The 71,741-nt window shown below is 45.0% G+C and overlaps 2 protein-coding genes across 2 annotated transcripts in view; both read right to left on the bottom strand.

Moving 5' to 3' along the window:
* Positions 1–20,843, bottom strand: part of CCZ1 (CCZ1 homolog, vacuolar protein trafficking and biogenesis associated) — a 32,971-nt gene extending 12,128 nt beyond the window's left edge. The window contains exons 1-10 of the mRNA XM_039226150.1: positions 20,637–20,843; positions 19,587–19,684; positions 19,389–19,482; positions 19,010–19,087; positions 18,524–18,571; positions 17,634–17,717; positions 15,721–15,896; positions 8,299–8,380; positions 6,262–6,323; positions 5,898–6,009 (exon numbers count right to left, since the gene is read on the bottom strand). Coding sequence (XP_039082081.1) covers positions 5,898–6,009; positions 6,262–6,323; positions 8,299–8,380; positions 15,721–15,896; positions 17,634–17,717; positions 18,524–18,571; positions 19,010–19,087; positions 19,389–19,482; positions 19,587–19,684; positions 20,637–20,762 — 960 coding nt within the window. The 5' untranslated portion in view covers positions 20,763–20,843. The remainder of the gene's footprint in view (positions 1–5,897; positions 6,010–6,261; positions 6,324–8,298; positions 8,381–15,720; positions 15,897–17,633; positions 17,718–18,523; positions 18,572–19,009; positions 19,088–19,388; positions 19,483–19,586; positions 19,685–20,636) is intronic.
* Positions 20,844–31,946: 11,103 nt separating this feature from the next.
* OCM2 (oncomodulin 2) lies at positions 31,947–45,958 on the bottom strand. The gene is made up of 5 exons (XM_039226161.1): positions 45,669–45,958; positions 35,702–35,769; positions 34,891–35,023; positions 34,092–34,201; positions 31,947–32,228 (listed from the first exon to the last, which is right to left on the bottom strand). The coding sequence occupies exons 2-5, from the start codon at positions 35,760–35,762 to the stop codon at positions 32,203–32,205; spliced, it is 330 nt and encodes a 109-aa protein (XP_039082092.1). The 5' UTR covers positions 35,763–35,769; positions 45,669–45,958; the 3' UTR covers positions 31,947–32,202.
* Between the last annotated feature and the right edge of the window lie 25,783 nt (positions 45,959–71,741).

The raw sequence follows: 71,741 nt of genomic DNA on the forward strand, positions 1-71,741 counted from the left end.
GGGGGGTGGGGGGTGGGGGGGTTAACTGGAGAAATGTGGACACAGAATAGGTATCAGGTGACATTAAGTATCAGCAGTGCTAATAACACAGTGGTTATGTGAAAACAGGCGCCTTTATTAGAGATGCAAACTGAAGCTTTTATGAGTGAAATGACAGGATCAAACACGCTCTAGCAAAAAACATGCAGAGAAGACAGATGAAAGATTAGCAGCCTGTTAATTAAATTAAGCTGCATGATGGGTGCCTGGGGAGTCATTATTCTCGTCTCTATTTTTGTGTATGTTTGAAAATCTTCATGAATACAGTTAAAAAAAACAGCAAATTAATGTCTCCTTGTCTCCCTTTTGATTACAGCAAATGTTGCAGTTATGACACTGGCTACAGTAGCCAGACTAGAAATCAAATAACCAAAAATGTTTCCATTTATCACAGCGCGGTGGTAGAACAGCTACACAAAGATGCAATCTTGGAGGCCTGCACCTCCAGGCAGCCACTTCTGACCGTTTTAGCTGCTGTGGCTCTACCGCTGTACCCTTCAGAAGTCACACTGGTTCCCTACTCATATCCCCTCACTGGCCTTCCTTTTCTTCCCTGCCATTCAGAGCCACTCTAGTTTGTCCACTGGTCACCTGTAAGGTGGCCCATTTCTCACACCACAGCCCCAGGTATGAACTCCTAGATTGCTATTTACTTACAATTTTAAAAATTTATTGGGGGGGGGTGGTGATCGCTAGTGGGGGAGGGGCAGAGAAAGTGGGAGAATACCAACCAGGCTCTGTGCTGCCAGAGCAGAGACCGTCGCGGGGCGCAATCTCATGAACCATGAGATCATGACCTGAGCCGAAATCAAGAGTCACATGCTCAACTGACTGAGCCAGCCAGGCAACCCATGGATTGCTGCATTTTTTAAAAAATTTCTTTTAATGTTTTATATGTTTTTGAGAGAGAGACAGAGTGTGAGCAGGGGAGGAGCAGAGAGAGGGAGACACATGATCTGAAGAGGCCCGTCTGGCTTAAACTCATGAACTGTGATCATGACCTGAACCACAGACACTTAACTGGCTGAGCCACCCAAGTGCCCTGGAATGCTGCTTTTTAAACAAGGACACTTATCTTCCTCATCTCTGCACCTCTCCCCACATTCACCTCCTGGCCTCCAGCAGCTGCAACTCGAGTTCTACAGTCATGCTTGAGAACGTCTACACTGCTTGTAACCGAATCATGATGATCACCCACCTATAAACAGACAGCAAAACTGGGGACTCATAGGTGACTTCTATCCAATAGATGTTTCCTTCTGTGTAATTTTGACTTCGATGCCAACTAGTTTTCTACCAAAATTCTACCCACCATCCAGCCTCTCCTGAAATATCAGGCCATCTGGGACCAGCTGTGCATTTCCAAGGTGCCACCCAGTGGATGGGAGTGGCCGCTGGCCTCGCTGTGACACGTGCGATGGTTTCACAGTACCTGCACACTGAAGCCCCATCCACTTGCTTCCCTCACGTCCACCACCTGCAGGGTTCCTGCAGGGATTTGCACAGGTGACCCCTCATGGGTTGGTTTTTTCAAATGTGCCTTGCAAGCCTCTGGTTAAGAACGTGAACTTCAAATACACAGAAAAGCACAGAGAATGGCATAATGAACACGATAGAGCACCACTCTCCCAACATCTGGCAGCTGATGGACAGTCCTGTCCCCCTGCCCCCCGACCCTGTCACCTACATGTTCGTCTCAGACACCACACTGGTTACCCCAGATACAGACCAGTAGGGTCTACAGAGGACCAGGACTCGGGAGGACGTGCAAAATGGTGGCACGAGGAGCCCCACAGACTCTCTCCTCAGTCAAACAACAAAATTGGAAGAGATTATAAAAACCAGCAATTTAACTTTCCAGAGGGAAAGTGTTTTACGGGCAAATGGCAGATGGAGGACTCTCTCTTCAGGAATATCTATGGAGCCTGAGTATTAACAGCAGCAGTCTTTACAACCTGAGAGCCGTCAACACATATGCTAAAAAGAAAAAAGATCTCAAATCAAAAACTTCAACTTCCATCCTCAGACCTTGGAAAAAAGAAAAGCAGAGTAAGCCTAAAGCAAGCTGACAAAAGAAGAGAATGAAGATTAGAGCGGAAATAAATGAAATAAAGAATAGAAAAATAACAGGACAAGCACTGAAAGTTGGTTCTCTGAAAAGATGAGCAAAATTGAAAGACCTTTAGCTGGACCAGCTAGACCACGTGAAACAGAGGAGATGTAAATCACTAACGTGAGCAATTAAAGAGGGCATATAACTAATGACTTATAAAGGAAAATAAGATTTTTAAGGCTATAAAACCATGAAAAATTCTATATGAACAAACTGAAAAACAAGCAACGTGAACAAATTCCTATAAGCAAGTGAAACGGACTCCAGAAGAAAGACGCTAAAACCTGTTAGAAGTACGGAGGCTAATCATTTTAAAACTTCCAATGAAGAAAAGCCCAGATATAGATGGCCTCACTGTGACCAAATACTCAAAGAACTAAGAGCAATCTTTCAGTCTTCCAAAAAATAGGAGAGGAGGCGGCACTTCCCAACTCATCCGGAGGCCAGCTCTACCCTGACAGCAAAGCCAGAAGATGAGTCAAAAGGAAAGGAAAACCACAGGCCAACATCCCTTTGGGCCCCGAGCCCGCCCGGCACCCGTGGATCTCTGGAGGGAGACTGAGGCTGGCAACGCTGGCGGTCAGCTGAGTCTGCGGGGCCAACGCCCATTAAGAATTCTGGACATCGAGGCCCATCAAGCTTCCGTGGATGGCAGCACTGCACACACGTCCCACGTCACCGCGGGCAGGAACAGGCCCTGTGCACGGTCCCACCGCAAGAGGACAACGAGGCTCCGGGATCCTGCCCCGCATGCCTCTCCCCCGGCCGACGCTCACCTGCACTCCTCTGCTGTCAGAAACCGTATGAGGGGTACCGGCCGCTCCGAGGCCTCTAGCGAACTCCCGGGCCTGACAGGTGTCCCAGGAGCCCCTGGGCCAGCAGTGTGTGTCCGAGTGAGGGTGATCCTGGGGACCCCTGCACTGTGCAGTTAGAAACCACTGAACTTGACCACATTAAATGGGCAAATTACATGGTATGTGAACTACATCTCAACAAACCTGTTTTGAGGAAGAGAGAACATTTTGAAAGAAATAACTGTAATGTCCCCTCACCACATTTAAAATTCTATCTACTGATTTGACTCTAAAAATGGAAATCCTATGAGCAACAGATTCTATTAGGGTATTTCTTCCATTAGGGTTCAAAGTCACGACCCTGAGCCATTCAGAGGAGAATGATTTTAAGTCTGACAGAGAAGCGCCCCCCCCCCGCCCCATATGCCACACTTCACTTCGGATCATTTGCAGACACATCTGTTTGTAGGTCTTGCTTGGGATTCTCTCCTTCTGTGCCACTCGTTAGACACCCAGCGTTTAATCAAATCTCCTAGTCCTACTATTGCACGGATGAAACGCCTTTTTGTTCTGGAGTCCCCGCACCCAGGACAGACCCCTTTCCTCTGATTGAAGGAAGGACGCATGGGGTACCCTTTCTGAGACTTTTCACGTTTAACACGTCTTTCTTCGATATCACTATAATGGATGGTTTGGCTCAGCAAAGAATTCTACATTGAAAACCATTTTCTCTCAGAACTTTTCAAGTCTTCCTTCCCTTGTCACCTAACATCTACACCCATAGGGAAATTGCTGCTAATGTCAGTTTTATTTATAGGTGACCTGATTTTCCTTCTGGAAGCTTCTAGGATCTTCTCTTTATACTTCTGAAACTGCCCATTGTGTGGGTAGGAGTATCTCTTTTTGATTCACTGTGTAAGACATTCAGTGGGCCTTTCCGTCTGGGAAACGTGCACCTCTTCAGCAAGATGCAGCCTCATACACACTTTACTATCTTCCTCTCCTCCACTCTCTGTAAATCACATGTTGAAATCCCCCTCCCCCATCATTCCTCCAGATTTTCATCTTGTGTCCTTTTATCTTAGGCTCCAGGCAGGGCAATTCATCTTTAGCCCTTATAATGAAGTTCTGTCAAAAATTATATCGTTTCAGGGGCCAGGGGCTAAAAGGTTATTATTTAATGGGTACAGAATTTGTGTTGAAGGAAAGTTCTGGAAACAGTGGTGATGGCTGCACAATACTGTGAATGTACTCATGTCACTGAACATTAGTTGGAAGATGGATTAGAATGTGGGGTGCCAGGGTGGCTCAGTCAGTTAAGTGTCCAACTCTTGATTTTGGCTGAGGTCATGATCTCAGTGTTAAGCATGGAGCCAGCTTGGATTCTCTCTCTCCCTCTGTCTCTGCTCCTCCCCTGCTCACGCTTTCTCTGTCTCTCAAAATAAACATTTAAAAAAAGATTATTAAAATGGCAAATTTGATGCGATGCACATCTTGCCCCAATAAATACCCTGAAGAATTATATTTTCAATTAACCTAAGTTTACTCTAACCTGGACTCTTCCCTGTCTTCCTGCTTCTATTTTATAGACAGATCTCTCACCTCTGTGGATGCTAACTTTTAAAAGTTCTCTGTTCCCAGAGTCATTCTGTTTCTTTCAGGACCTACAGTTTTGTTTTCTACACACGCTCAAGGATGAGGCAGTATGTGGCCAACCATGGAGGGAGACTTTGCTCCGGGGGCAGGAAGAGGGCAGCAGTCACATGGGCACCAGAGACGCCACTTGCTCCCAGGTGCTCATGCCCACGCTGGCCACTCTAGGGCTCCAGACCAATTTTCTTTAAAAGGACCCTTGACTTTCAAACTGGTAGATAGGTGCTCAGCGGCCTGCGTGCAAGGACAAGAGGGGCTGCCAGCTGATTCATACACATTTCACTTAATCTCCCTCTTTCCAAGCTCGCTTCTCCCTCCCGACCCCTCAGGTGTGTCTCTGAGCAGGGGGCTTCCGTGGGGCGGGTGGGCTCTTGCCCTGGCACACCCCCTCCACCTATGCCCTCCACCAGACTTCCTCCATCAGCACCACGCTGACACCCCCCTTCTGCCTTCCAGGGAGAAACCGCTCCCTCGTGCTCTGATGTTCACCTAATCCCTGTGCACTTATGCCATTGTTTCTAGGCCTTTACAAGTTAAAACATAACTGTGCTCTCAGGTGGGGAAGATGAACATACGTGCTTAGCCTTCTTTCTTGAACCAAAGCCAACTTTAAAAATAAACTAACCTAACAAAGGGGCACCTGGATGGCTCAGCTGGTTAAGCTTCTGACTCTTGATTTCAGGTCATGATCTTGCAATTCGGTGGTTCGAGCCCTACATTTGCTATCAGCGCAGGGCCTGCTGGGGAATTATCTTTCTCTCCCTCTCTCCCTATCCCTCACCTGCTCGCTCGCGCACGCTCTCTATCATAACAAATAAACGAACTGAAAAAAACCAACAACCTAACAAGATGATATCCTGAAACAAACAGAGACTCACATTATAGAATCAGCAAGTCCTTGGCTTTCAAATCCACAAAAGCAGAACTCGCTGAAGCATGGCCAGGCTCACAACAGAGCGCATGTGACTATGAGGTAACACAATCTTTGGCGACCTCTGGCTTGTGAGCGCACAGGACTTCAAATACTGGTGAGGTGGAGCAGGATTTGAATACAGATACAGTATTTGTCACGGACACAGTGATTCTTTCACTAATAACAAAAGTACTGAAAAGGAGCCGAAACTAAGCCAGCTGTGTCAGAAGAGCATCCATTGTTGAGTTACACGGTAATCAGAAATTTCAACGTCTGTTCGGAGAAATAACTAAGAGGTGTGTTCGTGCACACACTCACATACACATGCAAGAAGGATTTACTTTTCGTATTAATCTGCGACACCAGCTGGAAAAACAGCTGTTACCTTATAAACGATTAAATGCAGTGCTTCATATGTATCGTCGGTATTTACAAAAATTTTGGGGAATCTGCATTTTGCTTCTGGATCATTAAGGTTCAAGGGTCCAGTAAGAAATCTGAAAAGCAAGCACAGAAATGACTTCAATTAGGTAAATTACAAACAGGAATATATTCCTACTTAGTATATATTCATTTTGGGGGAAAAGACACCAAATCAGAGCACGATAAAGTTTTAACTCACTGGAGACGACAGAATTTCCTTGGCTGATTATTGCCAATAACACAAAGGTAATTCAGTGTTGATGATTTATCTTTACCAAAAGCAATGATAAATTCTAATACTGTTTATCAAAGAATACAAGTTTTACCTTCCATAATGTTGAAGATTTCCTGGCATCTCTGCCCTTACTGGAGAATCTCTTCCTGCCAACTGTAAACAAATTCAAAGTTTAGAAGCGACTTAATATATTTTCTACTTTTAAAGCTTTGAAAACAGCACTCATATCTACTAGTTGGCTCCAGGCCGTTTTTCTGTATTGTTCTCTCCTCTTCCTCCCCACCAAAAAGAGAGAGGAAGGACTACAGAGGTACATAAAAGAGGCATTGATATGAAGCAGAATGATCATAACTTGATCGTACCCTCACTCCATACATTGATTTAGTTCCTTTTATGGCAATAACCAAAATCTCCCACGTGGTTAACAGAGGCGAGGCAAAGACCACCTCACAGGACCCCCAGAGAGAACATGCTCTTCCTCTTTTGTGTTGGTGGAAACTAAGTCAGTGGAAGTTCACCAGCGCACACAGGTCCTATGGGGCAGAGCCGGGCATGGCCCCCAAGCCTGTCTGACCTCAGAGCCCCTGCCTTCAGCCAGGACGTCATGCCCCTGCGTGGATCTGGATGTGTAGCACGCTCCTCACATTCTTCTGCTGAGGATGTACTATTTCAACGTGCAGAGGAAAATGGGAGAAAAAAATCCAAATCCAAGTCGTGTTAGCTAAAACTTGTTACTCGAAAAAATTTTTGACATTCTTTTACGCTATATAAAATCTTAGCACATAACTCCCCTCCCCAAAGACTGAAAAACATTCGAAACGCACTAGTAAAACTGGAAATCTGAATCTCAGGAGTGCGGTCACAGTGAGAAAGGACCTCACATGTCCACACACGTTGCCACATTGTGTACCGTGGCTTCGTATTTTATAAGCCTGACTCCTTGGTCACATCATGAAGCACCAGAGTTTCCTGTTGCAGCAGAGGCGCGGTCACACGTGGAAAAGCCTCCCGAGGGTGTAAGCAGGTGCTTTAGTGCCCAGCAGACCCTGAGACCTAGTCCTGGCCCTGCCACTTTCTAGCTAGTGACCACGGGCACGTCACCGAGGCCCCCTCAGCCAGAGCATCCAATCTGTAAGCTGGGCATCCAGACTCTCAGGATGGTTATCAGGATGCCTAAGAACATTCCTGTTTGTTGGGCACTTGCTATTGTGTCTGGTACACGGCACATTCTCAGGAAACAGGAGTCACTGCACTACAACTGCCTAGAAAGGGACTAAGTACAGGGCTAGGTCCTCCTCAAAACCTTACTTTCGATGGTTTTTTTCTTTCTTTTCTTCTTCTTCTTCTTCTTTTTTTTTTTAGTAAGCTTCACAACACGGGGCTTGAACTCACAACCCTGAGATCAAGACCTGAGCAGAGATAAAGTGTGATGCTTAACTGACTGAGCCACCCAGGGGCGCATCAATTTCTTATCAAAGATTTTTACTATCGTTTCAACATAGAATTTTAAATAGAGGGAGGTCAAGGAGTGAGTCAGCACCTGAGCCAAAACAGTTTCGGGCTATGAATATTTTTCATCTTCGACCTAACGAGAGCTGGAGAAGGGCACTCTGGGGCGAAGGCTGCAGCATTACTTACTGGTCTCTGCAGAAAGCCAGGAAGTCAAGCGCCACAGTGGAAAAGCCACTTGGGCAATACAACATGTACTGTAATGACGTCTCATGCTTGTGATGACAAGGCTACAGGGCTAACCTCTGTTCTGTCAAAGATCCTGGGTGTTTTCCAGTTCTCAGAACCCTACCTAAAATCCCAGCTTTTCCTCTGCTCAGTGAATTGCTCCTCTTGAGAGCAGACCTTTGCTATGGTAGTTGAACGTAACAAAATGAAGAAGAGCTGGTGTACGCGGTTTTCTGCGCTAAGGGTACACAACCAAATACACGTCAGACCAGCAACGCAAAACACAGATCAGAACTACCCCACTCACCACCGTGTTACTCTGCCCTCATCCCCAGCCCCCCAGCCCGGGGTGTGGGTGTGTGTGTGTGTGTGTGTGTGTACACACAAACATACATACATCGAGGAAACACACATATGGCAGGGGGAGGGGGAGAGACTAGACCGGCCATACCTCAGGTTCAATGTGCCTTGGAAATAGAGATGTGGTGAGGTATTTGTATAAAATTCTCATGTCATCTTGTTCTAACCCACTCCTGAAATATCAAAAAAGCATAGCGTTAAAAGCCTGGAACTGGTCTTCCATCTTCCTATGGCTCTGATTATAACAAAGCTCCTCTTTTTCTCGTTTCCATTTTATCAAGATGCCCTCTCTTTGACTGGCAAGTTGCAGAAGGGAATGGATTCAACCAGTCTGGCACTAGCAGTCATCCTGACCTGGCGAAGGCTACTATCGGCCGTCTTGTATTCTATATGCCATTTTAAACAAAGAGCCACTGGTCTGATATGATGGGACTTGATTCTCTGCTTGAATTCCATGGAGGACTCTTCCAGGAGCATGAACGACCCCAAAGCTCCACTTCAGGCCGCAGCTCTCCCTCCACTTTCCAGGCCACACGGGAATGCACATGCTACCGCCCGCATGTGCAGCATCCCAGCAAACACTGGCATGCTGTGGATGGCGGACTTGCTCCCACTGGGTCTCAGAAATGCACGTGCATTTTAATTCTATGATTTCCATGTAGGCAGAAAGCAGGAAGAGAAAGAAACTTTCAGGCAGATCTAATCTGACATGAGGTGAGAATAAGCAGCCTGTGGAAACAGTGCCGATACCCTAACAGGCATCAGACCCTATTCGAAGTCAGGTCTGTAGGTAGGGGTATATAAAACAGACGATGAAGAAGAGTCTGTCTGGGATTCTTTCTATTCAAGAGGATGGAAAAAAAGAAAAAATTCTGTGCTGAAATACACCTTTATATAAATCAAGCCTCTACAGGATATTCCAGAGGCTTCTTGCTCTGCTTTTCCCAGAAAACCCATCTGTTAGACAAATCTGGCTTCTCTTGGCAAATACATGCTGTTACCTTGCCAAGACTCTCCCACCTTTTCCTCTTCCTATGCCACCCTCTTCTTTCCAGGTTCAATTTTCCTAAGGTCTGGTCCACAGCTAACAGCGTAAGGGGGGCCTAGTCCCTTAGGCAGATTTGTTCTGTTTTCGGCCAAGGAGAACCTTTAGTGTTTGTCCGAGGACAACCCTAACACACAGCCAAACGAGGCAGAAGGAATTTCCAAATCAAACTCATGAAAAGTCATCTACTTTTTCCTCTTGCATAAAAAAACCTCAAGTAAGTAGAGAGAGAGAGAGAGAAAGGAAAACAAAACCATTTCTGGACTTTACTGTACTTTTGAGACACGAGTTAGAAGTACCGCTGGGGCGGGGTCGTGGATGGTCACATAGAAGAGCGCTTCAAGTATTATGTGCCGGGCAATTTCTAGAGCTGCATTTCCAGTAACAGCAGCTATTGGGCCCACCTGGCCACTGAACACTTGAAACGTGGCTCATCGCAGTGAGTGCTAAAACACACACTGGAGTTTTAAGATATAGCACCAAAAAAAACCCCAAAAACTGGTCATTAATAATTTATGTTTTCACAAGTTAAAATAAATAATCTGGGCTAAAATATTATTACTTTCACCAGTCTCTCTCTTTTTTAACATAGTTTAACTACCAGGAAACTTAAAATGATACATGTAGCCTGCACCCAGTTCTTTTTGGTTGTTGCCGTGCTAGACCACAGGGCGTGAAACAGAAAAAACCTGGCAAGAGGAAATGGAAGAAAACACTACTTAACTGCTTCCTATGTGTGCTGTGATTAGGCCTCGGTTTTTACTATTTCACTTAAGACTCAATGCTAGGCATTGAGTATTTTCGTGCTGGTTTTCTGGATCAAAAGCTTAAAAAGAAAAATAGTAAGTTGCAGCCAGTGGTCCAGAGCACACAACCCCAAGCAGAGGATTCCCGCTCTGCCCGCAGAGGCCTGCCCTAGCGGTGGGGTCTCTGTTAGCAACCCTCCCCCCAGTGTTTGCCACGCCCAGCCTACTTCCACTCCCCTACAAAATAAAATACAAAATATAGATGCAGATAACAGGTTAAAAAAAAAAAAAAGTTCTTTAACACAAATAAGCAAACAGATTATAAATACATAAAGCAAAAAATCCCTGCACTGGCAGGTCCAAACGGTTCAGGACTCTATCAATGACTCCCATCAAACAGGAAACAGCCCACTCACATTCAGAAGTATAGGTATTCCCTCAAAGTCTCTCAAATATAGTTATTTAATATGAATAATTTAAAAACTTTCAGTCTAATTATTTTGACATAGGAAAAAAAGAGAACATGAGTGGGGAGAAGAGCAGAGAGAGAGAGAGGGAGAGAGAGAATCCCAAGCAGGCTCTGCACTGTCAGCAATGAGACCAATGCAGGGCTCGATCTCACAAAACATGTGATCATGACCTGAGCTGAAAACAAGAGTTAGATGCTTAACCGACTGAGCCACTCAGGTGCCCCATTATAATTTTTTTCTTAAAAAACAAACAAAAAAACAACTTTTCTTCAGCTTTAATCTCAACTGATCCACGTGTGTGCAATGCAAAATCCTTTCTACCAGGATTAAGTTTCATCTACAATACAGACTACATTACTGTCACATAGTAAATATAAAAAATAATCTAGTCCAGATCCAAGAATATGATCAACCTTGATTAACTTAAGAAGTATATCTATGGGGCGCCTGGGTGGCTTAGTCGGTTAAGCGTCCGACTTTCGCTTAGGTCATGATCTCGCGGTTCGTGGGTTCGAGCCCCGCGTCGGGCTCTGTGCTGACAGCTAGGAGCCTGGAGCCTGCCTCTGATTCTGTGTCTCTCTCTCTGCTCCTACCCCACTCATGCTCTGTTTCTCTCTCTCAAGAATGAATAAACATTTAAAAAATATTTAAAAGAAAGACACAAAACCAGATTAAATGCCTTATACCATCTACCAATCTGAGAAGCCTGGTGATTTCTGTGTGTGTGTGTGNAAGAAAAAGCAAAAACAAAACAAAACATGCCAAGAACTCTGGACAAGCAAGCTGACTGACCTCCTACCAAACAGCAGTAATGCCTAATGTTGTTGTGGCCACTGTAAAACCAAATCCATCCATGAAATGCAACACAGTCCAAACAGAACTAGAAGAGGTTTTCTACTAACCATTTGCTCACCACCAACATTTACCGAGCACATACAGTGTACCAGGTTCCAGCCATGTCCTGGAACAGATGGATGTTTCTACCCTCAATCAGTTACTTTCAAAACAATGCAGTAAGTAGCAAACCCAAACCATCAATACATTAAAAAAAAAATCATATACCATGATGAAGTGGGATGTATTCTCAGAATGCAAAGGTAGTTCAATGTTCATAAAACAATCCATGTGATGCAGCACGTCAGTAAGAGAAAGGATAAAAACCATATAATCGTTTTAACCGACCCAAGAAAAACATTCGATAAAGTACAATATCCACTCATAAAAACCCTCTGCAAAGTAGGTCTAGAAGGAACATACATCAACATTAAATAAAGGCCATATATGAGAAACTCACAGCAAACATGATACTCAAAGAGAAAACACTGAGGGCTTTCCCCCTAAGATCAGGAACAAGACAAGGATGTCTTCTCACCACTTTTATCCAACATAGCACTGGACGTCCTAGCCACAGCAATCAGACAACAAAAAAATAAAAAGGCATCCAAGCTGGTAAGGAGCATGTAAAACTTTCTCTATTTGTGGATGACATAATACTGTATGTAAAAAACTCAAGACTCCACGAAAAGCTGCTAGAACTGATGAATGAATTCAGTAAAGTCGCAGGATACAAAATCAAGGTACGCAAATCTGTTGCATTTCTACACACTAACAATGAAGCAGAAGGTGAAATTAAGAAAACAATCCTATTTACAACTGCACTAAAAACAATAAAATATCTAGGAATAAACTTAACCAAGAAGGTGAAAGACCTGTACAATGAAAACTATAAAACACTGATGAAAGAAATTCAAGGCAACGTGATAGACATTTGGAAGAATAAATATTGTTAAAAATGTCTATGCTACCTAAAGCAACTTATACGCTTAAAGGAATCTCTATCAAAACACCAACAGCATTTTTCACAGGACTGTAACAAGCAATCCTAAAATGTGAATGGAATCACAGAAGACCTGGAATAGCCAAAGCAATCTTGAAAAAACAAATTCCAAACTTCCAGTTATATTATAAAGCAGCAGTAGTTAAGACAGTATGGTACTGGCATTAAGAACAGACATACCAATCAATGGAACAGAACAGAAAACCCAGAAATAAATCCACAATTATACAGTCAATTACCCTCTGACAAAGGAGGAATGAATATCCAGTGGGAAAAAAACAGTCTCTTCAACAAATGGGTACTGGAAAAACTAGATAGCAACATGCGAAAGAATCAAACTGGATCATGTTCTCACACCATACACAAAAATACACTCAAAAGGATTAAAGAACTAAATGTGAGACCTGAAACCATAAAAATCCTTGAAGAGATCACAGGCAGTAATCTCTCTGACATCGGCTGCACCAATGTTAGTTATGTCTCCTGAGGCAAGAGAAATAAAGTAAAAAATAAACCACCGGGACTCATCAAAATAAAAAGTTTCTGCACAGCAAAGGAAACAATCAACAAAACTGAAAGGAAAACTACGGAATGGTAGAAGATATCTGCAAACCCAATAAAGGGTTAATATCCAAATATAAAGAACTGATACAACTCAACACCCAAAAAACAATCAATAAAAAAAATGGGCAGAAGACATGAACAGACATTTCACCAAAGAAGACATGCAGAGGGCCAACAGACACATGGAAAGATGCTCATCATCACTCATCATGTGGGAAATGCAAACCAAAACTACAATGGGGTATCACCTCACACCTGTCAGAATGGCTAAACTCGACATCCAACAACACAAGATATAACAGCTGTTGGTGAGGATGTGAAGAAAGGGGAACCCTCTTCCATTGTTGGTCGGAATGCAAACTGGTGCAGCCACTGTGGAAAACCGTATCAAGATTCCTCCAAGTGGAAAAAAGTATGGAAGTTCTTCAAAATACTGAAAATACAACTACCCTATGATCCAGCAATTACACTCCTGGGTATTTACCCAAAATATACAAAAACACTAATTCAAAGGGATACATGCACCCCCATGTTTATGGCAGCCTTATTTTCAACAGCCAAACTATGGAAGCAGCCCAGGTCCCCATAAATAGGTAAACGGATAAAGAAGATGTGGTGTACACTTGTTGGGATGAGCACTGGGTGTCGTATGTAAGCGATGAATCACGGAAATCAACCCTCAAAACCAAGAGCACACAGTACACATTGTTATGTTAGCCAATTTGACAATAAATTATATTTAAAAAAAACAGATGTGTGTGTATATATACAATGCAATGTTATTCAGCCATAAAAAAATGAGATCTTCCCATCTACAACCATATGAATAGAGACAGAGAGCGTAATGGGAAGTGAAATGAGTCAGTCGGAGAAAGACAAATACTATATGACTTCACTCATGTGGAGTTTAAGAAACTAATGAGCAAAGGAAAAAAGAGAGAAACAAACCAAGAAAGAGACCCTCAACCATAGAGAAGGAACTGATGGTTCCCAGAGGGGAGGTGGGGAAGGGTAGGGGGGAATAGGGGATGGGATTAAAGAGTGCACTTATCATGATGAAAAATATTAAATGTTAAAAAACAACAATAATGCTGGGCTCTACTTGACAAAATAAAGCATTTAAAACTATACATATACACACAGTAAGCAGTAAGAGCAAAAATATTCTGTTCAGCAAACATGAAATACTTCATTGGTATTTCAACACACCAGCTTTGTAACTAACAACCACCTCTCAAAATGTGCTGTTTTTCCTGAAGCTCCTTCTTGGGGTGACTGCCTGGGCCAACTCTGCCCTGAGGCGGGACCACAGAGCCACTCTGTGTGGCCACCAGCGACAGGCACTGCTTAACCCCAGGAGGTGTTGGGACATCCTTCACAAAGACAAAGATGCCCAGATGACCTGGGAGCTGGGCAACATGTAGCCCTGTGAGCTGAGGCTTCCGGAACCCAGCCCTGCTTGCAAGTCAGGCTGGCTCCACAGCCTCTCACAGGAGCTGCTGACCTTGAGGGGACCCTCTTGCTCTAGGCCTGCGCCCTATCTGACCCCAAGTTCATACCCACGTCGGGCCTTCTGCTGTGCCTGGTGATCGGAATCTGAGCTGCCCTTCCTCTGCCAGGGGCACCAAGGCCACAGGGACACCAGCCCGTCCCTTGATCTCCTGGTCGACATGGCCGGTTGCGGCCTTCCCAGGGTCTCCCTGGGATTTCTGCCCTTGGAAAGCCGCTCCCTTCCCAGAGCTGGTGCCTTCCAACCCTGTGTAAGTAACTCCCCTTCAACTTACGTCTTCCGGCAGCACAGAGAACTTCATTTTACTACCACAGTGTGAATATCATAAAAAGCACCTAGAACAGGGCCAGCTAATACAGCATCATGTCCCCTGCTAAACAATTCGGTGAACAAAAAGGAGAGGACTTTCCATCTGGAATGTGCTGTTTTCATAGGAGAAAATGAATTCTACAACAAAACTCATCCGTGTGTTTAATACACACATTCAAATTTCTTTCAATCAGCCAATTTCCCTTCCTAAAATGAGGCTACAAGATCTTGGCAGGGACAGGATGGGTTTCAGGAAATCATTGCTGCCCTTTCTGTGAGCCGAACCCAGGGTTTAGCGCTCAAATACAGCCACAGCCACAGCTCAAGAAAGCGGGCCATTCGTACATGCAAACACTGAACACGTGTGAGCACCGGAAGAGCTCCCAAACCCCAGCACCCCATCTCAGACACAGATCAGCAGCTGGCTCCACGCCCCCTTCTGGGCCACTGCGTCTACATCTACGCAGTCACATGCACATTCACATGGCTTTGCTGGAGTGGTCTTGCTGCAGCTGTGCTTAAACACAGTTTATCTTTTCTTCTCCAGTGTTAACATTCTCAAAGAAATTATGCTGGTTCTCACTACAGGGTGCACAGTTTGCTGCTAGTGGGTAACTTCCTGGTTTTATAACACATTTAACTTCTTAGGTACTTTAAAAAAAACCTAGCTTCTTTAAAAGAAAGTCTGAAAAGTATGCTTTTCACATTTACTACACGGTTTCTTTAAAGACTTTTTTGGAAGACCACCAAAATAAAAACAGGATTCTTAACCTTAGCTCGGCAGGAGCATTTCCTCCACCAAGCACGGAGCCAGAATGAAATTCCCTTGCTTGGCCATTTTAACCCAAGTCACCCCACTTTTGGTTTAAGTCATCACTGCTTTATTTTGACAGGACCTATAAAGACATTTGCCACCTTGCCCCCTTGCTATTTGTTCCAGGCTAACACCCGGCTATCAACCCAGTCACCCCAGTCTGTATTATCCTCAAAGATTTTCTTCTTTTACATGCCAAGCCTTGGGAGTGTACATACCAGATCAGCTGATCATTATAGAGGAAGGCAGTATATTTGACTATACTCAGGCTTTCCTCCATTCTATTGATAAAGGACTGGATTTTCAAGTAAGTCATTTTATCCAATGGGAAGAAGCTGATTCCACCAAAAATGTCAAGGAGATCGCAGGACTGCAAATGCAACGTTTGCAAGTACTGTAAGGGGAAAAAAAGGCATTAAATTTACTGAGAGTACATGGAATAGAGCATTGACAGCTAAGAATAATTAGTCAATTTACGATACAAATACATCCTAGCACATTGAGAAGACCAGTAAGCAGGTGAGCCACAGCTAACTAGATGTGAAGTCTGCACCAATTTCAAAATATTACATTCAAACGTAACTAGTTAATGTTTATTCAGGATTGTGTCTTGTCTCTTTGAAGTATGTAATTCCTTGTATTAATGCTTCTCAAATTACATTAATGTCATTAGGGATCTGAACAATGGTATCACGCACAGCCAGCTCCCTGTCCTACCAAAATAACGCTGAAAGGACTGGTCGTTAGTTATTGAGGGACAGGAGGGTACAGAAGGCAAGAACAGGAACCATGAGACAGCACAAGAGTAAATAATTATGGTCATTAAAGTGAAGAAACAGGGGCGCCTGAGTCGCTCAGTCAGTTAAGCCTCTGACTTCAGCACAGGTCATGATCTCACGGTTCATGGGTTCAAGACCCATATCAGGCTCTGTGACGATGGCTCAGAGCCTGGAGCCTCCCTCAGATTCTGTGTCTCCCTCTCTCCCTGACCCTCTCTTGCTCTCTCTCTAAAAAATAAATTAAAGCATTAAAAAAAAAAAAAAAAAACAGACTAAGGTAATTTAGGGAACAAACTGGGAATTATTCCACTAAGATAAACTGATTTTTACCGGAGGTAAGGTATGTAAAACTCAACTTACAGTAAAACAGAGTGGCAACTATTTAGGGACATTCATTCATCATTTGAGGAAAAAATCACATTACTAACCACTAATGGGGGGCACCTGGGTGGCTCAGTCAATTAAGCGTCAGACTCTTAATTTCGGCTCTGGTCACGATCTCACGGTGTTGAGTTCAAGCCCCACACCGGGCTCTGTGCTGACAATGCAGAGCCTGCTTGGGATTCTCCCTTTCTCCCTTTCTCTCTAACCCTCCCTTACTCATGCCGTCTCTGTCTCTCCAAAAATAAACTTAAAAAAAAAAAAAAAAAGCCACTAATGGGATAAAGTCTGTGTGTCATAGCAAAAATTTTTACCTTGAGTCAACACAGGTTATTGTTCACGAAGGACAATATTGTTTCATCACTCCATAAGAATGTACAACTCGGGCAGAGTTTAAATCCTGCTAATTAACCAATCACCATGCAGAAAGCTCACTTCTGAGTAAGCCCGCAATGGCAGACCCAGGCGGAGCAAGGCTGAGTCAGAAGGGGTCTCTGGGACATGGTGGGGGTGCACACAGACAGCAGGAGGCCCTGATCCTGCATCAGAGCTTCCAGAGAGATTCAAGAGTGCACGTCTCAAGAGTTTCCTCACTGGTCTGGTTTTGCCACCATAGTTCTTAGGCTCCTTGCCACTTTTCAAGTCCTAAGTTTTTTGGTCAATGAGAAACAAACTTATATATGCATATTTTTTTTTTAACCTTTTAATGTTTAGTTTTGAGAGCGAGAGACAGAGCATGAGTGGGGGAGGGGCAGAGACAGAGGGAGACACGGAATCCAAAGCAGGCTCTAGGCTCTGAGCTGTCAGCACAGAGCCTGACACAGGGCTTGAACTCACAAACCATGAGACCGTGACCTGAGCTGACGTGGGATGCTTAACCAACTGAGCCACCCAGGCGCCCCTGTATAGGTATATTCCTAAGGGTCTATTTGGAGACTACTAAGATTATAAATAAAATTCCGAGTACTTACCCGATGGAAGAACTTCTCTAATCTTTCTTTTAGGAGCTTGACACCTCCATCTTCCATGGCTCTCAGAAATGTACCATTAAAAAGCTAATGAGGTAAAAGATTTTTTAAAAAGTCAATTTCTTATCCCCTTCCATTTCCCAGTATAACACATTCTTCTTTTCCTTTTACATTGACTAATCGACTTAATTAATTCCCCGTTCCTTTTAAATGTAGAAAATATGCACATGAGAAAGTGTGAGTTATAAAATAAATCACAAGGGGCGCCTGGGTGACTCAGTCGGCTAAGAGTCAGACTTCAGGTCAGGTCATGACCTCGCGGTTTGTGGGTTCGAGCCTCGCATTGGGTTCTGTGCTGGCAGCTCAGAGTGTGGAGCCTGTTTCAGACTCTGTGTCTCCCTCTCTCTCTCTGCCCCTCCCCTGCTCATACTCGGTCTGTCTCTGTCTCAAAAATAAAAACTATAAATTTTTTTAAGTAAATAAATCACAAAAAATCAACACACTATTAAGTGTTATCATTTCCATGTCTTCACCTAATCATTTGGGACTTTTCTTTTTTTAACCTCAATCATACCTAAGTTTCACTTTACATAAATAATACCAACGGACATTTAATCATACAAATATCTGCAGTATGTCTTTTCCTCAAGAACATGGAATTTCTTGTTTACCAATGGGGACACATTCCTGGTACAAGGCTGGAGACAGAGGAAGACTCAATACTCCGTGAATAAGTAAATGTGTAAACCTCCACACTGTTTCAAAGGCCCCATTATTTCCTCTCCTAAGACAGACAGTCACCGTGCGGTCATCTAAAGACTTAAGATTTTTAAACAATGCCTGTAAAGAGGGGAAAGTGGCTGGACTCCATTCAGAAAGAGCATCGTGCTCACCTTGTACATGCTGTAGCACTGCTGTAGCACTGAACTGTAAACCTTGTCCTGCAAACACAAGGACACAGATGTCAACATTAGGGGAAAAAAGTCCGCTGTAGGGCAAATGTAGGACAAAGCTTACCACCTCAGTCCCACAACAGTTGTGTGCTGAAAACAAAAGGTATTTAAACGCAGTTCTGACCAGTAACTTTAGGAGGGCCTTGAACATATGATTAGGAGGCACCGGTGAGACACGCTGTACGTTTTTATAAAATTGTGCTGATGTAAGCAACAAACCTAAAACTTCACTATGCATATCCTGAGAATCTTCTGCAAAAGTGACTTCGCTTAAATCTGACCAAGTCACTCAACATATCCAGTAATAAACTTTCTAAAAACGTGAAATTAAAAAAAGGGCACTTGTGGGGATGAGCACTGGGCGTTATTTGGAAACCAACTTGACAACAAACTATTTGTTAAAAAAAAAAAAAAAAGACACGTTACCAACAACTCCTCCTCTTGGTATTCAACAATTGGTTTTCCGTCTTTACTCTGCTTTTCAATTATAGGGTTCCGAACAACCTACACAATTTGGGTAAAAAGAAATTACACAATGAACCAGTCAGATAAATTCTTAATTTTCCCTTAAATTAAAAAACTTGATCATGACACAATACCAAAAACACACCTTCTAAAAACAGCCCCAAGAACAAATACACTGACAAGGAGTCTAATTTTAAAACTGCAACCAACTTTGCTGTAATTTTACTTTGCAACAGCTTAGAGGACTTTCCTAAAGTCCTAAGAGTAAAGCAAAGATCACCCATTAACTTCATCACACAAATTCAAAAAGATGAAAGAGATGTACTGTGCATGTAAATACCATGACCATCCAGAAATTTTCTTCTGGCTCATTGAAGAACTGCCTATTCTTCTGTGTATGTAAAGATTTTGCAGGTTTTGATGGGCTGAAGGTCCTAAAAAGGTTAACGAGAAAGAATAATTGGGGGCAGTTCTCCAAGTTGTAGAAGTTGTAAGAACTTGCTAAGAAGCTCTGCAAAAGCGCTTTTAAAGGCATTACCTCGTAAACTGTACAATAGCTTCACATAATCCGACATTTCTAATTTTTTCATTCTTTTCTACTTCGTTTGGGTAGTAAAACAAAATTTTATTTTCTTCCTAAAGTATGAAGAAACAGAATCGCCACATCAGGGTCAGCATTTTCTCCATCTCAGCTGTTGAAAATGCAGTTTCAAGTCAACGTCTCACGTCACAGACAACGGAAAATCAAAACTAAACCCCCTTTTCAGAAAATCAAGAATTATCTTCTCCTCACTATGTAAATAACGCTCACCAGTCTGGAAGGCAATTGTGATATTCAGTAAGTCACGTGTCATCTGGAGGAGCACTAAGCAATTATTCTGAAAACTCGATCTTACGGTTTATTGCCTCCTGCTGATTTGTAAAACACCGACGTTTGTAAGAAATACGCCTGTGCGCACGTGCGTAGACATACGCCTCCCGCCTCCCGGAGAGTTAAACTCAGCAGGTTCACGGGCATTGAGACTGACAGCCTTTAAAGGGACAGTGATTTGCTACCCACAGCACCGGACATCCTTTGAGGAAGTTCACCGTCCCCACCTAGAAAGCAAACAAAGCCACCCCTGGAATTTATTTTTCAATTCGGAAGAGAACTTTCCATGGGTCCTCCAAGCCTGCGTTATTTTAGGTTTTACAGTCCACCACTCGATCCACGCTTCTAGGTGGGGACCTCCGGTAACAAAAACATAAGCTCAATTTCGGCCACCCAGAACTGACGCAAAAAGAGCCCCAACCCATGTGGAGGGATGAGCCCGCTGAGGCTTCATTCCGCACACAGGCTTGAATCCAGAACCCGAAAGGGACCCCGCCGGCGTGGTCCGGCCCCCGTTTACTCCCTGGCTCGGGCACGCACTTGGCACAGGGCAGCCTCGGTAAAAGCCGCCCCAGGAGCGCAATGACAGGCGCTGCCCGGGGTCGCCTCCCGGGCGCGCCCCTGGGCTCCCGGGTGCCGCCGCCGGCCTGCCGCCCCCGCCCTCGGGCCCTCCTCCGACCGCCGGCTGACACCGGCGCCGGGTCCGGCTGCGGGTACCTCGCCCTCACGCGGCCCGAAGCGCGGGTTGTAGATGAAGAAGCTCAGCAGCGCCGGCGGGAACTGCTTCTCCTGGGCCGCCCCGGCCCCGGCCCCGGCCCCGGCCCCGGCCGCCGCTGCAGCCATCCTGGCCCGGCCCCCGCCTCGGGAGCCTCCCTCTGCCCGCCCAGAGACAGCCGCCCCGAGGAGACCGCACTTCCGCCTCGCTCGCCGCCGCCCCGGAAGTGGTCGCCGCCGGCCCGGAAAAAGAACCCGCAGTCTAGCGTCCCCTTCTGGCGAGCGCCCGGGAGCGTCCGTTCGGTTTGTTTGCTGGGTAGGCGTTTCATTTTTGAGTTAAGATCAAAGTGAAACTGTTTGCTCCCAGATTTCTGCCCTGGCAAAAGGCCAGGGCTGCGTATTTGAAGAAAAATAGAACCGGCCTAGTTTTTTAGAAGGGAGAGCGAAGGCGCAAAGGAAGCCTCTGCGTTGAGAGAAACACGTGTAGGGGCGGACATGCATTCACCTGGGCGATTTGCCCACCTCCATCATCCACAGGGTCCCTCCTGGCATTTATGGGTTTTCTTGATCCTTGTTTGAGAGGCCGCAGGTGACCGCTGGATCAAACCAGCCCGACGGGCTTTGCGCCTTACCCCAGGCTCGGGGTTGGAAGATTGCGCGTAAATGTGAAGGCGCTGGGCTCCGCGAGGCGCGGCGTGTGCGGTCCAAGTGGGACCAGAACGTGGCCTTCTCCGCGGAGTTGCGTAATCCCAGGCCTTGGCCAGCAGGGCAAAGCCCTGCCGTAGCTTTGAGGGGCCCCTTGCTTTTAGCTCTGGATTGTGAGTGGGGCTCTGCTGCTGAGTGTGGAGCCTGCTTAAGATGCTCTCTTGCTCGCCCTCCCTCCTGCCCTTCCCTGCTCACTTACTCTATATTAAAAAAAAAAATGACTAATAGTAAATGCTCACCTAATAGAAATTTTGCTTTGAGGAATCAATGGGACTATGAATTTGCAAAGAGTGCTCAGCACTTCATCATTATTCAACAAACGGTTATCATCACTTGCTCTTCAAAGACTTTCCCAACTAGTTTGCTGTAGTGGATGAAATTCTCCGTTATATACTAGTGTTTTGGTATTAAAGCAACAATTAAAAAATATTTTAAAATAGCAGAATCCCCTCTCCTCCCTTCGTTTAGCCCCACAAAGTCTCTAGGGACTTCTAATACATAAAATAGATGCAGGGCTTCCATGGTTGAATGAGAGGCCACCTTCTTCTGTCTGTTCTTCCACTTGCTTCCCACCATTCCCATCTCTCTTGGAGACCCTAAAGCTCCTGCCTGGGACCCTGCGACTTCAGCAATACTTTGACTACTCCATGTTAAAGAAGTCTCTCCTTTGTCTCTGAGTACATACTTCTGGAAAAAGTAGTAGAAAGAGCCCAGGGCTGAAGTTGGGACCCCTGGATTTTATTTCTGGGTTTCGCCATTGACCATTGACCTTTGACTTCTTTAATCTCAGCTTCCTCCTTGGTAAAATAAGGTCCGTCCCTGCCTCACAGGGTTACTGCAGAATTACACTGGACGGCACAAATGAAAACACTTTGTAAAGTACAAAGTACTATATAAATGTGGCACAAGGGCACTTCACAGGATTAGTCAAGCTTTTTCCCAGCACACTTCTACTTCCTTGTATACTTTGCCCCCTCTGCACCCATTCAACCAATTGAATTAATTGCCACAGGAAAGGAAGGATACAGAAACAAAATGAAACTATCAAAACCCCAGAAATCAAAGTGCTTTCTCAGTTTCAAAAGGCAAGAAAGCCAAAAAAGCTTAGACAATGACGCATCTCCCTCTCTCACTGTCCAAGGGTGTATATGGGTGCCAGGTGGGTGGAATGGTGATGATGGACACCTAGGTATGTTTGGAGACCTCAGAGTAGAGAGGGCGTGTCCTTGCTTCCTTGTGAAGCTGGGGAGGTAGCAAGCCTTGTAGTTTCTCTCTGTGCCAAGCATGATGCAGCAGCAGTAGTGTCTCAGCAGGAGGCTATACTTGGTACAGGACACACCCAAATACTAATATACAGAATTCAGAGAAAGCCAGACCTGAGAGGCCTTAAGCTCAGGACAAAGTGGAGGTAGCTGTGGCCTTGAGTGGCAGGTCCACTTGAGTGGAGAGGAATGAGGATGACTTAGTGGCCATCTAGTAGTGGCCGCTGATCTGTGTCGGGATCAGTGCTGACCGCTCCAAGCCTGGAGGCTGCTTTGGATTCTGTGTGTCTCTCTCTCTGCCCCTCCCCTGCTTGCTCGCTCGCTCTCTTTCTCTCTCAAAAATAAACATTAAAAAAAGAAGATATTTTGCACAAAGAATTGGTAAACTCACAAGGGAGGAACCCACATGGAGGCTCCTGAACGTCCCTCCTCCCACAAACACTGACTATACAGCTACATGTAGGGCAATTCCTTCTGAGAGAAATCCAGAAACAAGCTGAGTGACTCCCACACACCAGTCGAATGAGGAAACACCCAAATCAAAATGAGTAGGAAAGGCTGAGACACACTCTGGCCAGCCACAATCCCCACCGCAGCACAGTTAGGAGGGGACGCTCAGCTCCTAGCCTCTCCCTGGGTTTGGACTACACATCTAGCACCCCAACTTTTAAGACTCCCATCTGCAGCCCTACCCCCAAAACATCTAACCTTGAAAAACCTTGGGGCTTGCATTTATTAGACCCACAGGACTGTAGGAAACAATGTAGCGGATCTTCATCAAGCAGGGAGCACTCACGGTTGCTATTCCCGCCAAAGCTCAGTGCAGAGGGAGTGGGCAAAATGCCTGTCTATCAGTCTTTCCCTGGAAGGGATTTTACTGTTACTTTGCAAACTGCTGCCTGAGGGTCTGGCTTCTAATTTAGCAAACACATTTAGGGGCTGGCTGCAATCCTTCCTAAGGCCCAAAATAGCAGGTTGGCATTACACCCCATTTTTCCCCTCTGGTTCACTTCAAGACTTAAACCACGACTGGGTATCTCCCTGGAAGGAGCTTGTCCACACAGGTAGTGCCCCAACATTTATAGTCACCACCCAAATTACCTGCTTCTGATAGTCCCCCAAATTACCTGCTTCTGATAGGCAAAAGGCACATGTGAACCCCACAGCAAAAAATAGGCCAAGGGCGCCCTCCAGTGGCTGTACTCCTGGGCTCAGCACAGAGAGAGTGGGTCCCTCTGGATGAATTCCACTGCTTGTCTTTGAGTTCACTTATCCCAAAAGAATATCAAGAAGGAAACATCGGCCTTAAAGCACAAGTTAGACCAAATGTCTCCAAAAAACATGTATAGGACATACCATTCACCATCCAACAGCAGCAGAATTCTCATTCTTCTCAAGTATACACAAAACATTTTCCATGGTAGATCACGTTAGAGCACAAGTCTTTTTTTTCTTTAATGTTTATTTATGGGGGGGGGTACATGCAGGGGACAAGGAGGAGGGAGAGAGGGAATCCTAAGCAGGCCCCACTCAGCACGGAGCCCAGCTGGGGGCTCAGCCTCACAAACCTTGAGATCATGACCTGAGCCGAAATCAGGAGCCGGATGCTTAAACAACTGAGTCACCCAGACGCCCCATCGCACAAAACAAGTCTTAACAAAATTTAAAAGATTGAAATCCTATCAAACATCTTCTCTGACCACAAAGTACATTGAAACCAGAAATCAGCTACAAGAAGAAAACTGGAAAATTCACAAATAGGTAGAGATTAAGCAACATGCTCCTGAGGAACCAAGGGGTCAAAGGAGAAATAACAATGGAAACAAACAAAAATATCTGGAGACAAATGGAAATGGAAACATCGTGAAAATTGCCAGGTGCAGCAAAAGCAGTTCTGACTGGGAAGTGTGGAGAGATAAATGCCTGCATTAAGACAAATAGAGGGGGGCGCCTGGGTGGCTCAGTGGGTTAAGCGCCCAACTTCGGCTCAGGTCATGATCTCACGGTTCTATCTCACGGTTCGTGGGTTTGAGCCCCGCGTCAGGCTCTGTGCTGACAGCTCAGAGCCTGGAGCCTGCTTCAGATTCTGTGTCTCCCTCTCTCTCTGACCCTCCCCTGTTCACATCCGGTGTGTCTCTTTCTCTCAAAAATAAACATTTAAAAAAAAAAGGAAATGCAAACTGGTGTAGCCACTGTGCAAAAGACTATAGAGGTTCCTCAAAAAATTAAAAATGTAAGTGCCATATGATCCAGTAATTTCACTACTAGGTATTTACCCAAAGAATACAGAAACACTAATTTGAATCAGTGTTTCTGTATATATCCTAATACAGGGCATAGGCACCCCTATGTTTATTGCAGTATTATTTACAGTAACCAAGACATNAAAAAAAAAAAAAAGAGACAAATAGGTGGTGCCTGGGTGGCTTAGTTGGTTAAGTGTCTGACTCTGGATTTCAGCTCAGGTAATTTCAGCCCACAGTTTGTGGGTTCGAGCCCCACATTGGGCTCTGCACTGAGAGTGCAGAGTCTGCTTGGGATTCTCTCTCTCCTCCTTCTCTCAAAATAAGTAAACTTAAAAAATAAAGAAAAATAGGTCTCAAATAAATAACCTAACTTTACACCTTAAGGAATTGGCAAAAGAAGAATGAAGCCCAAATTTAGTAGGAAAAAAAAGGAAGAAAAAAAAAGATTAGATTGGAAATAAATGAGATAGAGACTAAAAAGACAACAGAAATGCTCAATGCAATGAGGAGGTGGGTTTTTGAGAAGATAAACAAGATTGACAAACCTTTAGCCAAACTGAGAAAAAAGACACAAAATGAGAGATGAAAGAGATGACAACTGGTAACACAGAAATAATAAGGGTCGTAACAAACTACTGTGAATAATCACACATCAACCAATTAGATAATGCAGCAGAAATGGCGAAGTTGCTAGAAACATGTAACCTACTAAGACTGAACGATGAAGAAATAGCAAATCCGAACAGACCAATTAAAGAATTAAACTGTAGGGGTGCCTGGGTGGCTCAGTCAGTTGGGTGTCTGACTTCGGCTCAGGTCACGATCTCATGGCTTGTGGGTTTGAGCCCTGTGTCAGACTCTGTGCTGACAGCTAGCTCAGAGCCTGGAGGCTGCTTCAGATTCTGTGTCTCCCTCTCTCTGACTTTCCCCTGCTCACGCTGTCTCTCTCTGTCTCTCAGAAATAAATAAAACATTAAGAAGAAAGAATTAACTGTATTTCAAAGTTTGTTTCAAATAAGATTACAAAGCTATAGTAATCAAAACAGTATAGTTTTGGCATAAAAACAGACACGTAGATCAAATGGAACAGAACTGAGAGCCCAGACATCAACCCATATATGGTCAATTAATTTATGGCAGAGGAGCCAAGAATATACAATGGCAAAGGTACAGTCTCTTCAGTAAATGGTAATGGGAAAACCAGAGAGCCCCATGCAAAAGGATTAAACTAGATCTGTTTTATATCATACATAAAAATCACCTCAAGATGGATTGAAGACTTGAATCCAAAAAGTAAAGACTTTACTTGGATATAAAGACTGAAACAGTAAAACTTCTAGAAGAAAAACAGGTTAAGCACCTTGATGCTGGTCTCAGCAATGATTTTTTAGATTTGACATGAATTGCAAAAGCGACTAGAGCAAAAACAAACAACTGGGACTAAATCAAACTAAAAAGCTTCTGCACAGCCAAGGAAACCGTCAACGAAATGAAAAGTCAACCTAGGGAAGAGGAGAAAATTTCTGCAAGCCACACATCTGATAAGGGTTAATGTAAAAAATATCAAGGAACTCATGCAACTCAGTAGAAAAAGATCCAAACAACCCAATTTAAAAATGGGCAAAGGACCCAAATAGACATTTGTCAAAAGAAAAAGGTCAAAGTTACGTGAAAAGAGGCACAACATCAGTGATCATCGGGGAAATGCATATCCAAACCACAAAGAGATATCACCTGACACCTATTAGTTCAGTTTTTTTTTTAATTTTTAATGTTTATTTTTGAGAGACAGAGCATGAGTGCAGGAGGGGCATAGAGAGAGGGAGACACAAAATCCGAAGCAGGCTCCAGGCTCTGAGCTGTCAGCACAAAGCCGATGCGGGGCTCGAACTCACGACTGTGAGATCATGACCTGAGCTGAAGTCAGACGCTCAACCCACTGAGCCACCCAGGCGCCCCTAGTTCAGTTTTTCTCAAGGACAAAAGAAAAAAGAAAAAAAATGGTGGCCAGAACATGGAGAATAGGGAACCCTTGTGCACTGATGGTGGGAATGTAAATTGCTGCAGCCACTATGGAAAACCGGATGGAGGGTGCTCAGAAAAATTAAAAATAGAACTACCATATGATCCAGTGATCCTACTTCTGGGAACGTATCCAGGGAAATGAAATCATTATCTAGAGATCTCTGCACTCTGTCTTTGTTGTATCATTATTCTCAGTAGCCAAGGTATAGAAACAACCCAAGTGTCTGTTGATGGAGAACTGAATAAACAAAATGTACAGCTGTATACAATAGAGCATTATTCCACCAGGAGAAAAAAGGAAATCCTGCTGTTGAGGACAATGTGGATGAACCAGAAGGGCATTATGCTAAGTGAAATAAGCCAGACAAATAGTGCATGATGTCACTTACATAGGGAACCTTAGAAAACAAAACCAAACCTCATAGAAAGAGAGTAGAACGGTGGTAGCCACGGATTAGGGAGTGAGAGATATGGGAAAAGCTGCTAAAAGGGTCCAAACTTTCAGCTGGAAGGTAAATAAGATGGGTCCAAAAACCAACGCTGAATGCTCTTTTGGGGGTTTCTCTTTTCTTTGTCAAAGCGAAATCAACTTTGGATTTCTTTCATTTAGCGAAACCAGGTACTGACGCAGGTCTTAGGTAAAAGCGAAGTGGCGTAACTTGAACTTTTGAAAAGCACGAACTACCTGGGTCTGTCTCTTCTACAGGTGTTCTGTGCCAGTGAGAGCCAGTTAAACAGTCTCTGTAATCAGTATCAGATCAGTGATCTATGCGATCACTTCAGCTGAAGTTCCAAGTCTGCAGTCAGGAAGCTGGGTGGGAAGAATGGGGAGGGAGGAGTGAGGACAAGCCGGTCCCCAAGAGAACAGACTAGAACTGACAGTCTCTCCCTGCCTCGGGCTCTGATGTCTGGGGGCTCCTCCAGGAAAAGCCCGTAAAATTTGTCACAGCAGGAAAGACACACCTGGAGCTGGGAGCCGAAGGAAGACCCCACACCATGAAGGGGAGCCAGCAGAACTGTGACCACCCTGAGCAACTCCTGGAGCCTCAATACCAAAGCTGCCGCTTCTCTTGGAAAAGGGAGGGGGAGGCGCGCAGGTGTATCATGTTGCCGCATATTCTTGTGTTTGAAATATTTTACAATTTACAAATAACTTAAGGAGGGGAATCCATTTGCCTTCACTGTAGCACTCCTAGGGATTCAGAATCTACTCCTTACTGGGAAAAGCAGACTCTTTTTGAAAAAACCAGTTTAAACCTCATGTAAGAGAGTAATCTTCCCAGTGAATAACAGGCCAGGTGGAAACGAGCCTCGTGATTCCAATTTCATCTGTTGTCTTAAGTGTTTGCAAAGTAATACTATACCTTCACATTAGCAGGAGAGATATATGATAGGTTTTTGCTTGAAATCGGATTCCTGAGTACTCATTACACAAAAGCAAACTGTATCATCACACAGAATTAACTATGTGCTTTGCAAACCTGAACACACAATTCCTTCACATCTTTGCTATTTTCCTAAGCTTTGTTTCTGAGCTGGGGATAACTTTGGCGAAAACCTATATATTTAAAAGTTAATATAAATATTTCATAATGCGCAGATGCTGCAGCAAAGTACCAAATAATGTTTGAAGTGTTTTGGCAAAACTTATTGTTAGCTTCAACAATTAAGCACATTCAGAAGACTGGGTTTTCAGATCACATTCCATTAAGTGATAAACTATGCTACTAAACTATAAATCAAAAATACAATTAAAAATAGTCCAAATTGGGGGTGCCTGTGTGGCTCAGTCGGTTGGGCGACTGACTTTGGCTCAGGTCATGATCTCGTGGTTTGTGAGTTTGAGGCCCTCATCAGACTCTGTGCTGACAGCTCAGAGCCTGGAGCCTGCTTTGGATTCTGCATCTCCCTCTCTCTCTCTGCTCCTCCCCTGCTCGTCCTCTGTCTCTGCCTCTCAAAAATGATAAACATTAAAAAAAATAGTCCAAATTAAAGCCGCTACCGCAGCCCTATTTTAAATGCAATTAGGAAAAACAGTCTTCTGTAACCTATCATGCACTCATTTCAAAGCCAAAATACATCATTTTACTGCTGGAAACAAGTTCTCTCCAGGTAGTTGGTGATCAGCTGCAAATTAGTTAAAAATAGAGAAAGCAGGCACAAAAAGAAAGTTGTTTACCTGTTTGTCAATTTCTTTTCTGGATTGTTAGAGTTTTAGGATTTTTTTCCAGTTTGGATTTGATTCTGGGTATGTTACATTTAACATCTTTCCTCAGTATGTAAAAGTACAAATGAGTCCAAAGGAATGAGTAGAAATTTCAGGAACAGAATGGTATGCCGGGCTTTCATTCATTTGTGTGTGGGATTCATCTTTGGCATGAAAGTTTTTTAAAATTAAAATTTATTACTTTGGCATAGTGACAAAAATTGGGTCAATTCTACATCTGTTTTTCATTTCTCTGGTTACTATGCTCCGTTTCTTAAAAGGCTTCAGGCTTATCACATTGTTGTATAATCCTTCCAGCTGGAGATAACCAGTGTTAACATTTTTCTCTCTTCTTTGGTGAGGTACATATTAAATACGACTCATTTAAAAATGAATTACTTTGGGGGCACCTGAGTGGCTCAGTAAGTTGGGCATCTGACTTCAGCTCAGGTCATGATCTCATAGTTCATGGGATCGAGCCCTGCGTCGGGCTCTGTGCTGACAGCTCAGAGCCTGGAGCTTGCTTCGGATTCCCTGTCTCTCTCTCTCTCTCTCTCTTTCTCTCTCTCTGCCCCTCCCCCACTCAAGCTCTGTGTCTCTCTCTCAAAAATAAATAAACATTAAAAAATTTAGAAAAATAAAAAGTGCTAATTAACAAATATAGTCAAATGCCCAGAGTTGCTACCTGCATTCAGGGATAGAGTTACCCCCCCAACAATGTAATTAATCAAAATCCAAACAACATAATTAAAAATTGATATGAGTAAAGACAGGACTTTTGTTTAAGCATACCACCCGACACTTTTTGGGTGTTAAATACAGAGAGATGGCTCTTTGTAATTGCTACTTATTATCTATTGATGGTGATTCTGAAACTAAGTTCCTAAAACTGATTTGGAACAAGAACAATGTATCTGCAACGGGCAAACATAATTGGACTTGTTATTTTGAAACAGAACGAATAAAATTCATGAATAACAGACCATAATTCTATCTGTGGAAAATTTGTGGCAATCTATCCTTCTGTAGACATCTGTCTTCTAAGCATCTTCCCCAAGACAGGACATCGTTATGACCCAATGACACAGTGGCCCCTGGGTGCTCCATATAACCACTCTAGTCATTATCCCTAGACAGATGCCACCCCCCCCCCCCCGAGTGAGAGAAAAGAAATAAGAGAAACCCACGATCTTCACCTAGATGAGGGCGATGTTGCGCTCGTGGCTCCAATGGGTGATGGATTGCTTAGTCAACTAATAGCTCATAACCCTTATTTTACAGCAGCAGCAGCAGCATCTATCTGGCTTCTCCGAGGCATATGGCGGCCAGAGTCCTCTGGAAAGAGTGTTGCAGGATCACTTTGAGGTAGTGAGAGCGGTAGCTGGGATAAAGAACCATTAGCTAGGAAAGGCTAATGGAAACAAGTAAAAACACAGAAGGATCAGGGTACCCGTGTGTGGCATGGAGATGAAGGCAGCACGTGGATTGTTTGAAGACTCAGAGCTCCAAGGTTATCAATATTGGTCAGAAAGGCCCTCTTGATGTCTTTCATTTGAGTGATTCACAGATGCACCTGGGAGACATTTACACACACCAAGAGGAAGCTGAGGTGGATAGAGCCTTGCTTGCCCGATTCCTGCCAGGAAGGCTGGGGCACGAGGAAGGAACCTTTAATAGATTTGTTCCTCAAAATGCCATCGCTAATATTCCTTGATTGTTCTTCAAATTGATGCACTTCAAAATCTCTGATATTCCCTTCAGCCTCAGTCTAATGCAGCAATACTGAAATCACGTGTTTGTGTTACTTGATTTTTTTCTGAATGCATATTGAAGCAAATACATGGCCATGAAAATAAAAATGTTGATCCCTGCTCCCCTAAAGTCACCTAGAGGCCCCCGTGTATGCATCCCACACTTTGAGAAGCTGCCCTAACACGGTCCTTGAAAAAACAGGGGTTCAAAACTCACTGAGCTATGTCGTGTGATGGAAGCAAGCCAGGAGAGCCCAGGGCCCTTATGAGCTTCGGGGTGCAGTGAAAAGTGTGAGCCTTTCAGCAGGCCCCCAGGAAAATGCCTCAGCTCCCCCCCCAACTTCTTGGAGTCCTCAACTCCCAGGGTCAGCCAGAGACAATAAACGGCCACCTGGAAATCAGCAAATGAGAATTTCCTGGCTTGAGATCGCCCTACCCTAATGTCAGCTCTGTAACAGGACCCGGAGGCTCACCTCCAAAGTCAAGGCAATTCTGGGTGTAATCGGCTCAGGTGGTATCAAATAAGAGCCAGGAAAATAGTGACAGCGAAAGACAAGGAGCAGGTGGCAGGGGGCTGGGTCAGAGCAGGCAAGTCTCAGATAGCTCGTTTTTCTAAGGGAAAAAAAAAGGCAAGCTTGAAAATGGGTCTGTTTGTGCCCATCTGGCCTAGCAAGTCTCCTTGGCTTGGGGGCCGCTGCAGCTACATGCTTTTTTCTGTCCTGTCCTCTTTGATTTTAAATCTCTCTTATGGTCGTCTAACACCCAGCAGCAGAAAATATATAAGCAAGAGTGATTTTATGCTCTTTATATAAATCTCTTCATATTAACTGCAGATGCTGATAACTCCCTGACCAAAATCCTACCCTGACGGTGCCATTTGTGACTCCCCCCACCAACCTGTTTTCTCTGTTTGCTTGACTTCCATTGTGACTTCCTTAGGGCTTGATGGGACCAGAAATCTTTCTAAAAGCCCTCAGCCCCCAAATTGCTTTCAGCCCCCAAATTACTTTCATCATTGCTCTACCTTGCTGAGAAAAAACAAAACAACAAAAAACCAAAAACAAGCAAACAAAAAGCAACCACACACACACACACACACACACACACACACCAGCAGATGATGAGAAACGTATCTTTATTGGACGAATTTTAAAGGCATTGTCTGCCAAGGGCCTTACAGGAGTCATCAGGGCATACTGACCACAGGAAATTCATGAGTGGCTGCCTTATTTCCTCTCTAAAACAGGGAGCAAATTGGAGAAGCACATGTGGGGGAATGAGTAAATAAATTAGGGGGAGGTAGTGGGGTTTCCCATTCCTAGGAGCTTTGGAGGCCTTCCGGCTGATTGTGTCTATCTCCACAGCCTGGGGCTTTTAAGAATGCACCATTTCCTGGAATTCTAGAACAGAAGAGGGTGAGAAAACGTCATTGGAGATGGCTTGGTAGTTTACAGAGAGGCTGTGTGGCCAGTGACCACTCCGAAGAGGAAAGGAAGCAGGTTGTCAGATGATAAACTTGGCCCCTCTCAAGGGCGCAAAAGGAGGGGGGGGGGAATGTGTCCCTGAATGCAGGTACAGATGGTCTATAGCATCCTGTCTTCCTGCATAATCTAACAAACACCTTTAGCTTTGCAATAGAGCCCTTTGTACTAGAACTTGTCAGCCCAAGTCGCGGCTGGGTGGCTCAGTTGGTTAAGCATCCGACTCTTGATTTTGGCTCATGAGCAGTTTTGGGGGTTTGAGCCCCACAACCTGCTCTGAGCTGACAGTGTGGCGCCTGCTTGAGATTCTCCCTCTCTTTCCCCCCCCCCCCCCCCCCGCTTGCACTGGCTTTGGCTCTCTCAAAATAAATAAATGAACTTAAAAAAAAAAAAAAGAACTTGTCAGCCCAGTCGTTTCTGACGACACACGGATTTGGTATAAGGACCTATTGCAAGCTGGGATCACTCAACTTTCTGTCTGGCTGCTTTAAGATACAGATGGAGTGTTTTCTTCCTCCTTCCTACAGATGTAGGAAACAATGGAGTGGGCCTTTGAACTCCCTTGTCTCTGCTGAACTCTAAATTTACCCCCCAAGAGTTTATATTACTAAAAGAAAGACAACAATGATGATGGTAACAATAATGAGTGGCTGCTACAGACAGAAACGGAAAACAGGAGACTTGCTTTCTATTTCTCAGTACGCTTCACCTATTTGGAATTTTTCTGTGTTAGATTTAAATAAATCCATCTTCTCTTACCTAAACTATTTTTCTGAGCTATCTACAGAAGCTACATTAACTCCTGTGTGGTATGTTATAGGGGTATCATTTTTGATAGGTTTTTAAAATGAGGATCTAAAGAAGCAGTTTTTAATCTCCAATTAGTACTTCCATAAAGACCATGTGTAAATTCTCCTGGGCTGGCATGCACAATGTTGCTAAAAAGCATGTAAGCAACATGCTTGAATCAGGTTAAAATAATCCTACAGCCATGTAGTTATGCTAAAATTCGAATATAGGGCTCTGCACACAGAAGACCCCATACACAGTATTTGACCTATTCTCTAACATTGTCCACTCAGTGGGCTAATGTCCAATAAAATGTGTTTGTTTAAGCCCTTAAAAGAGAAGAGGCTTTCCTATGCAAGTCAAGAGACATTTTGGGGGTGCCTGGGTGGCTCAGTTGGTTAAGCATCTGATGTCAGCTCAGGTCATGATCTCGTGGTTCCCAAGTTTGAACCCCGTGTCAGGCTCTGCACTGACAGCCCAGAGCCTGGACCCTGCTTCAGATTCTGTGTCTCCCTCTCTCTCTGCCCCTTCCCCACTTGCACTTTCTCTCTCAAAAATACATAAACATTAAAAAATAGATATTTTTGACATGAGACACACTTGAGAATGTCAGTCCTTCACTTATTCAGAGGGGCTCAAATCCCAGTAGTGACAATTCCTTATATTAGTTTCCATTTGCACTGGGGTGTCTTGCAAATCATTAGCCAGGCAATAGCTAGTCCCCTGGTCAGGAGAAGGATATCTTCTGGGTCATAGACAGTGAGGGACTCACAGGACCAGCTTCTACCATACAACCCCAGACACTGTGCTAGTCTCTACATGTATCATTTGTATCCTCACAAGTAGGCCCATTTTACAGATGACAAGACCAAAGCTCAGCAAGTCTAAGAAAGAGAGATGTTAACTAATCGTATCTGCCTGATCTCAGGGCCCAAGTCCCCCAATTGCTTTGGGAGCTAAGTTCTGTTGGGCTGAGTACAGGTGCGAACGTACCGTCAGCCCCGATTTTTCCGTCGCCATCATTATCCGCAGCCGCCATCAGGGACTTGGTCTCCGACTCTGTCAGCTCCCTAGCACTGCTCTCAAATTTCTGGAGGAAAAACCTGCGGGGTAATAGAGATTCCAGAACTTTTCTGAAAGGCCACACATGTCTGCACTTACCCTTTCTTTTGCTCTTGAAGCAAACCGTCTGTTCCCAGCAACTGAGATATTCAGTCAAAGGTCTTTGCAAGCCAAACTCACCTTCCTTGTAGAAACTAACGTTGGGTATTTTATTTTTAAAAGTTGTTGTTGTTGTTGTTGTTGTTGTTTTCAGGGGCTGCTGGGTGGCTCAGTTGGTTAAGCAACTGACTCTTGATTTCAGCTCAGGTCACAATCTCATGGGTTCATGAGTTCAAGCTCCCCATTGGGTTGGGTTGGGTTGACAGCACAGAGCCTACTTGGGATTCTCTCCCAAGAGAGCAGGGAGAGAATCCTCTCTGCTCCTCCACTGTGTGCATGTGTGCACATGCAAACACACACACACACACACACACACACACACACACACTGTTTTTCAAAAACAAATAAACTTTTAAAAATATTTAAAGAAATAAAACTTTTCCCGGAGTTTTGTTAATAAGTCCATTTGCCAAAGAAAAACCCTACAATGAATGGATTTTTGCACCTACAGTCACTCCTCAGTGCCCACGTTTAGTGCCTTATGTGGAGAGATGCATGAAGAAACACTGACCAAACCGGCCTCCACTGTGCCCAGCCCGGCCAGCAACGTCAGGCTTAGGACAAAACTTACTTAAGCTCTTCTTCATCCAGATACCCGCTCTGGTCATTGTCTATGAACCGAAAAACATCCTTCACCTGACTGGCTGACATCTTGGAGAGGCCCGAGGTCTGGAAGAATTTTTGGGGTTCGAAAGTATCTGGGTCTGAAACACAGAGAGAGAGGCTCACCTTCTGTATCGAGGCCAAGGTGCTCAACACATAGATCATCAAAAGCCTTCCTTGGGCTATCATTGAGCTACGGGGATGCTCTACTCTTGATTTCTATGAAAAGACAAAGGTTGTGTTAGCTAACTTGAATTTAAATAAGGACTTGGGACAGACACATACATAACAAAAAATTAAAACAAACAAACAAACAAAAAGACAAGGAGGGGGCTGCATCTGGTGCAAGATTTTTGAGGCAGCCCAGACTGGGCAGCTTGGTGATCGCATCTCTGGTCTCCTTCACCTTACCTGTCCATTTGCTTTTATCCACTTCTTGTCCCTCTCCTCTGGGCCTCCCCCCTCCCTTTCTACAGGCTGTGTGTCCAAGACTCCAGAGACACTGGTCTAACTGGTGGGGTGAAATTCAGTCACTGGGCTCCAGCAGTCTACATGGCACCCCCAGGCTTCTTTTTTTTCACTTTTAGTACGTTCCTTTGGTCTTCCAGAAATGTAACCATATGCTCAGATCTCTTATCTCTATAATTTTAGTCTATGGTTGAGGACCATTTTATTCTCGAATCCCACGAATTTTCAAAAGTTCACATTTTTAACTTTCGTGGCTTTGCTGGAGGTGTGAATACGTGGTAAATACCCACCCCTGCCACATTGCCCTTTACCTTGGCACTCCTGTAGGGCTGCGGCAATGTCGTCAGCACTAAGGACATCCGTGATACTCATTTTCCCCCTGTTCACACAGAGCACATGAGATGTGGTAAGTAGCAAGCAGGAACACGCATGTTCAGGGGCACGACTCCCTCCAAGGTGCACTGAAACTGTGGGGAACGTGATAAGCGTGGTATTATGTTAAGTGATGGGACGGAATATCTATGTAAAAGCCATAAGCAGAAAAGATCCCAGCCCCCTTTGTCTCAGTGCCTTCTCCTGAATGTTCTTCAAAGACAAAATTTTTAAAATGCAACTTAAAGAATGATTTGATTCCACGGTTTTAGAAAAACTATATTTGCACAATCATTCACAGAGCCATCTACAAAACATCCAGAAGTGAATCGTGTTACAAATGCAATGGTATTTCATAGGCCAGCCTGAAAAGACAATGTTGCCAATTTCTCTTATGGCTTGGGCTGCTTGGAGACCTTCCATGGAAAAGTTGCTATCTATCCTGAAGGGTGGGAGTCAGAGTCATGAAAAAGCAGTCTACCAGAGATCACAGTCATTCTAGGAGTCAAGTCCATGGGGAAAGAGAAGTCTGAGGACAGCATGCACCAGCCTAATATGAACACAAGGAGGAAAGAAGAGTCTGGGGTCTTAAAGGTCCACAAGCTACTTACCGTTTTAGACTTTCCCCCAAGAAGAATCAGGGACAAGAGTCGAAGGAGCAAAAAACAGACGTGCTTTTGCTACCTTCCTGATCTACCTTATATAGGATTGAAGAAGTGATAGTAAGAACCTCTTAGATTTCCTTTTCAAGGATCAAGTAGACATAGCTCAAATGTCTTGCCTTACTAATTAAACCTCTTTTTTTCTATTTATATCACAGGGGAATGTGGGTGGGAACAGCCAATTTTTAAAAACAAACCTCAACACACCTTAACTAGGGTTTCAGTTCTGCAAACGAACCCCACTTGCAGTGTGGAGAAGAGACCAAAAGCCTGGCAAAGAGGAGACAGTGGCTGAAATGAGGTGAACACAAATGGGGACGCTCTGTAAATTGAAAAAGGCTCCCCAGGTGTTAGTGACTGTCGTTTGAGGCAGGTCTACTGTTAACCTCTGAAGCTGTGGACGTGTGAGGCTGACTTTGGTCCAGAGTCGACCCAAAGTCAGTGTTAGACGGACACATTAGGCTCGTCCATGAAAGCGAATGGCTCTGCTTGGATTACTTTTCAAAAAAGCCTTGACCCTGATATTTCCCAGCTCTGTCTTAGATTGCATACACTGAGTCAGCAGAATGGAGGAAAGCCCCCAACCATTCCTAAACCCCAGATTTCAAATTTGCAGGAAAAACGTGAGGGCAGCCTTTGAGACCTCCCTCAAGGTTTTTTGCTTTTTGTTTTTGGTTTTCAGCAAATATTTGTTGAATCCCTATGTAGTCAGCACTGTGTTAGACTCTTTTCTTTAATCATGGTAAAAAACACATAACATAAAATTTACCATTCTAACCGGTTTTAAGGATACATACAGTATAGAGTGTTAACTATATGCTCATGGTCATACAAAAGATCTCTAGAACTCTTTCCTCTTGCAAAACAGAACTCTACACCCATTGAGCAAGAAGCCCCCCTTCCCCTCCCAACACCCTGGCAGCCACGGTTCTCTTTTCTGTCTGTGGGAGTTAGACTACTTTAGACACCTCTTGTAAGTGGCATCTTGCAGCATTTGTCTTTTTGTGACTGGCTCATTCCACTTAGCATAAAATCCCCCACTTTCATCCCTGGGTTCATCCCTGTAGTGGCATATGACAGGATTTCCTTGTTTTAAGACAGAATTCACAGGGTTTTTTTTTTTAATTAAAAATTTTTATTTTAGAAGCCTTCAGCTAACATCATCCTCAATGGGGAAAAACTGAGAGCTTTCCCCCTGAGATCAGGAACACGACAGAGATGTCCACTCTCACCACTGCTGTTTAACATAGTGCTGGAAGTCCTAGCATCAGCCATCAGACAACAAAAGGAAATCAAAGGCATCAGAATTGGCAAAGAGGAGGTCAAACTTTCACTTTTCGCAGACAACATGATACTCTACATAGAAAACCCGACAGACTCCACCAGAAGCCTACTAGAACTGATCCAAGAATTCAGCAAAGTTGCAGGGTGCAAAATCAACATACAGAAATCGGTCGCATTCTTATACACCAATAATGAAGCAACAGAAAGAGAAATCAAGAAGCTGATCCCATTCACAATTGCACAAAAAACCATAAAATACCTAGGAATAAACCTAACCAAGGATACAAGAGATCTGTATGATGAAAACTATAGAAAACTTATGAAAGAAATTGAAGAAGACACGAAGAAATGGAAAAACATTCCATGCTCATGGATCGGAAGAATAAATATAGTTAAAATGTCACTACTACCCAAAGCAATCTACACATTCAATGCAATCCCAATCAAAATTGCACCCGCATACTTCTCAAAAGTAGAATAAACTATCCTAAAATTTGTATGGAACCACAAAAGACTCCGAATAGCCAAAGTAATACTGAAAAATAAAACCAAAATGGGAAGTATCACCATCCCAGACTTTAGCCTCTACTACAAAGCTGTCATCATCAAGACAGTATGGTATTGGCACAAAAATAGACACATAGACCAATGGAATCGAATTGAGAACTCAGAGTCGGACCCTAAGGTATACAGCCAACTAAACTTTGACAAAGCAGGAAAGAACATCCGATGGAAAAAAGACAGCCTCTTTAACAGATGGTGTTGGGAGAACTGGACAGCAACATGCAGAAGATTGAAACTAGATCATTTTCTCACACCATACACCAAAATAAACTCAAAATGGATAAAGGACCTGTACATGAGACAGGAAACCATCCAAACCCTAGAGGAGAAAGCAGGAAACAACCTCCTTGACCTCCACCGCAGCCATTCTTACCTGACACATCCCCAAAAGCAAAATAATCAAGAGCAAAAATAAACTATTGGGACCTCATCAAGATTAAAAGCTTCTGCACGGCAAAGGAAACAATCCATAAAACTAATAGGCAACAGACGGAATGGGAAAAGATAGTTGCAAATGACATATCAGGTTAAGGGTTACTATACAAAATCTATAAGGAACTCACCAAACTCCACACCCAAAAAACAAACAATACTGTGAGGAAATGGGCAGAAGATATGAACAGACACTTTTCTAAAGAGGACATCCAGATGGACAACAGACACATGAAACGATGCTTAGCATCCCTCCTCATCTGGGAAGTAGAAATCAAAACCACACTGAGATACCACCTCACGCCGGTCAGAGTGGCTGAAATGAGGAAATCAGAGGACTCTAGATGCTGGCGAGGATGTGGAGAAACGGGCACCCTCCTACACTGTTGGTGGGAATGTAAACTGGTACAGCCCCTCTGGAAAACAGTGTGGAGGTTCCTCAGGAAACTAACACTAGAACTCCCCTATGACCCAGCAATAGCACTGCTAGGAATTTACCCAAGGGATACAGAAATGCTGAGGCATAGGAGCACATGTACCCCAATGTTCATAGCAGCACTCTCCACAATAGCTAAAACATGGAAAGAGCCTAAGTGTCCATCAACAGATGAATGGATCAAGAAGATGTGGTTTATCTATACCATGGAATACTACATGGCAATGAGAAACAATGAAATCTGGCCATGTGTAGCAACATGGATGGACCTTGAGGGTGTTATGCTGAGCGAAATAAGTCAGGCAGAGAAGGACAAATATCATATGTTTGCACGTATAGGAGGATTAGGAGGAACTTGACGGAGGAACAAGGGGGAGAAGAAGGGCGGAAATGGTGGGGGAAAGGGAGAGAGGCAAACCATGAGAGACTCTTGAATGCTGACAAAAACTGAGGACTGATGGATGTGGGGGGGAGGGGGGGATGGGCATGGAGGAGGACACTTGTGGGGATGAGCACTGAGTGTTATTGGAAACCAATTTGACAATAAATTATTTCTAAAAAAAAATTTATTTTAGAGCACACAAGCGGAGGAGAAGAACAGAAGGAGAGAGAATCTCAAGCAGCCTCCACGCTCAGTGAGGAGCCTGACACGGGGCTTCATCTCACGAGCATGGGATCATGACCTGAGCCGAAATCAAGAGTCAAGATGCCCAACTGACTGAGCCACCCAGGCACCTCTGAATTCAATTTTTTTAAAAATATAGTTTATTTGAATTCAAGTTTTTTAAAAGTCAAAAACCACACCCATGATGCGATCAGAAATAGTCAGTGGCTTTGAATTAGACAATTCAGGAGCCTTAGACTCTTTGCTGGGAAATCTCATCAAGATAAGTCATCTTTGGTTTGTCCTCAAATATATTCCCCTACATACCCCCAGCATTGTATGTTGCTGGTGTCATTGGTGAAAATTTTCTCTCAGGAACACCTACAGCGTTTCTTAAATTACCAAATGTCAAGTCAGCACTATTTCTGTCTTGCCTACATGATGTGCCCCAATGCCTGGTACAGTCCCTGACCTAGTTAGGTGCTCAGTAATGATTTGATGAATGGATAAATGAAATCAGCAAAGAAAAAAAAAAAAAAAAAGCTTGAAAACAGGATTAGCAACCGGCATCAACTTGTCCAGCCCTAAGAGCAGTTTCTGAAAATCAGTCTCAGGAATGTAGGTTGCTGACATTAAGTTGCCATAGAAACTCACTGAGATGTTTCTTTCTGCAGAAGGACTTACAATTGTCCACAGAGATTAAAAAAAAACATTTAAAAAAATCTTCCCATTTAAATGAAAATAACATATAGGTTAATCCAAGACACTTTAGATTTTCAAGCTACTTTTCTGATAGGAAATAAAGATAAGAGAGACCCAGTAAACACATCCTCTGAATCATCGAGGCAGCCATGATTATATGTAAATTCCAATGTGCACAATCTAGGGGTTGCAACATTCATTCACACGAAAGGACAAATGTTGTGCAGCTCCCCTTATATGAAGTCCCTGGAGTCATCAAATACACAGAGACAGAAAGAATGGTGGGTACCAGGGAATGAGGGTGAGGAGAGTGGGAGTTAGTGGTTAATGGGGGCAGAGTTTGGGGTGCCTGGGTAGCTCAGTTGGTTGAGTGTCCGACTCTTGGTTTTAGCTTAGGTCATGATCTCGAAGTTCTTGAATTCAAGCCCCACGTTGGGATCAGCGCTTATGGTGCGGAGCCTGCTTGGGATTCTCTCTCTCCCTCACTCTCTGCCTCTCCCCTGCTTGCACTCTCTAAATAAATAAATAAACAAACACACAAACTTAAAAAAGAAACAAATTTTAAAGAATGGGGGCAGAGTTTTAGTTTGAGAAGGTGAAAAGTGGTCTGGATGGTGGTGATGGGTGCGTAACAATGTGAATGCACTTAAAAATGGTTGAAACACTAAATTTTATGCTGTCTTTTACTATAATAATAATAAAAAGGATGTTGATTCAGTAGTCTGCATTATTTCGGCCACCAATTTGCACCTGCTCCCAGGAAAGAGTAGAAAGAAGATTTGAAAGTAGAAGACCTTAACTGCAGCCCAGCTCTGTCCTTCAGCAGCCTCGTGACTCTGGGCCTCAGTTTCCTCTTGTAGCAAATGGGAGTGATGTCAGCAGCTGCATTGCTACTTCCCGGGCTACTTTTGAGGACCAGGGGACCAAGCGCAGATCTGCAGACCTCTGAAGGAGTCTCTGAGTCCCCTTTTGAATCCCACCCCTCTCCTGGGATCGCAAGATGATTTCATCTGGTGTATCTATTCCATTCAACTAGTAGGGACTTGACTTCATGCAGAGGAAGGAGTGGATGTTGGGATCAGCTAGTAATGTCTGCAGGCAGAAAGACTTGGAAGGTGGAAGCAAAGAGCTTGGTGACTCTGGCTGGCCTGTGTATTTGGATTTTGCTGCTGCTGGTGGCCCTGGACTCTCAGATAACACTTCTGTTTCATTATTTGATGCTGTCCCCAACCAATCACCTGTTTCGATCCAAATCCCTGTTGTGCCTCTTAATCCTGCAGACTTTCTCTACCTGAGCCCCCACACTGGTCGACCCCATGTGACAACTCTCCAGCCACACTGGTCTGACCCATCTCCTGAGCCACTGGCTTGTCCTCCATGTCATCGCTGCCTGTGCCCAACCTTGACTGTCTTGTTGATGACCAGTTTCTTCAAAGTGTCTGAGACCCTCATTTCAATGTGTATGACCCAGTAGATGAGAGCACGCCTGACCCACTTCCTTGCTCTCTCAGTAGATGTCACCTCCTAAACACCCCTCAGCTTTGTCTTCTCTCCACACCCCACTCTCACACCCTTGCCCAAGCCACCATCTTGTCTTTGGGGAACAACTGCAGCAAGCCCTAACTGGCCAATCCTCTTCCACTTGGGCTCCCCTCCAACCTAACTCGATGGATCTCTTTAAAACCCAAGTCTGTTGGGGGCTCCTGAGGGGCTCAGTTGGTTAAGCATCTGACTCTTGATTTCAGCTCAGGTCATGCACGATCTCATGGTTCCATGAGTTCGAGCCCCACATTGGGCTCAGTGCTGATAGCATGGAGCCTGCTTGAGATTCTCTCTCCTTCTCTCTCTGCTCCTCCCCCCACCAAAATAAATAAATAAAAACTTAAACACACACACACACACACCCCCAAACCCCAAGTGTGTAATTTTTTAGCGCTGCCATAACAAAGGACTATAGACTGAGTAGCTCAAAACAACAGAAACCTATTGTCTCAAGTTTTGGAGGCCAGAAGCCTGAAATCGAGGTGACAGCAAAGCCACGCTTCTTCCAAAGGGAGGGATCCTAGGGGAGAATCCTTTCTTGCCTCTTCCAGCTTCTGGTCTTTGCTGGCAATCCTCAGCATTCCTGGGCTTGTAACTATATCCTTCCAATCTCCACCTCTGTCATCACATGGCCCTCTTCTCTGTGTGTCCTGTTCCTCTCTCTCTCTTAAAAGTTTATTTATTTATTTTCAAAGAAAGAGAGAGCACAAGCAGGGGAGAGGGAGGGGGGGAAGGAGAGAGAAAGAATCCCAAGCAGGCTCCATGCAGACAGCACAGAGCCCAATGCGGGGCTCAAACTCACGAACTGCGAGATCATGACCTGAGCTGAAATCAAGAGTGGGACACTTAACTGACTGAGCCACCCAGGCACCCTAACGGGTGTCCTGTTCTCATAAGGACACAGTCATATTGGGTTAAGTGTCCACCCTACTCCAGTATGGACACATCTTAACCAGTTACATCTGCAATGACCCTATTTACAAATAAGGTCACATTCTTTAGGTAAATGGGGCAAGGACTTTAGTGGATCTTGTGGGGGATATAATTTAACCTGTAGCACCAAGCACATGGCTCCCTCTCTTCCCACGGCCACCCCACGAGTCCGTCACTGGCTTGCATTTGTTCTTACGGTAAAGACAAAAGTCCTTCCCACGGTCCTGAAGGTCCTGTGTGATCTGTTCCCTGAAGCCTCCTCTGAACTCATCTCACACCATCCTTCCACCCGGAAGTCCTCAGCAACTTGGGGTGCCCACCCTCCCTCCAGCCTTTCTCCTTGTACTGTTTCCTTTGCCTGGAACATTCTCCTTCCTCTTGCCTTCAGTGTCTCATACATAGGCTTTTAGCCATCACTTTTTCCAGGGAGACTCTTCCCTGACTCCCAGCCTAGGTCAGACCCCCCTCCCCCAACTTTGCTGGATGAACAGAGGTGATTGGACCTCTGTGCTTCTCCCCCTTATAGCAAAATCACAGCTGCATGGCCCCACTTGCTGTGATTGCTTGAATAGAGTCTCTCTGTCCACTGGACAGCGAGACCTATGAGGTCAGGTTGAAGGTCTTGTTTGCTCAGCTCTGTATCCCCGGTGTGGATGTAAGTGAAGACCAACCAAATGAGAACAAAGGCCATTAATGCAGAGCCTCCTCTGAAGGGAGTGAGCCACCATCACTTGGGTTTGGCAGAGACTCAAAGGCAGGCAGAGGAGCAGGAAAGCTTATAGCCTAAAAAAGGGAGGGTTGATGCTGCCCTCCTGCCCTGACAGGAGGCTGTTGGCCTGGGAAGGCTGAGCATCCCATGTGACTGTGTGAGGGGACACAACCTGGCTTCCTCTGGTTGGTCCTAAGTTGGAAGCAAAAATTAAAATGAAGGAAGCTGGGGGCACCTGGGTAGCTCAGGCAGTTAAGTGTCTGACTCTTGGCTTTAGCCCAGGTCGTGATCCCACAGTTCATGAGTCGGTTTGTGAGTTTGAGCCTCGTGTTGGGCTCTGTGCTGACAGCATGGAGCCTGCTTGGGATTCTGGCTCCACCCCCCGCCCCCACTCTGTCTCTTGTCCCTCAAAATAAATTTAAAAAAATAAGTAAAAATAATACAACCTACTCTATAGGGTTATTGACAGGAGATACAGGTGGAGCACTTGACATTGGGCTAGGCACACAGTGAGCAAACAATAAATGGTGTCCATTGTTGCTGTTATTTGCCTTACAGCCTTTTAAAAACAAAAGATATTCCGGGTAAAGCCCATCTAAGGTGCTAGAAGGGATAGTAGTTACCCTTGGTGGGGGGGGGCAGGGACCGGGGGTGAGGAGGTTCTCCTGTATTGATAATGTTCTATTTCTTTTTAAAGTTTATTTATTTTGAGAGAGAGAGAAAGAGAGAGAGTTGGAGGGAAGGACAGAAAGAGAGGGAGAAAGAGAATCCCAAGCAGGCTCTATGCTGCCAGTACAGAGCCCATTGCAGGGCCTGAACTCATGAACCGTGAGATCATAACCTGAGCCAAAGTCAGATGCTTAGCTGACTGAGCCACCCAGGCACCCTGAAAGCTGACTTTTAATAAATGGTTGAGGGGGCACTTGGGTAGTTCAGTAGGTTAAGCATCCAACTTCGGCTCAGGACATGATCTCATGGCTCGTGGGTTCAAGCCCCACGTCGGGCTCTGTGCTAACAGCCAGCTCAGAGCCTGGAGCCTGTTTCGGATTCTGTGTCTCCCTCTCTCTCTGACCCTCCTCTGCTCACACTGTCTCTCTCTCTCTCAGAAATAAATAAAATATTAAAAAAAAATGGTTGAGCATGGAAGAGTGGAGGGTCCTGCTGTGTGACCTTGGCCTTGAAGTGTGGGGAGTGAAGGCTGTGGGACGAGTCATTGGCCAGCTGTGACCTCTCTCTGTCCTCTGGGCTGAATGATCACAGGGCTTTCAGGACTTCATTGAGTGAGACCCAGACACTCAGCTGTGGCACCTCCTGTGTTCATAGCAGGGCTGAGAAAGAGATGCTTAAGAGGAACCATTAGGTGACTGTGCCCTGTGACTGAGGGAAATTACCTCACAGGTCAGAAAAAGAACGTGTTCTGGCCCTGGGGTGTTTTGCCACCCCAAAATGTGCCACTTGAATTATTTTGAGCCAAAGGCAGTTGAGGAACAATAAACGCAAGAGGAGTTCTCTGATCTCTGCTTATCTGTCTAAAAGTAGGGCAAAAAATTCCCAAGTGGAAAGTGTTTTCCTTCTACCAAGAAGGGAGAGCAACCCATCTCTGGGGATGGAGAGTTGATGCCAGGAGTCATCTGTATAAACAGACCTTTCTAAAATACCCCTTATCTTCCATTAGCTCCCCATGTATTTCCTAGTCACTTCCCAATTGTTTATTCCCTAGGAGCCCAAAGCCTCTTCCTCGGTTTAGCCACTTCTTCAAAATTTATTGTTCCATAACACATAAACCCCTAAGTCTAGTTGCTCTTTTGAGTTTCGCTTCTTTGCTGCGAATGCCATACAAGTAAAATAATATTGTGCCTGTTCATAATTTTTTCCCTGTTCATCTGTCTTTTGTTGGTTTAATTAGCACATCCCAGTAAGAGAATCTAAGAGATTAGAGGAAAAAGTACTTCCTCCCCTACAGCCCCATCATAGAGAGGCTGCCCTGTCTGCCCCATCAATCTCATCACTCTATGTTTTTTTTCTCCAGAGCACTTACCACGATCTGGTTTCTTGTGCTTGCTTGCTTGTTGTCGATGGACAAACAAAACAGAAGCTTCTGGAAAGTAGGGACTGGGTATGTCATGTTTACCCTCAATCCCCAGGGCTTGTTATTTACTGGCATCAAAGTCTCCTGCAGTGGAGTTGAGAGAGCCTGACCTCACCTGAGGGACAATGACTAGTCATGAGGTGGACCTGGTGGGAGTCTGAAGTCTTACTTATATAATGGCCAATATGGTTAAAACCATCCGTCATGCTTTGTTATCCCCCAGCTGTTCCAAAAGAGTCTCAAATGTCTTCCAAGACTGCAGCAAATTATTTGAAAACGTGAAGAGCTCAGCTTCTTAAATGCCAGGGATGAAAAAGCAAGCAACACGGGAAAGCAACTTCTGACTGATGAGATAAGAAATCTGCCCCCGCCCATCTGAATTTTAACATCTAGCTGATGCATCTGCACAGGGATATGGAGGGACATCTAGTTACTGGAGTTTATTTACAAATGAGCTGTTTCTCTAGTGGAGGCTTTCCTTTCCCACTCAGAGAGACGTGGGAAACATTTATGAAATAGGTTTTCACCTGGGAGCTTAGAACAAGGCTCCTTAGTGAGAGGATACTGCTGTTTGCTAACAAAAAACCCGCACAGTGTCTTAGGGGTGAATGAAAAGGACAGCTTGTGGGTCTCACAACAAAATGAGTGAGAAAGGTATGGCAGCTCCTCAAAGGACACAGTCTGGGTCTGTAAGGGTTGACCTTCACTGGGGGTAGAGTTTTTAGGAAACCTTGGGTAGAATACAAGAGATTAGAGGAACCTGTGACCTCCTGTGGGCGTGGCCATGAAATAAACTTCAGAGCCAACCCCAGCTCTGTAATCTGTGGGACCCGGTGGAAAATTAAAGCGCAAGGCCCCTTGTTCACAAATTAAGAATTTCAACATGGCAGCAGCAGAGCATTAAACCAAGCGTGGGACCCTTCCTGGGGCACCTGAGAGGTTCTATGGGTTAAGCGTCTGACTTCGGCTCAGGTCATGATCTCACAGTTCGTCAGTTTGAGCCCTGCATTGGGCTCCACGCTTCTGGTACAGAGCCTGCTTGGGGTTTTCGCTCTTTCCTCTCTTTCTCTGTCCCTACCCAACTTGTGCTCTCTATCAAAATAAATAAACTTAAAAAATAAAAATAAAACAATAAAACAAATATAAATCAGGCATAGGGTCCTTCTAAGTGCAGATCACACCCACAGAGCCGCCCCCGCTCGTGACTTACGTTTGTTCAGCATGGCCTGGTTGCTGATATTATGTCAGTCGTTAGTCATCGGGACAACTCTGTGAAGTATTATTATCCCCGCGAGGAGAAGCGGAAGTTAAGAGACCTTCCAGGTCAATTAGCTACTTAAGCGGCAAGGCCTGAACTCATCCTTAGAATTTTCCTCGGTGTCAGCTGAAAAATTCCCAAGGCGGCCAGCCTTCTGGATTTCCACAACCACATCTTCCCCTAGAAAGAAAAGGGTTTAGGTTTGCTCTCAAGCCACTAGGCAAAGAATGACAGGCTCTCTAGCCCGGGTGAACCATCACCCTAACCCACCCGCTTACCTGCCCCGCCCTGGGAGAAGGTCGTGAGAGGTGGTCCTGAAGCATCATTACAAGTCAGGGAGCTGGTGGCTGTTTGGGAAGTTAGGCATATATATCTCCACCTATTGACTACCCTTGAGGGTTCACTTCAGATCTGGGGGTCATGCATGTGCTGGACCTGTTTCCTTAGGGGGAGTTTGTAAAAGCAGGACAGGATACCACACGTTAACAGTAGGGTAGCTTGACTTCAGTGTAATGTGTGTCTAGACATACAGAAACGCAGTCCCTGGCCAGGCTAGGACACATTCAACAAAAGAGTGAGCAAGCCTCTAGCCTGGCTTATGTATCTCTCTGACTCTCCGCCACTCACCCCCCACCCCGCCCACATCCTGTGTGTGTATGCGCACGTGCATGCGTGCGTGTGTGTGTGTGAAGGTTAAGTCATTTTGAAAATATTATTAAAAACATGCTCTTGGTAGAAAATGTAGAGAAAAAGAAAGGAAGGAAAGAAAGGAAGAAAGAAGAACATGGAAGAAAGAAATAAAGAGAAAGCAAGAAAGAAAAGGGAAGAAAAAAAGAAAAAGGAAGAAAGGAAAAGGAAGGAAGGAAGATAAGAAAGGAAAGAAGGAAGAGAAGGAAGAAGGAGAAAGGAAGGAGAAAGAAGGGAGAAGAGAAATGAATGTAATTCATCACTGGCTATGACAATGCTAATATTTCAGTGATCCTTTAAGATATATTGATTTAAAAAAATATTTTAAGCATTAAAATAGAGCCATGATCTCAATAACCTGCTTTTTCACTTAACATATTGTGAACATTTCCCCCGTCAATAAGTATAAGTCTATACACCATGATTTTTAACAGCTGTGTATAATTGTCTTGTATGGGAGGGGCCCTGATGTCCTCAACCTCCAATTATTGGACCTCTAGGTTTTTTCATATTTTTACTATTATAAGAAGTGCACGGAGCACCTGGTTGCCTCAGTCGGTTAAGCATTTGACTTCAGCTCAAGTTGTGATCTCAAGGTCTGTGAGTTCGAGTCCCACCTTGGGCTCTGCACTCACAGCACAGAGCCTGCTTGGGATTCTCTCTTTCTCTGCCTCTGTCCCTACCCCATGCACTATCTCTCTTTCTCTCAAAAAATAAAATAAACATTAAAAAAAAAAAAAGCAGTCCACGGAGGAACATCCCCATAGCAAAATTTGCGAGTCCATCCTTAGTTAATTTTTCTTTAGGGTACATTCCCAGAAGTGTCCTGTAACACTCATTGTTCAGCCAATATCTCTTTGGATGCCTTCTACAAGCCAGACATTGTGCTAGATGCTGGGTTTTAAACAACAAGCAATTGATTTATTACCCAGTTAGTTTCATCTAACGTCATGTTCAGTGGTTGCTGTGATTGGCAGAATTTCTATGGATGTCCCTCAAAAGTCCATACCCCAGTGCCCGGACCTGCAAAATATAATCACACTGATCACTAATGAATGCATACTTACAAAAATGAAGAATTATTTGCAAGACCTTGTTGTCCATGGTAAGGAGTTGGCATTCAGAGCAAAAGGGATCCACTGAAAGATTCCAGGGAGGGAGTGACTGAATTAGATTTTTATTTTCAAACAGGGTCTCTGGCTGCTGCATGAAGAAGGATCATCAGGGGCCAGAGCTGTTAATGGGAGCCAGTGAGAAGATGAGAGGGATAGGTGGAAAGTGCACATTTTTGAGTCGTCCTTTTTAAATTTAATGTTTATTTAATTTTGAGATAGAGACAGAGAGCAAGCAGGGGAAGGACAGAGAAAGGGCGACACAGAATCCGAAGCAGGCTCCAGGCTCTGAACTGTCAGTGCAGAGCCTGACGCAGAGCTCGAACTCACGAACTATGAGATTGTGACCTGAGCCAAAGTCAAATGCTCAACCCACTAAGGCCCCCAGGTGCCTCAATATTCTAACCTTTTAATTTTGAATTTCTGGAAGAGAAAACAATCTTGTGAAAGCATAAGGGTCATTCTGCTTTTAAATTTTTTCCTTTAATACACATTTTTGATGAAAATGTACTCAAATGTCATGTACTTTGAATACAAAAGGAGTGCGCGGGTGGCTCAGTCGGTTAAGTGTCCGACTTCGGCTCAGGTCACGATCTCACGGTCTGTGGGTTCGAGCCTTGCGTCAGGCTCTATGCTGAAAGCTCAGAGCCTGGAGCCTGCTTCAGATTCTGTGTCTCCCTCTCCCTCTGCCCCTCCCCACTCAATACTCTGTCTCTCTCTAAAATAAATTTTTAAAAAACCACTTAAAAAAAAAGTGCCTAAGGAATTCTGCAAACATCAGCCTGCCAAAAATAGAAGACAAACAAACAAACAAAGAAGCCGTGGATGTGGTTTTGGTGCTACGAGAATGCATATGTCAAGGTCGGATGATAGCACAAACATACACTCTCCTTAGCCTTACTCACCATTCACATGTGTATCACAAGTGTTCTCACGCTGGGCCAGCGAACGTCTGAGGCGAGCATAAGAGTATCTGGAGAAGAAAGGGTAGCTCAGCACCCCACCTGGCTCTGAGGGGTTCAGATGCGGCCAGAGGCTGTCTGGGAGGTTTTGCGGTCAAGGCAATGAGTGTGTTTCAGGGTGATGGGGAGGGCAACCATGGTGAGCAGAGGGAAGGATGTGGGCAAGCTGCCTGTGGCCTTGTGGGAAGTGTGGGTCCACGAGAGGATCTGAGAGCGCCCAGCACCCCCCTTGCAGGAACATTATTGCTTCCTTGGGTTTCAGTTACCCTGTCTTCTTCCTCTAGCTTTCTCTTAGGACCAGATTCCGAATGCTAACGGTCCAAGGTCAGCCAGCTGTTGGGACTTTGGATCAGCCACTCCTGGCTCCAGTAACAGCTCTGCTTGGCCTTCTGGGTACCTCTGGATTCTGAATGGGCTTCAGGCCTCACCCCGCCCTGTACCCCCTACCCCCCACCCCCAGCCTTCTTACTGGCACTCCGAGGAAGGCATTAGCAGCCTCATTTCTTACACAAATGTTGCTGGAGAGGACTGTTCTTCCTCTCCGCCTTCCCTTCTAATGCTTGAAAGTCATCGGAGAGATTACAGCGTCTCCGTCTGTTTTTTCCTCTTACAAATGTGCTTTAATTACTCAGTGGAATGCACGGCAAATGCGTATCAGTGCGTTAGCACGGAAGCCTTGAGCTGGCTGCGCCTGGCGGGCTTTGTGAAGCCCTGGGAAGAGAAGAGCTAACACCGACACGTGATGAAGGCTCCTGATCTATTGGCACCTTCTGAACTTGTGGGCTGTGCTCTCAGCTTCCAACAGGCTGGGTTTACCACCTTGTAGGACAAACCTCAGTTCCCCTGTGCCGCCCTTACCCTCCCCTTACTACCCATCACAACCCTTCTGACAGCAGATTCCCCACCCCAAACAATTCTGGGCAGCACCAGCTGGGTGCCCTATGATTTAACACAATTCTGACACAGGTCTACCCGGGCACGGCATCAGATCCCACAGGTTCAGGGCTCGGTCCCTCGGGGCCCCCCTACTTCAGCCACAAGTCATGAGTGCAGGTGCACCTGTGCTTCTGACCAAGTGGCTATAAATTGGAGGTTTTCTACAACCCCCTCCTCGGGTTTGACTAATTTGCTAGAGTAGCTCACAGTACTCAGAGAAATAGTTTACTTCTGAGATCACCAGTTTCTTATGAAAGAGTATATAGCTCAGGGATAGCCAGGTGGAAAAGGTGCACAGGACAAGGTATGGGGGAGGGACACCGAGTGCCATGCCCTCTCCATGTACACCCCTGTCCCCAAATCTCCGTGTGTTCACTGACCTGGAAGCTCTCTGAACCCCACACTATCGGGATTTTATGGAGGCTTCTACATGTAGACATGATCAATCATGAACCCATTTCCAGCCCCTCTCCCTTCTCTGGAGAATTGGGGTGGGGGTGGGGCTGCAAATTCCCAAGCTTCTAATGATGGCTTGGTCTTTCTGGTGACCAGTCTCTACCCAGGAGCCAAGCCAGGGTCAAATTCTTCAGAACAAAAGATCTTATCACTCAAGAAATTCCAAGGGATTTAGGAGCTAAATCCCTGGTGTATGGAACCAGGGGCAGACACCAATATGTATTTTCTATTATCTCATATCTACCTGGTGAGATCTTAGGGTCTCGGTGATGCATATACTCATTTTATATTTATATTTATTATTTCCACACTACACTAATAGCTATTTATTTACTTAAAATTTTTGTAACGTTTATTTATTTTTGAGCAAGAAAGAGAGACAGAGTGCAAGTAGGGAAGGGGCAGAGAGAGGGGGAGACACAGAGTCTGAAGCAGGTTCCAGGCTCTGAGCTGTTAGCACAGAACCTGAGGTGGGGCTCAAACCTACGAATCATCAGATCAGACCTGAGTCGAGGTTGGACACTCAACCAACCGACTGACATACCCAGGTACTCCCGCTAATAGTTCCTCAGTTAATTAACCAATCAGTTAACTGATAACTTTAATTCCTAGTGCCAGGCACATAATAGACACTCCCTAAAAATGTATTGATTAAAGGAATAAGCTGACATTCTAAGAGCCTGGGTAACAGGTCACCCCAAGGTCAGACAGCTGGGAAAGTCAGGGGAGTCAGGGTAGAGTGGGCTCCTGAGTCTTCTGATGGTCTGTCTATTTAAGACCATGTCTAGATAAAAACATGTAAGGGGCTCCTGAGGCTTTAGAACAATCTCCCGGATTTGAACCTGACTCTGACCTCTGAGGTCTCCACCACCTTTGGATGACAATGCCCCGTCCTTGAAGTATGTCTTATTGGCTTATATTCCTGGGGATCTGATTCTCAGGGAGGATGTCTGGGCAATCCAAGGAAGCTCCCAGAACATCTGCATCACAGGGAAAAATAGATAACAAGAGTGTGTTCCCTGGAGCAAGAGACTCGTCCCCTCTCTCATTATGTTGGGTTTGGTTGCGATTTCTCCTTAATTAACTCACTTAGTCTCCATTAAACATTACCTCCTCCAGCCCAGTGGTAAGTTGACACAGAGATGCTCACATTTCTTGTTCATGAAAAAAAAATCAGCCCTCTAAAGCATTTTGTTTCTTTTCTCCTCTAACATTTCATACGTGCCTGGGCAGTTTGGGGCTCTCCTAATATTGTTTTGCCCTTGGTCAACAATCGATAAGATACAATAAAAATTGATCAAACAAACCACAGAGTTAGTCAGATGGCAAAAACTTCAAGGACAGGGGTTTAGTGAAATTTGAGAAGTCCTCAGATGTGGGAGCCGTAGGGCCAGTCCCTCCTGCTGTCACGAGCAGCTTGAGTGGGGCTCGAACTCACAAATCCCAAGGTCATGGCCTGAGCCACAATCAAGAGCCGGATGTTCAACTGACTGAGCCACCTAGGTGCCCTGTGGCTGGTGTTTTTAACGTGGGACATACTCCTTGGCACGTAGTGGCATCTTGTTGTGGTTTGAATCTGCATTTCCCTAGTTACTAGGGATGTTACCCATCTCTCCATGTGCTTATGCTGTGGACTGAATGTTTGTCTCTCTCCCCAAATTCAAATGTCAAAACTGAACCCCCTAATGGGATGGTATTTGGAGGTGGGGCCTTGGAGAGGCAATTGATGATGGATGGGATTAGTGCCCTTATAAAAGAGACCCCAGAGAGCGCGCATGCCCCCTTCTGCCTTGTGGGGGCACAGCGAGAAGGCACTGGCTGCTGTCCAGGAAGAGGGCTCTTCACAGGCACTAGGTCTGCCAGCACCTTGATCTGCGACTTCTGGCCTCCACACGTGGGAGAAAGAAGTTTCTGTTGTGTAAGCTGCCCTGTCTGTGGTATTCTGCTATAGCAACCTGAATAAGACAGCTTATCTGCCATGCATATTGAGAAGTGCTTTTAAAGATAAGATCAAGAGGTGCCTGGGTGGTTAAGTGGCCGACTTCAGCTCAGGTCATGATCTCACGGTGCATGAGTTCGAGCCCCGTGTCAGGCTCTGTGCTTTGGATTCTGGGTCTCCCTTGCTCTCTGCCCCTTCCTCCTCTCAAAGATAAATAAACATTAAAAAGAAATTTAAAGATAAGATCAAAAACAGCATGTTTGTGTGAAAAGTCGGTGATGGGGGAGAGGGAGGGGCAGTGAGTGGAGAGATGTTGATGACTGGGCAGGAGGGGACGGGGTCCAGTGTGCACCTGGACGAGCTGGCTAGTTCATCTTAACAAGGGAGGCACAAAGCCAGTGCCTGGGTTGCAGGTGCTGGGAGAGGGCAAAAAAGCTCTCTTCTGATGGCTTCTATTTTCACAGGTAAGGAGAAAGCAAGCCATCTGCTGAGAATGAAGATGTATTGAGGTTTGAGGAATGGAAGACTGATCTGGGTGTGTGTTGGAGAGAGAGAACCTGAGATGGAGAGCATCGCCTCCCAGCAGGAATTGTCACTTGCAGGAAACACTGAAGATTTCAAGGACCTGCAGAATGGGACAGGCTCTGTCTGTGTAGTTTGACACCAACTGGATCTTACCTGCGACTCCCATTAACCAAATTTGGTGTCATCGTGACCCGGTCACCTGATCTAGTCACCTTGAGCCTCTTTGTAAGTGCCGAAGGTGTTTTTTTAGCCGGCATCAGCACAACTGAGCGGTATGATGGGCAAACGTCTGAATTATTCACGTTTTTGACCTATTCTAACGAGAACTTTGTCCAAAAGGCTAAATTATTAAGCACCCGGGCACGATCTTGCAGAACGCTGTCTAGAAAACCGGGACACAGTGAATTTTCTTGCTGGTTTTGCTTCTTTGTTAGTAAGAGTTGAGACTTTACTAACGATTCACAATTGCTCCCCAAACGCAAGCCGGTGATGCAGACAGAAGAAAATTGTATTCAGGAAACCAAACATACCCGGCAGTGTCCTGGAAGCACACGAGAACTATGTACTGCTTGCACAACACATACTCTGTGCATTTAGGGAAAGTGAGTTTAGCTATAAATGTAAATAAATCGGTAATGGTGATACTGAAACCTTCAGTTCTTTCATTCAGTTTTGGAAAACAAAATTAATGCACACGTGTAGATGTGAGGCAAATACGCCAATCTTTTTTTTATTCTTTATTTATTTTTGAGAGAGAGACAGAGAGACAGAGAGAGAGGGAGACACAGAATCCGAAGCCGGCTCCAGGCTCTGTGCAGCACAGAGCCTGAAGCAGGGCTCGAGCTCATGAACCGCGAGATCATGACCTGAGCCAAAATCAGACACTTAACCAACTGAGTCACCCAGGTGCCCCAAGCCAATGTTTTACTAATGGTAGAGTAAACATTGTCTGCTTTTTCCTCCCCATTTAGATAAAGATTTTAAAGCAATCCCATAACTACAGGGCAATTTAAAGGCTGTTCCTGAATATTATATGTATTTGTGTAAAATTTCAGGGCTGCAATTTTCCATACAGATAACACTGGGGTTTCCTGATTTGTATTTAAGAACTTCTAAGGATATTGGGCATTATCCATTAATATCCATATAATAGCCATTATATGCATACTGGAGCATTTACAGGAGAAATGACATTCTGTCTTGGATTTGCTTTACTGCCCAGCAAAACAAAAGTAGAGGGAGGGACAGTGGGAATAGGTCACTACTAGAAAAATAATTATGGGTAATGGGTGCACAGCAGTTACATTATTTTCTCTACTTTTGTGCGTGTTTGGCCACTTACAGAATAAAGTTTAAAAACACACCCTAAGACTCTCTTCTAAACTGACTTTACTAATAAGCAGGTTACATTTTCTCAACTAACATTAAACTTCCATGAATTTCCCATTTCTCTGACTTCATGTTCCGGTAGTTCCGGACAGACCAAAACCAAGATGAAGGTCTCAAAGAGATGTTTGTACACCCATGTTTGTAGCAGATGTTTGCACACCATGTTGACAAAAGTTAAACACGGAAGCAACCCGAGTGTCCATCAACCAATGAATGGATAAGCAAAATGTGGTCTATTTATACAATGGAGTATTATTCAGTCCTAAAAAGGAAGGAACTTCTGGGCGTCTGGGTGGCTCAGTCGAATGGGCATCTGACATTGGGTCAGGTCATGATCTCACAGCTCATGAGTTCGAGCCCCGCATAGGGTTATGTGCTGACAGCTCAGAGCCTGGAGCCTGCTTTAGATTCTGTTTCCTTCTTTCTCTCTGCCCCTTCCCTGATCATATTCTGTCTCTCTCTCCTTCACAAACATAAATAAACATTAAAAGAAAATCTGCAGTATGCTACAGCTTTGACAAAGTTTGAGGACATTGTGCTAACTGAAATAAGTCAGTCACCAAAAGGCAAACGTTGTATGATTCTACCTATAAGATGTACTTAGAATAGTCAAAATCTTGAGGACACAAAGTGGAATAGAATGGTCGTTGCCTGACTGGGGAGCTTGTGTTGAATGGGAACAGAGTATCAGATTTACGAGATGAGTTATGGGGCTGGATGGACGTGGCAGCCGCACTCAGTGTGAATGTATTTATTGCCACCTAACTGCACACTTAACAATGGTTGCGAGGGTAAATGTTGTGTTTTTGTGTATTCTAACACAATACAAAAGGAGTAAAAACCAAGATGAAGACAAAATAAAAATCCCCCACTTGCTGGGCAGAATGAGGGACAAGGTAAGGCCATATTCTTCCTCAAACTATTTGGCGTTCATTCTTTTGAAAGTATCTGCAGAGCGCCAGCTACATGCAACACGCTTTTTTCTCTGTGGTGGGGACGCAGTGGCAGACAAAACAGACAAGGAACCTGGCTTCCCAGAGCTCTGTGGCTGGTTGGGGAGATAGACTTTTAACCACAAAATAGGCACATAAGTATGACAAGTGACAGCAAAGTCAAAGAGAAGATGTTGGTATGATGGAAAGAACAGTCAGGGTTCAGAAATGGCTTCATGGGGCAAATGCTATTGAACCTGAGATCTGAAAAACGTATTGGGGGCTAGCCAGGCAAGGGTGCTGGGCGGTGGTGGACTTTGTGGGTTGGGGGAGTGGTCCACGTGGAAGGAACACGTGTGTGAAGGCACTGAAATGCACCCTATCCTAAAACAACTGGGTGTTCTAGGAGTTTGCTAAGGCTTTTTAATTTTTTTAATGTTTATTTATTATTGAGAGAGAGAGAGAGACAGTACGAGTAGGGGAGGGGCAGAAAGAGAGGGAGACAGAATCTGAATCTGAGCCATCAGCACAGAGCCTGACATGGTGTTCAAACTCACAAACTATGAAATCATAACCTGAGCCAAAGTCAGACACCTAACCAACTGAGCCACCCAGGTGCCCCACCTAAAGCTATTTTAATTTTTTAATTAAAAAAAATCTTTTTTTCTTACGTTTACTTACTTTTGAGAGACAAAGCACAAGTGGGAGAGGGGCAGAAAGAAAGGGAGACACAGAATCTGAAACAGGCTCCAGACTCTGAGCTGTCAGCACAAAGCCTGATGTGGGGCTCAAACTCACGAACTGTGAGATCATGTCCTGAGCCCAACTGACTGAGCCACCCAGGCACCCCTCCTAAAGCTATTTTAAAAGTCACTCCAAAACTTAGTAGCTTCGAACAGCAGTCATTTTCCTTACTAACAGTTTTGTGGATCAGCAATTCAGTCTGGCCTTGGCTGGGATGGCCCATCAGTGCTGTGTGTGGTGTGAGCTGGACGTACTCACATCTGGGGCCTCCGCCCCAAATGACTTTTCATTCTGTAAGAGGCTTAACTGTTATTCTTCACAACATGGTAGTTTCTGGGTTCCACGAAAATGAGAAAGAAACTCAAGACCTCTTGAGGCCTGGACTTGGACCTCATGAAGCGTCTTTTCCTACTGGGCGAATCATGAGCTAATCCGGACGCCACCTGTTTATCCCCAGGTGTAAAGAATTGGAGGCCATTTAAAACCTGCCTCAGAACACTTTAAAGATGGGACACTTGGCTGGCTCAGTCAGTAGAGCATGTGACTCTTGATCATAGGGTTGTGAGTTTGAGCCCCTTGTTGGGTGTAGAGATTACCTAAATAAATTAGAAAAGGGGGGGGCACTGGGTGGCACAGTTGGTCAAGCATCCAACTTCGGATCAGGTCATGATCTCACGGTTTGTGGGTTTGAGCCCCGCATTGGGCTCTGGGCTGACAGCTCAGAGCCTGGAGCTTGCCTCGGATTCTGGGCCTCCCCTCTCCCTCTGCCATGTGCATTCTGTCTCTCAAAGGTGAATAAATGATTTTTTTTTTTTAATGTTTCATTTCTTTTTTTCTTTAAATATTTTTATTTATTTCTAGGAGAGAGAGAGAGACAACGTGAGCAGGGGAGGGTCAGAGAGAGAGAGAGTCACAGACTGAAACAGGCTCCAGGCTCCGAGCTGGCAGTCAGCACAGAGCCCGACATGGGGCTCGAACCCACGAACTGCGAGATCATGACCTAAGTGAAAGTCGGACGCTCAACTGACTAAGCCACCCAGGCGCCCCGAATAAATGTTTTAAAAAATTAAAAATAAGTAAATAAATAAATAAAAGATGTATTCGGTGGCACTGGAGCTGTCTTTAGGGCCGATTTGGCCCCACCGTGGATGCAATGCCCTTCTGAGCTCCGTGGTGACACTGAGTGACTCAGTGCCCCATGTGTTATGATGGAGATTTCTACTCTGCTGGGAGCACAAACTATTCCCTGCAACTTGTGGGCCTCCCCTGCTTACTTCACATATTTCCCCTTCTGGCCCTGGGTGGTCTCCTCACATGCGTGTGCTGAGACTCCTGATGCCTCCTCAGATGCCCAGAGCTGCCGTCTCAGCAGTCTTCACCCTGTAAACCCTGGCTGCTCTGGGCTCCCCAGACTCTCAGCTCAGGGAGACCGGGCTCTGCCTGGTCCCCTACGCCCTGCGGCCACAGACACTCGCCTCATGCGTGTGCCCTCTTTCAACCAGAGATCACTGTCTGGAGCTGCCTGTCGGCTGGTGTCTTAGAAATGCTGAATCCTACATTCCATCTCGCTTTGTACATGCTTCAGGCGGGCGGGTTAATCCAATGGGTTAATCTAATCTGTGATTCCGTCTTGGCCAGAAGTGGAGGAAATCTTCACAATTTTTAGTTTATTTATTTATTTTGAGAGAGAAAAAGAATGTGAGCAGGGGAGGGGCAGAGAGAGCGAGAGGGAGAGAGAGAATCCCAAGCAGGCTCTGCACTGTCAGCACTGAGCCCAACGTGGGGCTTGAACTCACAAACCGTGAGATCATGACCTGAGCCAAAACCCAGAGTCAGACGTTTAATCAACTGAGCCTCCCAGGTGCCTCAATCTTCATAATCTTTTAAAAATTGTAGATTCATGGATGGGGTGCCTGAGTGGCTCAGTCGGTTAAGCGTCCAACTTCAGCTCAGGTCATGATCTCACGGGTTCGCGGGTTCAAGCCCCACGTTGGGCTCTGTGCTGACAGCTCAGAGCCTGGAGCCTGTTTCACATTCTGTGTCTCCCTCTCTCTCTGACCCTCCCCTGCTCATGCTGTCTCTATCTCCCTCTCAAAAATAAATAAAACATTAAAAATTTTTTAAAAAAAATTGTAGATTCATGGAAGGGGAACTTTTGGTTAAAGTATACAAAGTATTAAGGCTTTTGATAATAAGTAAATATGAAATTAGAAAAAATTAAGTGTGTGTGTGCATGGCAGAATACTTATCTCCAGTTCTCCAAGCCCCTTCTCAGTTAATGGGCGTACGTTTTGCAGCTGCCTGTAGATGTCACCAGAGGCAGGCAAGTCAGAGGGGACAAGGTCCCAGAGTGAAAACCATCCACTACAGCCAAGGGCAAAAACTGAACAGGACATTTTATGTCAAACAGGGACGAGAGTTGGGTTTCAAGTCAAGAAATTCAGTCCAAAAAACCAAATCTTGTTACCAGGGATATAGTGAAATTTTTATTAAAACAAATATTATTGGGGCACCAGGGTGGTTCAGTTGGTTAAGCGTCTGACTGTAGCTCAGGTCGTGATCTCTCAGTTTGTGAGTTGGTGCCCCGCATCAGGCTCTCCACTGTCAGCGTGAAGCCTGCTTTGGATCCTCTGTCTCCTCTCTCTGCCCCTCCCCTGCTTTGCATGCATACTCTTTCTTTCTCTCTCTCAAAAATAAGTGAAACATTAAAAAAATATATATTATTGGGAAGTCTGGGTGGCTCAGTCAGTTAAGCATCCAACTCTTCATTTTGGCTCAGGTCATGATTTCACGGTTTGTGAGATCGAACCCCGAGTGAGGCTCTGCGCTGACAGCACTGAGCCTGTTTGGGATTCTCTCTCTCTTTCTCTCTGCCCCTCCCACACTTGTGCTTTCTCTGTCTCTCTTAATTTTTTTTGAATGTTTATTTATATTTGAGGGAGAGAGAGAGAGACAGAGAGACCGAGAGAGACAGAGCATGAGTGGGGGAGGAGGAGAGAGAGAGGGAGACGCAGAATCTGACACAGGTTCCAGGCTCTGAGCTGTCAGCACAGAGCCCAAGCCTTGAACTCATGAACTGTGAGATCATGACCTGAACTGAAGCTGGACACTTAACCAACTGAGCCACCCAGGTGCCCCTCTCTCTTTCTCTCTTAAAATAAATAAATACACATTAACAGCAATAACAATAGCATATTGCACTTGCTTACGTTTATTAGGAGGATAGATCTCATGTTAAGCATCCTTACCACACACACAAATAATAATAAGGTGTTTTTACCCTAGAAGGTGTTTTCACACCAACCAGTGGCATCTGGCAATACACGTGGCATCCCGGACCATCCTGGTCACCAGTGTTTGCTGTTCTCACAGGCCAAGGCCAGGCCTGGTCCAGAGTGGGGCTCAGAGGACCTGCCTAGCGGGGACAGCGGAAGCTCAGACACGCAAGCCTCCCTCGGGGGACATCAGTCTGTCCCCTTTGCTGGAATAAACCCTAACTGTGCGTACGACAGCTCTCCGTGAGTCCCTTGAGCCCTTCTAGAGAAGTATCAAACCTGAGGGTGGTTTGGGGAAGCCGCTCAAAGTCCTAATTGGTGTCAGAAGTGAGGGTGGTCCCTGGGGACCATTGCCTGCGACTCTGTAGCACCCCATCTTCTGGGTGCTGGTGATGTGGTTTTTGGGGGATGATGGGGTTCGGAGCCAATGGTCGAGAAATAATTCTTGAAGACATCTTTGGTGCAAAAAGCTGACTTTACTAAGGCACAGGGACAGGGCCCGTGGGCAAGAAGAGCTGCGCGGGGGCTGTGCAGAGTGACTGCTTCTAAGCTGTGGGGCTGCGGGAGGTAGAGTCAAGAAGAGGTTTCCTAAAGGGGTTTCCACATGCTAAAGAGGATTTACAGATTCCTGGAGGCTTAGCTACTGTTCAGCTAAGGGTATTTTTCCCTCTAGCAAAGCATTAGCATTAAGACAGTAGGGAGTTTCTAATTAGGTGATTGATGAGATATTTGTAAACTGATGGAGGCTGTCAGTGTAGCCATTTGTTTTCAATCCTTTCCTTGGTTCCTGGGCACCCGGGACCCTGCGGAACATCCCACACCCCGCATGTCCCACCTGGGGGAGGGGGTGTGCCAGCTTGGGCTTGGCCCTCAGCCTGCCTTACGGTCCCTCTTCACTGGGTCATGCGGTGTGGGTGGTGTGGGTGAAGGCAGAATGTCCCACAGTGGGTGGGGCTGGGAGCACAGTCACTGCTGGGAGGTCCTCAGTCTGGGGCCTGGTGACCACCTGGCCACTCTGGCCACACGTGCTGTTTCTAACTCAGAGGCACATTTACTGACCACTGCAGTGATGGGTCCCTGCTGCCGCTGCCGTGAGTCTTGCAGGTGGGATTCGGGGGGGCCACCCATCCTTCAGTTCTCCTTCTCACCCACCCCGGCCTCTCCCGAGAACACAGGTTCTGTGGTGCCCTGAGAGAAAGCCCCGGATTTCCAAGCCTGGGCCACTCAGGGGAGGAGGGGGGCACGGAAAGCTTGCTCTTCACATGGGGCTGCTCGGCTTCCAGACAGTTCTACTGGCTCAGCAGCCCCTCGCTCCCCTCCCCGTGGTCTCTGCTTTTTACTCACTCCTCTCACCACACTCTATTTCCGATGGGTAGATCTGGACTGAAACCCCAAGCTGAGGCTAAATGTCACAGTTTTGGGAACCAAATCCTTGCTAAAAAGAGGCTCCTAAGGATAGAATGTAGGATTCCAAGTACCAAAGTCGCATGATTTTGTAGAAATACCACATTCCTCTTTCCTTCATACGATGCCCTTTTGTCCATCACATCTGACAACAGAGACAAGTCGATACAACATCATTAAGAACATCAAGCTGTTAAAAAAAGATGGGAATCCATATTTCCAGGTTGCATCGACATTCTGCATGTTCTTTCTCCCCCACCTCTTTAAAACTTAATTCCACAAAAAGAATATTTTCTTTCCGTAATTCATTGTAATATCTGCCTAACACATGTTCAAACGTTTCAGAATCATTGAGAAAAGGACAAAAACACGCAAGTGTGAATAACTGGGATTCAGCACGCGTGCACAGAAACTGGTCACTTCGGATCTGAGGGAAGACGGGAAGGGATGCGCACTGCACATTTCACATGAGCCTCAGTGCAGACACTGAGCGGTTATGTGCATGTACCCACCACCTGTGAATGGTAGGAGATTTATAAAATGCTACATCTGGTTTTAAATATTACTAATCCCTTGAGGTGGATGGTGGCAATTAACCAGGCAAACGTGTGTTTCTAAAAACTGAAGCTTTGCAAAGTTCCCCCTGAGTCCCAAAGAAGCTTCCATGAAGCACATGGGAGCACAGAAAGGGCTGGAAGAGAGTGGATGCTATGAAGGTTCCTTAAGGACTTGGTTTGGACCAAGGCTGTTGAGAACCTACTTCGTGGGGGATGGGGAGGCACCTGGGTGGCTCAGTCGGTTAAGCGTCTGACTTTGTCTTAGGTTGTGATCTCACGGTTCATGAGTTCAAGCCCCGCACTGGGCTCTGTGCTGTCAATGGTGAGCCCACTTCAGATTCTCTGTCCCCCTCCTTCTGCCCCTTCCCTGCACACTCTCTCTAAAATAAATAAGCATTAAGAAAAAAGAACCTATTTTGTGGAAGGTCCTAAGTGTGACTTCTTAGAGGAGCCCCAAGAAGTAGGAGACACGGTTAATGTCCTCGAACCGCTGAAAATATAATAGGAAGGGTTTCCATAAAAAAAGGAGAAATAACTGTCGATGAAGAAAACAGAGCTTACTGGTTGTCATTGACGTTGGTGCAAATGACACTGGGGAAGACACAGGTAGGTGTCAGTAGTTGGCACACTTAAGTCTATTCATTCTCCTCATCGTAGCGAACTTGGAATTCTTACCACGTGGTGTGGGTTGAATTATGTTCTGTCTCAAAACAAGGTATGTCCAAGCCCTCATCCTTGGTGCCTTAGAATATGACCTTATTTGGAACTGGGGTGTTTACAGAGGAAACCAAGTTAAAATGAGGTCCTTTGGGTGGGCCCTAATCCAATATGACAGGCATCCTTATAAAAATGGGGAGTTTAGACACACGCACGCCCTGGGGAGAAGGCCAACGTGAAGGTGAAGGCAGAGATGGGTGACACACCCAGGCAAGCCCCAGAGGCCGGGGCAGAGGCCTAGGGTCCATGCTCTCTCACGGTCTCAGAAGGAACAGACCCTTCTCCACCTCCGTCTAGAATTTCCGGCTTCCAGAATTGTGAGGCCACATGTTTCTGTTGTTTAAGCCACCTGGGATTGAGGTACTTTGTGATGACAGCCCAGTGAATGAACATACCATGTGACAGGGACTCTGTGTGTGTGTGTGTGTGTGTGTGTGTGTGTATGAAATCATTAGTGTTCACAATAGCCCTCTGAAGAGGGTGTGATTATCATCATTCCATTTCACAGATTAGGAAGAGGAAGGCCAGGAAGAAGGGTCAGTGTCTTGCTGTAGGCTAGTACGGGATACACATAAGATTTTGCTCTGTGCCTTCCTCCCTACACGGCCTCTCAACTAGCCTTATGGAGGAAGGGAGTGCTCTCCAGGGGAGACGTGATGAGCAAGGAAGAGGATGCACCTGCCGTGGCTCATTGCAAGGCAGCAATTAGGGAAGGGCCATTAAGAGTTAATACAACAAGGCGGGGGGGCATGCAGTCAGTTAAACATCTGACTTCGGCTCAGGTCATGATCTCGTGGTTAATGGGTTCAGGCCCCGCGTCAGGCTCTGTGCTGACAGCTAGCTCAGAGCCTGGAGCCTGTTTCAGATTCTGTGTCTCCCTCTCTCTGACCCTCCCCTGCTCACGCTGTCTCTCTCTCTCTTTCTCAGAAAAATAAATAAAAGCATTAAAAAAAAAATAAAAATAAACATTTTAAAAATTTTAATAAAAAGAAAAAGGATAATGATAATAATAGTAATCATAGGGTTGTCATAAGAGGAGTTAGAATCACACGTTTTGTACATTGACTGGAGCCTGGTGCCCACCCAGCTTTCCATCCCCCTTGCCATGTTTGTAGATTTCAGAGAAAGGGGGCGCATTCTTTGGCACATCCACCAGGGGTCGCCACTGCCTGCGGTACCGAGTCCCTGGCGGGACCATGCTGGCCTCTGCCCCTGCCCTCCAGCAGCCCCCTCTGTGTTGCCCCTCTCCGCTTTAAGGAAGAGGCCTGAAGCTCCTGTCACCCAGTCCCTCAACTCTACAGTTCCATTTGTCTTCCTGACGTAGGAACAAGAAGTTCCTGAATTATCCAGGCCGGATCACTTGCACCCCCACCTCCCAAGGGGAAGGTCCTTCTCCAGGAATTTCAGATCATTATGTCAGCATATTTTTCAGCCCCAAACAATCTCCTGCTGCAGGTATTTACCATGTCCTGCTTTACGAGGGTCAGGTGAGGTCACGGGTGGGGAAGCAAGGCATAAACATCTGGGACAGCTGTAGTGAGCTTCAGGGCCCGGGGCCCCACAGAGTCTTCCCTGTCAGAACACCTTTCTGGAATAATTGCAGTTTCTGAACAGGAATGCAACATTTCCATGTTCATGAGCCTGAGCAGATGTGGCCTGGAGGAGAGGCCAGTAGGCACCGTGGCTAACCGTATGGGGCAGCCACTCCTGAAGCTCAGCCCAGAGTCTCTTGGTCCTTAACATGGGCTCAGTGTAGCCAGATATTCTGATTTTTCAAGAGCATCTGAAAATGCAGATTTTTTTCCACACGAAATATCCAAAATTCTCAGTATTTCTTAGTTGGTGACGATGTTCACCCCTCCCCCCTCAAAGTTAGCGTGAGCCAATCAAAACATCTACAAGATGGTCTTGGTCTGTGGGAGCCATTTTGCAGCCTTTGATGGAGTCTTGTTGGAGAGCCTGGTCAGTAAATACCACGTGACATTCACCAGGGGGAAGACCTGGATTTTAAGCATTCTAGGTGCTGTTTGGTCCTCAGTGGCCAGGGATGAATGAGGACTCCAGGCTTCCCCTATGGGGAGGTGGAAGGAGGTGCCCTTTGGTTGTCTTCCCTAAGACCTGAGACTAACTGGTGACCTAGAGATGTGAAAGTCCTATTCAGTCCCTGTTCCCTGAGCTGTCCATCTTCACTCCTCCTGAGAGACCCTTATAACCCAATCAGAGCATCTGCACTGGGCTCTTCCAGACAATGAGCATCATACTCCTCCCTCTGTCACCACGATGGCATTTCTGAGGGTACACACACAGAGGGCACTCCCCAATGTTCCCAAGAAGCATCTACTGCTAACTGCACATGAGTGGTCCAACACTCCCTGGAAAGGTCAACCCCATGATGCTCATGGATGGTGCAAATGGTTCTTCTGAATGGACGGATGGAGGGCTTGTCTTTGCAGCCCCAATGATGGGAGCCAGAGGCTAGGGCTGGAAGGAAAGAGTGGCCCTGGGGGTTCAGCTGGAAAGTCCTGATGCTCAGCTCTTCACACCCACTCAGTGAGTGTGATCACGGCTGCGGGATGGAAATAGATGTGCTTGGCAGAGGACCTCTTAAGGTGCTGAAATGGAATTTCACATGCCGGGCTGATATCTGTATGCAACAAGAAGCCAGAAGCTCTGCTCCCCGCACCCCCCATCCCTGCCATGTGTATCCGGGGACCAGGCTTCTTGTGGAGGTTCCAGATTATTCTTGTTTCTGACCCTAAGCAGGCAGCCTGATGGAGCTCCACAGGAGGTGACCCACCTAGCTCATTTGAGAAGCATTAAAGGGTGAGACGCTGAATGTAGCTATTCCACATCCCCTGCCCCAGGCTTAACGTCTATGGAATGTAACAAAGTCAGATATTAACAAAGATGATGCAGCTGAGGGCAAGATAATTTGGGTTTTCTCTCTGTAGCTCCCCAAAGAACTGACCACACACAGACACATGCGTGCTTGTGCACACGTGCACACACACACACGTGCACACACACACACGCACACACACAGTTGTCTGAAACAGATGACGTTTATCAGAGCAACATTTGCCATGATTCAGAAATTTGATATACACTCAAGAGAAAGCTCTTCCCCTTTGCCCCTACTGAGGGGTGAAGTAGCCACAGAGTTGGAGGTATAGCCTCCTTGTGGGAAGTGGCCTGTGCCTCCGGTGGGGGGAGAAACACGCAAAGCTTGTCCCTGAGGTTTCTTTCTGATGATGCGAGGCATGGATCTGAGTGGAGCACTTCCGGAGGGGAGCTGAAGTAGTGATTTTTGCTCTCTTCTCCTCATCAGCCAAAACTCTGATCTTGTTTCTCCTCTTCTTTTTTCCAAGTTAGCAAGAGGCTCTCTTCTCTCTTCCCTCCCCCCTGCAGTGGCCTTAGCTGCGAGTTCCCGAAGAACCCAGGGCTGGACCGGGTACCCGCCTTAGGCGGGCACTGTGCAAGAGAGCCTCTGCTATGATGGGCGTGTTTTGTATTTGAGAGGTCCAATACAGTAGCCACTAGGCACACATGGCTATCGAGCCCTTGAAATGTGGCCAATGCAACTGAAATTTTCTTTTAATATCCTTACCTTTAAGTAGCCACATGGGACTCATGGCTATCATATTGGAGAACACAGCTTCAGATTCTTGCCACGAGCTTATAAGCGCTGGTGTTATTCACCCATTTTACAGATAAAGAAACCAAGTCTCTGAGGGATTAAATAACTTGCCTGGAATCACAGAATTAGCTCTAACCACAGTCGTAAGCCTTCATGTTTGGGGGAAGATTGCTTGGGATGCTTCATCCTCAGCTCTCCCTCCTCCCCTGTGGCCCTGGCTTGGGTGTGCAAATGAAGGTGTGTTTACGCATGCCTACGTTTGTCTAGTCCTTCTTTTCTCTTCCCTTCCTGTAAAAAATATCTGTTTCTGATTACTGAGGAGACTGGTGGGGGGAATTCTGGGAAAACATAAAAAGAAAAATAATTATAATTCCTTCAACTAGATAAAACCACTGTATACAATTGCATCAAAAAGAGTAAAACACCTAGGAACAAATTCAACCAAAGAGTTGAAAGACCAATACAGTGAAAACTGTACGACATTGATGAAAGAAATTAAAGACACGAATCAATGGAAAGATGCTCATGGGTTGGAAGAATTGACATTGTTAATATATGTTTTAAAACATTTTCATAAACACAGTTTCAGTGCAATCCTGATCAAAGTTCCAATGACATTTTCCCCAGATATAGAGCAAACAATCCTAAAACGTGCTTGGAATCACAACAGACCCCAGATACCCAAAGCAATCTTGAGAAAGAAGGACAGAGCTGGAGGCATCACACTCCCTCATTTCAAACTATATCACAAGGCTGTAGTAATCAAAACGGTATGGTACTGGCATAAAAACAGACACATGGATCAATGGAACAGAATAGAGAGCCCAGGAATAAAGACATTCACTATGGTCGATTAATTTATGACAAACGATCCAAGAATATGCACTGGGAAAAGGACAGAGTCTTCAATAAATGGTGTTTGGAATGCTGAACAGTTACACGCAAAAGAATGAAACTGGACCACTATCTTCTACCACACACAAAAGTTAACTCAGAAGGATTAAAGACTTGAATGCAAACACCTGAAATGATAAAACTCCTGGAAGAAGACATAGGTGGTAAGCTCCTGGACAACAGTCTTGGTGCTGATTTTTTGGATCCATGACACCAAAAGCAAAGGCAACAAAAGCAAAAAGGGGGCGCCTGGGTGGCTCAGTCGGTTGAGCTTCCGACTCTTGATTTCGGCTCAGGTCATGATCTCACAGTTTGCGAGTTCAAGCCCTGAGTTCAGAGCCTGCTTGGGATTCTTTCTCTCTCCCTCTCTATCTCTCTGCTCCTCCTCTTGTTTGTGCTCTCTCTGTCTCTTTTGAAATAAATAAATAAGCTTAAAAATTTTTTAAAAAATGAGCAGAGGATCTGAATAGACATTTTTCCAAAGAAGACATCCAGATGGCCAACAGGTACACGAAAAGATATCACTCATCACTGGAAATGCAAATCAAAACCACAATGAGATACCACCTAACACCTGTTAGGATGGCTGTCATTCAAAAAGACAAGAAATAACAAGTGTTGGTGAGAACGTGGAGGAAAGTGAACCCTCGTGCACTGTTGGGAATGCAAATTGGTGCAGCCACTATGAAAAACTGTATGAAGTTTTCTCAAAACAAAACAAAACAAAAAGACTGCCCTATGATCCTGCAATTCCAGTTCTAGGGATTTATCCAAAGCAACTAGAAACACTAACTCAAAAATATATCTGCACCCCCATGTTCACTGCAGCATTGTTCACAATGGCCAAGACCTGGAAACAATCTAAGTGTCCATCAACAAATGAACGGACAAAGAAGAGGTGGTATAGATACACAATAGGGCATTATTCAACCATTTAAAAATAATGAAATCTTGCCATTTGTGATAACACGGACAGGACGCGAGGTCATCATCCTCAGGGAAATAGGTCAGACAGAAAGATAAACACTGTATGGTCTCGGTTATATGTGGAATCTAAGAAACAAAGACAAAGCCCAAGCTCACAGGTACAGAGAACAGACTGCTGATTGCCAGAGGTAGGGCATGGGGGGGGGGGGGACAGTGTGACAAGAAGGACAACCTTCTGGTTATACAATTTTATAACAAGCTTTCAGTTATAAAATGCCTTTTGTAGTTCATAAGGTTTATAACAAACTTCTAGTTAGAAAGCAAGTAAGTCGTGGGGATATAATGTATAGTGTGGTAACCACCACAGTTAACAACACTGTATTGTTGGAAAGTTGCTAAGGGAGCAGATCTTACAGGTTCTCATTGCAAACAACACTAAAGAAGGAGAAAACCTGCCATAAACTTTTGCCTGTTTCTTTTTCGTGTATCACACAAGCTCACAGACCAAAAGTAGATGAATATGTATAGTTTTTAATTTTTTAAATGTTTGTTTATTTTTGAGAGAAAGAGAGAGACAGACTGTCGGGGTGGGGGGGCGGGGAGGGGAGGCCTCGCAGAGAGAGAAGGAGACACAGAATACGAAGCAGGCTCCAGGCTCTGAGCTGTCAGCATAGAGCCTGATGCAGGGCTTGAACTCACAAACTGCGAGACCATGACCTGAGCCGAAGTTGATGCTTAACTGACTGAGTCCCCCAGGTGCCCCTGTTAATATGTATATTTTTTAAATTTAAGAGTCTTACTCCATTTTCCAAGTAGGTTTTTGGAAAGTGTATATGGATTTATACCCCAGCAGCAACGTGTGAGACTGTTTTCCTCCCTTAGAGCTTCATCAGATATTATAACTGTTTCTTTTATTAAATGAATTGAGAAAGCATGGTATCTTATTGCTTATATGTATCATTCTGTGTGTGTGTGTGTGTGTGTGTGTGTGTGTGTGCGTGCTGTGGCAAATGTCTCATATGCTTATTTATTATCTATGTACACATTTTTATAACTTTCTTTCATTGTCTTAGTATTTTTCATCTGGATTTGTGTGATATCCTGTTATTTTAAGGTTATGTAGTTTTTTAAAAAAAAACTATTTTGGTTTTGGTATTAGGGGGGTGCCTGGGTGGCTCAGTTTATTAAGCTTACAACTTGGTTTTGGCTTAGGTCATGATCTTGTATTTTTGTGAGTTCAAGGCCCACATTGGGCTCTGCATGGCAGCACAGACCCTGCTTGGGATTCTCTCTCTCTGCCCCTCCCCCACTTGTGCTGTCACTGTCTCTCTCAAAATAAATAAATAAACAAAAAAATTTAAAAACCTTTTTTATTCTTTTCTATTTTTTTCTATTTAAGGAGAGACAATATGTGTACACAAGTTGGGGAGAGGGGCAGAAGGAAAGACAGAATCTTAAGCAGTCGCCATGCTCAGCACAGAGCCTGATGTGGGGCTTGATCCCACAGCTCTGGGATCACGATCCAAGCTGAAATGAAGAGCCAGACACTTAACAGACTGAGCCACCAGCTCCCCAAAGGTTATGTAGGTTTTGTGGGTCATGCTTGTGGCAAGTGCTTCCCTAACTCCTTTACCTTCTAATTTTTTATAAACTTTTTTTTACTAGTGTTTCATTATCAGCCGCTATTTTCCATCATGGCCGATCCCATTGGTTTCAAGCTTAAAGTCTTTCCTCTTCCATGGATGAGCCGGCCATCCTGTGGTCTGATGCTTCTGCAGGAAAAACTGGGCACGCCTCCATTTCCCAGCCTCAGTTTGCAGGACCTGAGATGCAAGAGGCCATTTGATTTGGGGTAAAGCCTAAGGGAGGGCAAAGGGGTTCAATGCAGGGGGACTAAGGAGCCAGAGGAGGGAGGAGAGAACATGGGGCAAGGGAGTGGAGGGGGAAGGGAATTGCAGGAAAGAGCTGGTTGTGGGTATGGACAGAGGGAGGAGAGAGGGCCGGGAGTAGAATGAGGCTGTTTAGGAGCCCAGGTGACTGCCACCACATGAGCAGGCAAAGGGTTTGTATCTTGTTCATTCATGCAGGCATGCATGCATCCATCCATGCTTCCAACCATCCATCCATCCATGCGTCCATCTGTGCATGTGTCCATCCATACATCCAACCATGTGCCACCCATGCACCCACCCATGCATCCATCCATCCATGCATGCATCCATTAATGCATCCAACCATGTGTCCACCCATGCATCCAACCACGCATGCGTCCATGCATGCATCCATGAATACACGCATTCCTGCTTTCAGTGATCCCACACACCTGGTGTGCTGGGATGCGCCAGGAGCACGGGTTGAACCAGGCCTAAGTGGGTCGAGATCATCCTCACGCCTGCATGCACAGGACAGGCGAATCCCTACAGGGACAGAGAGACAGCAGGTGAGGTCCCAAAACACAGGCAAAAAGCACAGGGCCTGCCCAGACACACTGCAGGCGCAACTGTGACAGCGGACAACTTAGTTTCATTTTCAAACCGAGTAGACAAGATACCGTGAGAAGTAACAAGAGAATTCCTAACTTCCTAACTTCAGTTCAAGCTCATATGTAGGGGTCAAGCCTCAGAAGACATTCTTTTTTTAACCGGCAAATGGGTTTTGGTTAATGGCCTGCACGGTGCTAGATTACAAAGTTTTTTTTTCTTAGTTTTTTTATGCCAGTCTTTTACAAATACTTTATAAATTAAAATATAGCATCTAATTTTTATGTGCACAGTTAATTCATCTCAATGCCACGCTGTAAGAACTAACTGATTTCCAGACAAACTTATCAATTGCTGAATTTAAAATATCTAGAGTTATGAACATTTTATCTAGTAATTAGAAAGTTAGATTTTTCCTTACTGAACTTAAATCTGATAAGTTTAGAACCTCACAATGTCTGAGATTAAATGATTATATCTCATCACTTTTACCTATAGTTTACCTTGAATATTCAGTTCATAAGAAAATGTTTCTGATTTAATATAAGGTCAATAAAGACTATAAAATTATATAATTACAGTCCAATTTTTAAAAGGGATAATCATATATAAAAGATTAGTAAGTGTATTAAAATGTTAATAGATAAACAAAAGGAGATTTTCATTTTCTAATTTCAACCTTCTTATACATTCTTTACAATAAACAGATATCAGTTTTCTAATAAGCAACAAATATTTTTACTAAAACAGTTTCTGCTTAACTAGATTTTACAAAGTATTTTTTTTAAACATTTTGAATTCACTCCCACCTCACTTCACCTTAAAACCAGGATTTCTAGCTGCTTTGAAAATCAGGCAATCAGTGGCACCGAGCCGGCCTTTGCCCTCCTGGCTACGGAGCCTGGAACAGTGAGGTGCCCTCTGGCGTCTCTTCTCGCATCAAGTGGTTCCCCCTCTCTGCCCAACTCATGATGTGAAATTTCCCTTAATTTTCTTCTTTTTTTTTTTTTAATTTTTTTTTTAATGTTTTATTTATTTCTAGGACAGAGAGAGAGAGAGAGACAGCGTGAGCAGGGGAGGGTCAGAGAGAGAGGGAGTCACAGACTCTGAAACAGGCTCCAGGCTCTGAGCTGGCAGTCAACACAGAGCCCGACGCGGGGCTCGAACCCACGAACCGCGAGATCATGACCT

Source organism: Hyaena hyaena, unplaced genomic scaffold (assembly GCF_003009895.1).
Source record: "Hyaena hyaena isolate Hyena2069 unplaced genomic scaffold, ASM300989v1 scaffold_20, whole genome shotgun sequence".
Lineage (NCBI taxonomy): Eukaryota > Metazoa > Chordata > Mammalia > Carnivora > Hyaenidae > Hyaena > Hyaena hyaena.

Bases quoted from the DNA above. Each gene is read 5' to 3' on its own strand.
- OCM2 (XM_039226161.1), bottom strand. From the start codon at position 35,762: ATGAGTATCACGGATGTCCTTAGTGCTGACGACATTGCCGCAGCCCTA. The intron at 34,202-34,890 runs GTAAGTTTTGTC...ATTACCCCGCAG, and splicing joins CTGGATGAAGAAGAGCTTAA to GTTTTTCCTCCAGAAATTTG. The intron at 32,229-34,091 runs GTACGTTCGCAC...CTTCTGTTCTAG, and splicing joins CGGAAAAATCGGGGCTGACG to AATTCCAGGAAATGGTGCAT.